Below are 71403 nucleotides of genomic sequence, written 5' to 3'. Positions count from 1 at the left end.
TCCTTCCTTCCCATCTTCCCCTCCCTCTCTTTCTCCCTCTCTCCCTTTATATTTATCCCTTCCTTCCTCTCTTCCTCCCTTTCTCTCTCCCTCTCGTTCACTTTTCTCTCTTCCTCCCTTTCTCTCTCCCTCTCGTTCACTTTTCTCTCTTTGGCGAACCCCCAAACTGTTCAGATTCAAGTAAAAGCTTATCAAGGGGGGTGGGGGGTTGTAAAAATCTAGTTATGAGCCGCCAAAGGAGGAAGCAAATGGTGCGACGTCCACGCAGGGGTTTTTTTCAGACTCTCTTTTTTGCGAGCCTGGCATGATTTTTTAAAATTACAAATTAATAACCCGGAAAGGGTTTACCTTAGCACCGTCTCCTGTAACACCGTTCTGGAAGGCGAGCAGGGAGCAGAGGGGCGAGGGCAGTGTTCCCTCTAATTTTTTTTCGGGGTGGGCGGAAAAGTACAGTGTCTGAGTGACAATCCCTTTGGGACTGGGCGGCATATAAGTATAAATAAATAAATAAATAAATAAATAAAGTGTGGGCGTGCGCTATCACACATGAGCGAGTTCTTGCATCTATAATTCTATCCTTTCTATGTCTCCCTCCCTCTTTCCTCCCTCCCTCTTTCCTTTCTATCTTTCTCTCACCCTGCCTTTCTCCAAGCCCTTCCTTTTCCCTCTCCCTATCCTACTACCCCTCACCCTCCTTCTTTCCTCCCTCCCTCCTTTTTTCTATCTCTCCCTCCCTTTCCTCCTTCCCTCTTTCCTTTCTATCTCTCCCTCCCTCTTCCTTTCTATCTTTCTCTCCCTGCCTTTCTCCCTCTTTCCCTTCATCTCTCCCTCTCTCTTTATCTCAATTCCCTCTTTCTCCCTGGGCTGCTGTGCCTGCCCTGCAGCCCCACCACGGACGGACTGCCTTAGCATTGGCGCCCCCCCCCCCCCACGCTGCAGCTGCCGGACCATCAGCAGCACACACACACACACACACACACTGCGTTTCTCCCTCTTTTCCTTCATCTCTCCACGCACACGCTGGCAGCACACACACACACGCGCACACACCCCACACACGCTGCGTTTCTCCCTCTTTCTCTTCATCTCTCCACGCACACGCTAAGCTCCCGGACCATCAGCGGCACGCACACACGCGCACACACACACACACGCTGCCTTTCTCAATCTTTCCCTCTTTCTTTCTTGCTCTCTCTCACTCTCTCTTCCTTCCTATCTTCTCTCTCTCTTTCTCTCTCTCTCTCCCTTCCTTTCTTCTCTCTTCCTTCCACTTTTTTCTCTTTTCCTTCCTTCCCCTATTCCCCTCTCTCTCCCTCTTTATATTTATGTCTCCCTTCCTTCCTCTCTTCCTCCCTTTCTCCCTCTCATTCACTTTTCTCTCCCTTCCTTACTTCCCTCCCTCCTTCTGTCCTCTCCTCTTTCCCTCCCTCTCTTTCCCTTCTTTCTCTCCACATCTCCGGCGTGCAGCTGGCTTTGCTGACCGGTACAAGTCTCAAGCCAGCTGCCCCGGAAAGCCAGGAAGGTCCTCCTGCGCCCCCCCCCCCCGCCGAAAAAACCCCGGAGGTCTACCGCCACCAGCCTGAGCCTCCCGTTGCTCCACTCGGCTTCACTGTGGACCTCCGTTGTGTTTTCGGAGGGAGGGAGCGGCGGGAAAGCCCTGTGCTGGCCAGGAAAGCTGGCTTTCCGAGAAAGCAGCGCGCTTTCTTACAACTTTCTTTCTTACAACTCTTTCCTGGGCAGGGGGAAGGGAGGAGGCCTGCAACCCCTCCCCTCGCTCCCAGCGGCCCCTGCGAGCCAACCACCGTTCGATGCTTGGCACCACGCCAATCAGCTGGGAGGCGGTGTTCTCGCCCCTCCCAGCCATCGCAAATATCGGCGGGGCGAAAATCGCCCGGCCTCTTAATTAAGGGGAGAGGAAAAATAATAATAATTGCGGTTGCAATTGCACTCCCTAAAGCTCCGTTTCTCCGGCGGCCGCGTGTCACCAAAAATGGCTAGGCGTGTCAGTGGTGACACGCGTGTCATAGGTTCGCCATCACTGGTGTAGGTCATGGGTCTTTTCCCACGTAAGATTGATAGAATCTTTTCGGCTTGAAGTTAGTCTCCAAGCTGAAGAAAGTTGTCTTCGTTCACTCTAGCACGAAGCTGAAAACACCAGCCTGAAGATGACGAGTTGGACCTCGTCGAAATGTTGCCAAGATTCTATCAATCTTACACGGGGGAAAAACCAAATACAGTATTTATTTATTTATTGGATTTGTATGCCGCCCCTCTCCGTAGACTCGGGGCGGCTAACAACAACAATAAAAAACAGCATGTAAATCCAATACTAAAACAACTAAAAAACTCTTATTGTAAAACTAATCATACATACAAGCAAACATACCATGCATAAATTGTAAAGGGCTAGGGGGAAAGAGTATCTTAGTTCCCCCATGCCTGACAGCAGAGGTGGGTTTTAAGGAGCTTACGAAAGGCGAGGAGGGTGGGGGCAATTCTAATCTCCGGGGGGAGTTGGTTCCAGAGGGCCGGGGCCGCTACAGAGAAGGCTCTTCCCCTGGGCCCCACCAAACGACATTGTTTAGTTGACGGGACCCGGAGAAAGTCCACCCTGTGGGACATAACTGGTCGCTGGGATTCGTGCAACAGAAGGTGGTCCCTGAGATAATCTGGTCTGGCGCCATGAAGGGCTTTATAGGTCATAACCAACACTTTGAATTGTGACCGGAAACTGATCGGCAACCAATGCAGACTGCGGAGTGTTGGTGTTATATGGGCATTTTTGGGAAAGCCCATGATGGCTCTCGCAGCTGCATTCTGCACGATCTGAACTTTGCGAACACTTTTCAAAGGTAGCCCCATGTAGAGAGCGTTACAGTAGTCGAGCCTCAAGGTGATGAGGGCATGAGTGACTGTGAGCAGTGACTCCCGGTCCAAATAGGGCCGCAACTGGTGCACCAGGTGAACCTGGGCAAACGCCCCCCTCGCCACAGCCGAAAGATGTTTCTCTAATGTGAGCTGTGGATTGAGGAGGACGCCCAAGTTGCGGACCCTCTCTGAGGGGGTCAATGATTCGCCCCCCCCCCCCAGGGTGATGGACGGACAGATGGAATTGTTACATCCCTTCTCAGTTCTCCATCCATGTTAGACTATAACATAAAATATTCCCTTTAAAGAATTTTAGAGATCGGCTTAGCTCTGGATGTCAAAACATCATCTGACAAATATTTCAACAGATTGTTTGGATATGTCAGCTTCCAGATTGTAAATCTAGATATATAAACCACTAAGAGAACGTTAACTTGAACGTGCCTTGTAAGCCAAATCAACATAACAATAGCATTTAGGCTTATATACTGCCCCACAGTGCGGTTTACAGTGTAGAAGCATTATTTGTATATTGTCCCCAACAATCTTGAGTCCTCATTTTAACCAATCTCAGAAGGATGGAAGGCTCAGTCAATTTGAGCCCCGTCAGGATCGAACTCCAGGCTGCGGGCAGAGTTTACCTGCAATACTGCACTTAACCACTGTGCCATCAGGGTTCCTTGAATCCTGTTACATTTCACCCTTATCATAATCATGCACCCACAGGGCTCCTAATATCCTTACAGGCCATTTCCCTGTTGCATCTCTGCATGTGTAATTTTCTTAGCTTATACGTTTTATTGAAAAGGTTTGGGGAAATGCCACCTCGAGTGAATCAAAAAGATGAGTCAGTCTCCGTTCCTCTCTCAAATTATAGTAAATAATTCACCAATGCAAACTTTTCTTGTTTATACAAGGGCACAACAATTCACTGTTAGAATTCTGTGAGAAGGAAGATAAGAGACAGCGATAGCAGTATTCTGCTGATGATTACACAACGATTGATAGGTGATCCAACTTGGAAAGCAACTAATTTCTCTTGCCTGTTTCTTTTCAGCTTGCTGACTCCCTCTAAAAATTTTCAGTACCCAGAACTATAAATATTCTTGGAGATGGATTTTAAATAGACAAATTATTCTGACATTTAGTTCTAAGTCAGTGATGGGCAACCTTTTGAGCTTGGTGTGTCAAAATTCACCAAAAAACTGAGCATAACTCGGGTGGTGTGTCACCTTGAGAAAAAAACATAATTTTGTGATATTTATAGTTTAAATAACAAATATGCATAATTATCTTTCTCTCTCTTTCCTGTCATTCTCTGCCTCAATCATTTTCTCATTTCTCTTTTTTTCTCCCCTTTATTCTATCATTTCTCTCCCTCTCTCTTCCTATCTTCTCTCTCACACTCTTTCTCTCTCTCTCCCTTCCTTCCTTTCTTTCCTTCTCTCTTCCTTCCACTATTTTCTCTTTCTCTCTCTCTCTCCCTTCCTTTTTTTCTCTTCCTTCCACTTTTTTCTCTTTCTCTCTCTCTTTTCCTTCCTTCCCATCTTCCCCTCCCTCTCTTTCTCCCTCTCTCCCTTTATATTTATCCCTTCCTTCCTCTCTTCCTCCCTTTCTCTCTCCCTCTCGTTCACTTTTCTCTCTTCCTCCCTTTCTCTCTCCCTCTCGTTCACTTTTCTCTCTTTGGCGAACCCCCAAACTGTTCAGATTCAAGTAAAAGCTTATCAAGGGGGGTGGGGGGTTGTAAAAATCTAGTTATGAGCCGCCAAAGGAGGAAGCAAATGGTGCGACGTCCACGCAGGGGTTTTTTTCAGACTCTCTTTTTTGCGAGCCTGGCATGATTTTTTAAAATTACAAATTAATAACCCGGAAAGGGTTTACCTTAGCACCGTCTCCTGTAACACCGTTCTGGAAGGCGAGCAGGGAGCAGAGGGGCGAGGGCAGTGTTCCCTCTAATTTTTTTTCGGGGTGGGCGGAAAAGTACAGTGTCTGAGTGACAATCCCTTTGGGACTGGGCGGCATATAAGTATAAATAAATAAATAAATAAATAAATAAAGTGTGGGCGTGCGCTATCACACATGAGCGAGTTCTTGCATCTATAATTCTATCCTTTCTATGTCTCCCTCCCTCTTTCCTCCCTCCCTCTTTCCTTTCTATCTTTCTCTCACCCTGCCTTTCTCCAAGCCCTTCCTTTTCCCTCTCCCTATCCTACTACCCCTCACCCTCCTTCTTTCCTCCCTCCCTCCTTTTTTCTATCTCTCCCTCCCTTTCCTCCTTCCCTCTTTCCTTTCTATCTCTCCCTCCCTCTTCCTTTCTATCTTTCTCTCCCTGCCTTTCTCCCTCTTTCCCTTCATCTCTCCCTCTCTCTTTATCTCAATTCCCTCTTTCTCCCTGGGCTGCTGTGCCTGCCCTGCAGCCCCACCACGGACGGACTGCCTTAGCATTGGCGCCCCCCCCCCCCCACGCTGCAGCTGCCGGACCATCAGCAGCACACACACACACACACACACACTGCGTTTCTCCCTCTTTTCCTTCATCTCTCCACGCACACGCTGGCAGCACACACACACACGCGCACACACCCCACACACGCTGCGTTTCTCCCTCTTTCTCTTCATCTCTCCACGCACACGCTAAGCTCCCGGACCATCAGCGGCACGCACACACGCGCACACACACACACACGCTGCCTTTCTCAATCTTTCCCTCTTTCTTTCTTGCTCTCTCTCACTCTCTCTTCCTTCCTATCTTCTCTCTCTCTTTCTCTCTCTCTCTCCCTTCCTTTCTTCTCTCTTCCTTCCACTTTTTTCTCTTTTCCTTCCTTCCCCTATTCCCCTCTCTCTCCCTCTTTATATTTATGTCTCCCTTCCTTCCTCTCTTCCTCCCTTTCTCCCTCTCATTCACTTTTCTCTCCCTTCCTTACTTCCCTCCCTCCTTCTGTCCTCTCCTCTTTCCCTCCCTCTCTTTCCCTTCTTTCTCTCCACATCTCCGGCGTGCAGCTGGCTTTGCTGACCGGTACAAGTCTCAAGCCAGCTGCCCCGGAAAGCCAGGAAGGTCCTCCTGCGCCCCCCCCCCCCGCCGAAAAAACCCCGGAGGTCTACCGCCACCAGCCTGAGCCTCCCGTTGCTCCACTCGGCTTCACTGTGGACCTCCGTTGTGTTTTCGGAGGGAGGGAGCGGCGGGAAAGCCCTGTGCTGGCCAGGAAAGCTGGCTTTCCGAGAAAGCAGCGCGCTTTCTTACAACTTTCTTTCTTACAACTCTTTCCTGGGCAGGGGGAAGGGAGGAGGCCTGCAACCCCTCCCCTCGCTCCCAGCGGCCCCTGCGAGCCAACCACCGTTCGATGCTTGGCACCACGCCAATCAGCTGGGAGGCGGTGTTCTCGCCCCTCCCAGCCATCGCAAATATCGGCGGGGCGAAAATCGCCCGGCCTCTTAATTAAGGGGAGAGGAAAAATAATAATAATTGCGGTTGCAATTGCACTCCCTAAAGCTCCGTTTCTCCGGCGGCCGCGTGTCACCAAAAATGGCTAGGCGTGTCAGTGGTGACACGCGTGTCATAGGTTCGCCATCACTGTTCTAAGTCAATACCGTGTTTCCCCGAAAATAAGACACTGTCTTATATTAATTTTTGCTCCAAAAGTTGTGCTACGTCTTATTTTTGGGGGGGTGCCTTATATTTCTCAAATAAGACAAATTCACAGGCAGAAAAGCTGACACCCCCAAAGAAAGTGTACCGTATGGTACTCTGATTACGGTACGGTACCTGTCAGTATGGCACACACACATACAAATGATGGCACTTATATGGTACAACAGTATACTCCCGCTATTGCAGCTTCCGGCCACCAGAGGAACTACAGTCTACGCACTGTAGTGGAGACTGTAATGGCGGTGAGACAGCAGCAGACTGTGTCTGCTGTACTGGACGGTACAAAGCGATGGAATGGGCCAGCAGGGGATGCCACATTATTACGGTACCGCTATGAACAGCTTTGAATGGTACCGTATGTTTTTCCACCGTACCGTATGTAAACTTGACTACGTCTTATTTTCGGGGGGTGCCTTATATTAGCAAATTCTGCAAAAGCTCTGACATGCCTTACTTTCGGGGTCTTATTTTCGGGGAAACAGGGTATGTAACAGATTACAAATACCAGCACAAAGAATGCTACTTATCACCGCTAGGCAAATTTGGGGAAAATAAGGAATGTCTGTTAAGGAGTGTGCAGAACCCTTGATTTATCCAGAGCATGCACCGAGGAAAACATGGGATTCCAGCAGATAACCAGGATATGAGAGTAATTATTCAGTCATACAAGAGAGATGCAGTAAAGTGTATAAAGTAGTGTTTATTTTTAGAAATAGCACAGTCAAGTTAAACAGATTCAAATCAGTCAATATCTCTCAATACAATAATATTTTAAGCCTGTCTTAGTCTTACATTTCAGATATACATTTCAGTTTACAAATATATTAAACTACCATCCAACTCACAGAGCTTACTACATCAGTCACAGTGAATCAGCAGAAAGAACAAAGAGTAGAGAGAGAAAGACTCATGTTTTCTGGCTCTCTTATGGCAATTTGTAACACTACTTCTTAAAGCAGTGTTTCCCAACCTTGACAACTTGAAGATATCTGGACTTCAACTCCCAGAAGTCCCCAGCCAGCATTCGCTGGCTGGGGTATTCTGGGAGTTGAAGTCCAAATATCTTCAAGTTGCCAAGATTGGGAAACACTGTCTTAAAGCTATGGTACTTCAATACATATAAACATTCATTGTTGGCTTGTTTATTGCAAACCCAACTGTTTTGTACATAGTACTAACAATGTATTTAACAATGCATTTTTATTTACTGACAAATGACAGCAAAAATCAGACTTCTGAGGGGAATTGTCAGCTTAATTTTTTTTAAGCTAAATTCTTAATAATTGAAGAAACTGACCATCAGCTAATTTGTACTGATTTATTATTTTGACCACTGTAAAAATATTAAACTTGCATGAAAATAGCCAAGCAGTAGTAAAATACATTAAAACATACAAAAATTGTAAAAACATTGTTATTACACCAAATAATTTTTAAAAATAAGAAAATTGGAAAAAATATGTTTAGCAAAGCTTGCTAATTTCCATAGTAGTAGATCCTTGTCTAAATTCATTCGGTATTCAATTTTATATGAATTGGGTCAAAATGACTTTCGAATCAAGAGAGCTTGCAAAACTTTTCCATGTGCTAAAGTACAAAGTAACACGGTACAATGAAAAAGAGTAAAATCTTCCATAATTTCTTTGGAGCAAAGGCAGAAACACATATTGTATGAAATATCAAGAAATGTGCCTTTTCTGATATTATTGCTGGAGCCATAGTCTTGTAAGTACAGTATCTCATACTAATTTGTACTCACATGGTAGTCTTAATATTTAAAGTATTGTGGTTTACTTCAATGCAGTATGTGTGTGTTAGAAGTATATACCATTTAAGATTAAGAAATCTCAGAAAAAGTTTGCTCAGCATTTTGAGAAACTAATAATAGCTACAGTAATTAAAATACAATATCAGTAATTTATTTTTACCAAATAATAATAATAATAATAATAATAATAATAATAATAATAATAATAATTTATTGGATTTGTATGCCACCCCTCTCCGTAGACTCGGGGCGGCTAACAAAAATAATAAACACAACATGTACAATCCAATAATAAAAACAACTACAAACCCCTATTATAAAACCAAACATACACACAAACATACCATGCATAACTTGTAATGGCCTAGGGGGAAGAGCTATCTCAACTCCCCCATGCCTGGCGGTATAAATGAGTCTTGAGTAGTTTATGAAAGACAGGGAGGGTGGGGCCAGTTCTAATCTCCGGGGGGAGTTGGTTCCAGAGGGCCGGGGCCGCCACAGGGAAGGCTCTTCCCCTGGGGCCCGCCAAACGACATTGTTTAGTCGACGGGACCCGGAGAAGGCCAACTCTGTGGGACCTTATCGGTCGCTGGGATTCGTGCGGTAGCAGGCGGTTCCGGAGGTAATCTGGTCCATTGCCATGTAGGGCTTTAAAGGTCATGACCAATACTTTGAATTGTGACCGGAAACTGATCGGCAGCCAATGCAAGCCACAGAGTGTTGAAGAAACGTGGGCGAATCTTGGAAGCCCCACGATGGCTCTCGCGGCTGCGTTCTGCACGATCTGAAGTTTCCGAACACTTTTCAGAGGTAGCCCCATGTAGAGAGCGTTGCAAATGCATTTGTTAATATGCTAGTAAAAATTGCAAATGAAGGGTGCCATTTTCTTGCTTCAAAACCATTTTTGTATAGTTATTCAAACCATTAAGTCTATAGAAAGGGTAAAACAATGGATAATAAAGGCATAGGTTGTATCCAATTCGTCATTGGCCATCTAAGCAGCTTAAAAGTTGCTTTCCCTTCCCCATTGATCTACAAAATCTATCACATTTTTTGGGGTAATTCTTATAAAGCAATTTCACTTCAAAAAATGTTGAGAGAGTATTGAGAACTTTGAATTTTGATGTTAAAGAACCAAACTCCTTACTGTGGACATCCAAGAAAACAAACAGTGAACAGTTCTTGCTAGGGGCACAATTGAGCAGTCTCAAATGATCCCATGTCAGACACATTAAGTCAGAGCTCTTCAAACTTGGCAAGTTTAAGACTTGTGGACTTCAACTCCCAGAATTCTCCAGCCCGCATAGAATTCTGGGAGTTGAAGTCTAGAAGTCTTAAACTTGCCAAGTTTGAAGAGCTCTGCATTAAGTGAAGGCTCAGCTTTAATGCTGAGAAAGGGAGACGGGAAGAGAAAAAATATGAGAAGCAACAAGGTGAATGGCTCATATAGGGTAGCAATGAGGGCACAATGGAAAAGTTAAGAATCACTTGGAGAATATGTGTTTACCAAATTGATGCCACTTAATCATAAAGCAATGCAAACTCTGCTAATGCAAATGTTAGGAAAATGAATGGGGGATCAAATTTGTATCAGAGCGATGGCTAATGTTTTGCATCCTTTCACCTGAGCTTCCAGTTATAAAATGTTTTTCCTACCTGAAGGAGAACTCACTAGGCCTTCAAGCAGATCTTTCACATGGAGCTCCCTATTCTTACCTTTTAACAACCGCTACATTTGAGAGAGAAAATCTGTTCTGGAGCCTGGGCTTTTTCAGACAGGCTGCTTTTACCAAAACAAAAAAATAAAAACAGCTGCTGGTGGACTACTCTAAGCCAGTCGCTGGCTGGGGAATTCTGGGAGTTGAAGTCCAGATATCTTCAAGTTGCCAAGGTTTGGAAACACTGCTCTAAGCAGATATCTGAAATGGTTTTTTAATACTGGTTTTCCCAGTATAAGAACTTCCAGGTATGGAGTGCAAGTGTTTGAATAACCTGCAGATGGCAGCAAGGAGTTGGGAATGTTCTGAAATTCTGATGACATCTTCTGGTCATTCAATTGCAGGGATGGCGAACCTTTGGCACTGGTGACACAGGTGGCACGCAAGCCCTTGCCCTAGCTCAGCTCCAACGTGCTTGTGTGTGCTGGCTAGTTGATTTTTGGCTCACACAGAGGCTCTGAGAGGGCATTTTTGGCTCCCAGAGAGCCTGGGGGGATGGGGGAGGGCATTTTTACCCTCCTCCGGCTCCAGGAAAGCCTTTGTAGCCTGGGGAGAGAGAAACACGAGCCTACTGGGCCCACCAGAAGTTGGGGAACAGGCTGATTCTGGCCTCCAAGGGGTGGGGTAATAATAATAATAATAAATTATTATTAATAATAATTAATAAGCTCTGTAAAGAAACAGATGAAACAATTGATCACGTACTCAGCTGCTGCAAAAAGATCGCACAGACTGACTACAAGCATAGACATGATGCTGTGGCACAGATGATCCTCTGGAACTTGTGCCGGAACTACCATTTACCAGTGGCAAAGAACTGGTGGGATCATAAGCACGAAAAAGTGGTCGAAAATGAGCAAGCAAAACTACTGTGGGACTTCCAACTTCAGACTGACCGAATTCTGAAGCATAACACACCAGATATTGTGATTGTGGAGAAAAAGAAAGTATGGATCATCGACATCGCAATCCCAGGGGACAGCAGAATTGAGGAGAAGCAGCTAAACAAATTAGTGAAATATGAAGATCTAAAAATCAAGCTGCAACGACTGGCATAAGCCAGTGAAAGTGGTCCCAGTGGTACTTGGCACGCTGGACGCAGTGCCAAAGGATCTTAGCGGACATTTGAAAACCATCGGAATTGACAAAATCTCCATCTGTCAATTGCAAAAGGCCGCTTTACTGGGATCGGCAAACATAATTCGCCGCTACATCACACAGTCCTAGGTGCTTGGGAAGCGCCCGACTGGTGATGAAATACGAAATCCAGCATAGTGATCTTGTTTGCTGTGTTGTATTGAAATAATAATAATAATAATAATAATAATAATAATAATAATAATAATTTATTAGATTTGTATGCCACCCCTCTCCGAGGACTAGGAGCGGCTCACAACAAACAATACAATGTACAAATCCAATATTAAAAACAATTTTAAAACCCTTATTAAAAACAATCATGCATCCCTAGCAAATCATACATATAAAACAGAACAGCCGAGGGATATATCAATTTCCCCGTGCCTGGCAACATAGGTGGGTTTTCAGTAGTTTATGAAAGGCAAGGAGGGTGGGGGTAGTCCTAATCTCCAGGGGGAGTTGATTCCAGAGGGCTGGGGCCGCCACAGGGAAGGCTCTTCTCCTGGGTCCCACCAGACAACATTGTTTTGTCGACGGAACTCGGAGAAGGCCAACTCTGTGGGACCTTATCGGTCGCTGGGATTCGTGCGGCAGAAGATGTTCCCGAAGGTATTCTGGTCCGATGCCAGCTGTTTTTCGCCTCCCTATGCATTGAATTACGGGTGTGGGCACTCACGCATGCGCAATAGCGCACATGCACACTTTTGGCACCCGAGGGGAGAAAAGGTTTGCCATCAGTTCTATTGTATCATTATTTATTTATTTATTTATTTATTTATTTAGATTTGTATGTCACCCTGCTTCAATTCATGGTCAAATCATGACCATGGTTTTTTTTTTTAAAAGAATGCAGTTGTGTCTTCCAGCTCAGTGTATCATGGTCCACAATGAAGCTGCCTAATTAATGAAAACTTTAGGAGGGGCGGTTCTGAATTCGCCCTGCCAGCTCAACTATTGCTGATGGCCCTTCTCTTGTGCAGGTTCTAAAGACATAGAAAGTTCTCCCCAGGGAGAAGCATTTGTGGGGAACTCCCCCACCCTCCTATAATTTATAAACAGGGCAAGACAAGTCACCATCAGTAGGGTTTTAACTGAGAACTGATTTTAATCATGTTACTTTAAATATTTATTGTAAATGAGCAAGCCTGCTTCTATGAGCAACCAAAAAAAAGTATAAATGTGAATCACTAGTTCTTTCATACTTGCTCTGCTCTTTTGCGTTCATAAGACGGTTAACCTGCTGGGGAGGAACAGTGTTTTTTTTTAAACCCCTTGAAATTGTACAGGCTACACACACAAATCCATCTCAAGGTATGTTTGCAAAGGACCTTGACATCTAATGGTTTGTGGGCTGTATGCGATGTGTCTACAGGTGGCTGGTAAGGCCTCTACGGGCATGAAATGTTCTGCCACAGGTTGGATAGATGTGTGTGGGCACCAAGCTCGTCTGCCCAACATGTGTGGTGTATATAAATTGGTATATACAGTATATATATATAAGGTATATAAAGATATATATAAATTGGAATATATACATTGGAATGGCATCAGAGCATGATACAATGGTCTTTCGAGGCTGAAGGATGCCAATGCAATGATATAAATTGGGAAGCACCAAATCTCTTGCAGTGCAGGAGACGATTCATAGGCATCTTCCGGGCGGGCCTAGGTAGATGAGGCCGAGAGATCGCGGGCAGCGGTTTGTGGAGGAAGCCTTGCAGGCCGCATCACCTGTTGAGCTCCCATCCGGCATTCAAAAGGGGAAGGGTCACAGGCGCCGAGGGAGGGAGGAAGCCGGGATTCGGCGCCCAAAGGCCGCGGGGGGTGAGGCCGAGGCGCCTTTTCACGTGCTGGCGGCCGCCTCCGTCCCCCTGCGGGCAGGCCCGGCGGGGCGGGGCTTCTGGGGTCGAAAGGAGCGGGGGTCCTGGGCTTTGGGACCACGTGGCGCCCGCTGTACGGCCCGGGGAAGAGGAAGATGGCCAAGGCGCCGGGGCCACCTGGGGGTCCGAGGGGGAGCCCGCGCTGCCTGCCTTTGGGGTGAGCGCAAAGGCGGGGGGCTGGTGGGGAAGAAGGGGTGTGTGTATGTGTGCCCGCGAAGGGGGGTGGTAATGGTGGTGGTGAGGGAATGAAAGCACGGACAAGGTTCAGGGCCGGTCAGCGGGCGCGGAGCAGCAGGGGCTCTGCCCAAAGTCTGGCCGCACGGAGAGCCCTGAGGAGGGGGGGCACACTAAGGGGAGGGGGAGGAATGGTGCTTAGGTGCGTCGAGGCTGTGTGGGAAATGGACGCTCCTTCAGACCATGGAGGGGTGACCCGCGGGGGGGGGGGGAGCGGGAGCTCCGCCAGCCTCAGGGTGGGGAACGAGCCCGGGAGGCGGCACCGGCGGCGGCTTCGAGCCGACCCGGAGGTTTCTCGGAACGCCCGCCTTTGGGGTTGCCGAAGAAAGCGGGTCGCGCGCGCCGCGGGGCGGGAGTTTTGAAGAGGCGGGGAGGGCCGAGCCAGCCATGGGGTGGAGGAAGGGGACGGCTTGCAGGCGGGGAAGGAGGAAGGGCCTTACTGGCTGGCGGCGGAGGGGCTGGGAGTCCCGGGTGGGGGGGAAGAGTAGGGCGGTCGGGCGAGCTCCCTTGGCGAATGGCCCCCTTCGCCCCGCGCGTGGTGGAACGTTAGATAATAACGAACGAATGGCCAGGGAGGCAGGAAGGGAGAGAAGACGGGCGGGCAAGCGAGGCAACCTGTGAGGGGAGCTGGGAGGGCGGAGGCGCTGAAGGCGTGTGTGTGTGTGTGAGGCAATGGGGAGAAGCCGCGGGGGCGAGGGGGGGGGGGCCTCGTGAGGCCTGTCCAAGCGGGTCCAGGGCAGGCAGACAGGTGGGGTGGGCGAAGAGCTTCCCGCCAGGATATGTGTGTGTTAATAAAAGGCGGCCAGACGGGAGTCGTTTGGATATGGACCCCCGTGGTGGATTTGGCTGCCGCCTTTTTGGGCGGGAACTCCAGGCGGCTTAACAGAGCCCGCGCTGCTTTCTGAGGAAACAGTAGCGGGGATTTTAGGATTGCCCTAACGTCGGGACGGGGTGGTATCCAATAAAGAGTGGCGGTTGAGAAAGTGTCCAGAGTTGAACACGCGAGCGGCAGCCTTCCCACGTAACGCGGATGCCTGCCTGCCTGCCTGCCTGCGGGGTTCAGTGGCAGAGACCTAGGCACACACACATCGTGAGGAGAAATTGAGATTTATGAGCGGTAGAACCGGGTTCTGTTTATCTATTAGAAAACCCCGAGCCCTGTCAGTGCTTTTGATAGCAGGTGCCTGTATCAAACGTCCGTTCACGTATATGTGGCTTTAAAAATATAAAAAACAACCTCCGAGGGGACTATATTCTTGCCGAAGCGGAGGGATACCATGTGGGGCGCTTTTTCTTTAATTTGGCGGGATGGGAAGTGGACTTTTTTTTCCTTTTGGCTTTTCACCAACGGCTGCCTTTGCGCTCACTACCTCATTCCTTCGTTACGGCGGGAGGAACGTGAGTGAATGGAACAGCCGCGGAGGGGAGGTGCGCGTGCGTAGTAAGGAAAAAAAGCAAAAGGAATGAATGAGAGAGTGAAGGGACAGTGGCGGGGGAGACAGGAACTCCTGAGAAGAGCCGATGATGCAAGCAAAGGAGCTCGGCGGTCGGGTAAAAGGAACAGCGCCCCCATCCAGGCGGGAGAAGTGAAGGATGGGGAGGTGCGATTGACAGCTAGTGAAAGGAAGAGCCACTGAATCGTCCAGTCCCAACAGAGGGAGGCACTCTGGAAGAGCTTGGCCCTGGGAGCCAGAGTTGGAGGTTGCAGTCGCCACCAGCTGCAGCAGAAGCTAGCCAGCAAGTAGCAGCAAGCAAAACCACCGCAGCCCTGGCTGGGAGGGACCTTGGAGCAAGCCGGCAGGCAGGAGCCAGAGGAGGAGGCTGGCTCGATCCTGATCCAGACCCAGGCATGGTGGAAGCAATGGATCGGAAGAGGTGGGAGTGCTCAGCTCTCCCGCAGGGATGGAAAAGGGAAGAAGTGACCAGGAAATCGGGGCTCTCTGCTGGCAAGAGTGATGTCTATTATTATAGGTGAATGTGCCACTGCGGAGGGGCCTTGGGGAGGGAGGGCTGGTGGTGGGAAAGGGAGGAAGATGGAGGGGTGATGGGGCTGCTGTGGCCACCGCCACCTATCTATCTTTACACGCTTGCTGCTGTAAGTGTCATTGCAAACATGCATACAAAGAGGGAGTCTGCTCTGTCTGCATTTTCTGCGTGGTGGAGGAGATGTAGCTGGTCTTTCCTGTCCCCTGTCTGCCGCTACTGTGGAAAGTCTAGTTCTGTTGTGGGGAGAAGGGGGAACTGGTTTCTGCATGTCAAATGGGAAAGGAATGAATGGCTACTTCCAACCTTTGCATGTGTGCTGTGTGTTAGAGATTTCAGGGCTGAGAAGGGCGTCTTTGGCATTTTTTGAAGGCTTGATATAAAAGCTACAGACGTTCCTTGTTCTGGATTTAGCTAAATAATCGCTTGAAAGGAGTGCTGCCAAGGGCTTTCTCTCGGTCAACAGTGCAGTAAACTACAAATGACAATTTCACATATTAAAAGTCCAGCCGCTTAGTGTATATCCTCAAGTAGAGCTGATTTTAGATTACTGCTATTGTACCAGAGTTGAAGCATTTGGGTGATTTCCCCCAGTGAATTGTGGGCAGGTTAGTCTCTTAGTATCTACATGCTAAGAAATTACAGTCCTGTTGCAACTACAAGATATTCTTGTGGAAGTTTATGCTGATATTTCAAGATGGAGGAGCTAAGTTGCTATCTGCTTTTTGTTGTCTTTGGGTCTATAAAAATTTACCCCTTTCCAGTGATTTTGTATCTAGTTTTTGAAATATATTAATGTGTGCTTCTCTGGAGAGAAATAGACTTGTATTGAATAGGACAGTGGTTCTCAAACTGGTCTGTACAGGCCAGCTGGTTTACACAGCACCCTCACCTTTCAAGTGGTAAATAAATTCTTAATTTCAGATTTCATTTTTTGGCACAAAATTTTACTCAAGGGGCCTTTACAATTTTGAATGGAGATGTATGTATTCCAGAATATAACACAGATGCAATAATAACTTGTTGAAAAGTGCTTTCAGAGATGTGAACGTTGCTTGTGTTTTTCTAATATTTATTAAATGGTTCAGATTTGCTGAGAGTTTGTTAGAGTGGCACAGAGAGAACATGAAGCTTTAAAATACAGAAAAATCAAATGTGTTGTTGGAGTCGCATGGAAGGGCAACATATCATGTGGAGAGTGCATGTGTTGATTTTAGATTCCCCACACACATACATATTTTTGGGTAAATAATTCAAAGTGGTGTAATACTCCTTCTTGTTTTCCACACAGCAATCCTGAGAGGTGAGTTGGGCTGAAAGAGCAACTATCCCAAAGTCAGGCAACCAAGCTTTCAAGCCTAAAGCAGATTGATAATCTAGATATGATTTAGATACATTTAAATTTAGTTGATAGTCTAAATTCAAGTGGAATCAGTAGTGGGTGATAACTAAACTGCCAGAAGTGCTATCCCAAGCGCAAGAGAGTTTTTAGGGAGGAAGCAAGAGAACCCAGTTTCTTTGCAAATGAGGGGAAGTCCCAATCTGCAGAATAGGAGGTGACCCCAGCTGCTCTCTTTTTGCTACCACTAAACTAGAAACATTGTAAAAAGCTCATCAAGAAAGGATAGAGGGAGCAGGGTAGAAACAGTGCCATTTAAGGATATGTGTAGGCAAAAAAACAACCAAGTAGTACTGTTGTTGCCACCTTGGTTTCTTTTAGCTTGGTTACATAGACATATGTGAGATGCTCTCACAATGCTTATGTGTGGGTGTATGGAAACAGAAAGACTGCAGAAGATGAGTTAGTAGAAGCTGAAGGTCTGATACAAAACAGTTCTCTCCCCCCTTACAGTACAGTATAGTCACAGTATTTCTCATAATAAGAGAAGATACAGTCTGTTGCATAAAGATACTAGTAGCTATGTTCACCTATTTCACTAACTGATTTGCTAAATAAGTCTTGGTTTACAAAACATACTAAGCAAGAACCAAACAAATTGCACTGTGGCTGCTAATCTTGTGCTGCTGCTGGCGTTATGATATATCAGATTATGCCAGACTGCCAATGCATGAAAAGCCTTCAGCCTTCTAGCCTCATGGAAGAAGGCTATGAGATGGCATTCTTGTGCTTGTTCATTCAGGAAGCTGTAGAGGTGGGATTCAGGGCTGCAGTACAGAGGAACCCAGCACAATTATTGCATGTTTATAAGCTTATAAATTGTACCCTTCAGATAACAATTCACATGAATTGAGAAGAGAGGAAAATAAAGGTAGAACACGTAAATCCTAGGTATAATTAAGTGGATGCCTGAAAATTTTTAACACACGTTTTAGAAAACGCCTGCAACACTCATATTTTGGATGATAGTAGGCTTTCTTGAAATTTGTGTTCTGCTAAGATACCTTTGAGATTTGAGAATTGGTCTCTATTAGGCGTGTACAACATGTAAAAAGGAAAGGGCCTCGCCGATAAATTAAAACAATAATCCTGAGCCACAAGCTGGCATGCTGATCAGCAGGTTTGGTGGCTAACAGAAGGGCAACACTGGTGACATAGCAACTGGTATATCCTCAGATGGCATCAGTAAATTAAACTTTTTTTAAAATGCTGGTGGGCTGCCAGTTGTCTATTCTAGACCTAGCTATATGTATTTTTAAAAAATTGATGTGTAGAACAAAGCTTTATTGCTGTGCCCATGTAATCAATTAGTATTCTCTATTAAGCACATGATGAAAGATTTGGAGAACTCCACTGGTTTTTATAATTTTACAGCTTCAGGAATAAAATTCAACAGATTAAGCACCAAAAATAGCTGACAAAATGTGATATGGAGACATTACTACTTAGAATATTTTGAGGTAGAAATAGAAACCAAAATGCACTTTTCTATGTAGGAGCAAGATTTAAGGATAAGCATTACTAGAACCATTCAGAATTATTCCTTTCTTTTCCTTCTCTGCACTCAAGGTGAAGTTAGCTGACCTGATTGAAATGCAATAATTATAAGTACTAAGTTGGGAAAATGTATCTGGGACACTTCTGAAAATGTTTAGGATTTGTTTTTAATAGAAATACAGTGGCACCTCTCCTAAGAATGCCTCTACTTAAGAACTTTTCTAGATAAGAACCGGGTGTACAAGATTTTTTTTTGACTCTTAAGAACCATTTTCTACTTACAAAACCAGAGCCCAGAAAAATTTCCCAAGAAATTTGAGAGCGGACCGGACAGTTTCCTGACATTCCCCCTTTAATCCCAACCACCTTGGGCTTTTTGGGGCTGCCAGAGGAGCCTTTTGATGGCACTTAAGGAGGCTTTGGCAGTCTAGAGCGAACAAAACATTTTCCTTTCTCTGGGGGCTTTGAGACGGAATAAACTACTTTGTTGTGGTGACTCCCTCGCGCTGCCTCCCACACACCCAGCGAGAGGTTGCCTCCTGGAGCGTCTGGGCGTGGAAAGGCAAAAGGGGGCGCTTTTCCCTGGCCGGATTAACTTGGCTTCAACCGAGGAGTCACCACAGTGAAGGAAAAGTACTGGCTACAAAGCGAGTGAGTGAGAGGAGAGGGGAGCCCTTCAGAATAGGAAGGAAGAGGAAGCAGCAGCAGCCACCTTTCAGTCAGATTCCCCCCTCACCCACCTGGGTTTCTCTCTCTGGCGCATGTATGGGAGGCACGTGCTCCTCCTCACCGCCTCAAGAGGTTTTTTTTTTAAGCCTTAAAAGCCTTTTGGATTTTTTTGATTCCGCTCACCTCACCGTCTTCGGCAGCGACAGCGACTGTCCTCTTCTTCTTCCTCGTCCTCCCACCCAAATTCCGAGCTTTTATTTCTTTCCTAATGGATTTGCACGCATTATTTGCTTTACATTGATTCCTATGGGAAAAAATTGCTTCTACTTACAAACTTTTCTACTTTAGAACCTGGTCATGGAATGAATTAAATTCTTAAGTAGAGGTACCACTGTACAAACCTCTGGTGCATTCTGAGCAGCATAGCGAATGGGCAAATAATGAAGTAATACACCAAAACATTGTCCCATCTATTCAGGACCTTCTCTGTAGTGACTCCCTCCTTCTGAAATATGATTTCCCCAGAGATAACATATTCCCCAATTTATTACTTTTCCAAAAATCCCTGAAAACATGATTCTGTCTGGGGACTCCAGTTGATATGGAGCCCATCAAGTGGTTTGTTGAATTGTGTCCATCACCGCCACAGAGTAAAATGGGTGGGATTGATTGTGTGTGTGTGTAATACACCCAGAGTCACCATGTTTATTAATTTTTATTCATTAATTTAATTTATACGCCGCTCAACTCCTGAATGACTGGGCAGCTTACAGCAGGAAGGAACATCTGAAAAGACAATTTAAAAAACAATTTTAAAAAACCCTTAATAAAGTCACACACATGTTACACGGACGGATCTGGATGGTATGTTATTTGTTCAACAGACTAAGCCTGCCGGCAGAGCCAGGTGTTTATAAAGCTTTCCAGAAGGCTAGTAAGTGGGAGCAGTATGGATTTCAGGGGGCAGTTGTTTCCACAGATCCAGTGCCGCCACAGAAGGCCTTCCCCCATAGTCCCGCCAACTGATATTGCTAGTCAACGGGACTAGCTCAACTTACAGACATTCATTTAGTGACAATTAAAAGTTACAGGAGCGCTGAAAAAAGTGACTTATGGCTGTTTTTCACGTTTACAATCATTGCCGCATCCCCATGTTCAAAATTTGGATACTTGGTTGGCAACTGGTTCATGTTTATGATACGGTGTTTCCTCAAAAATAAGACCCTGTCTTACATTTTTGAATCCTGAAATAAGCGCTTGGCCTTATTTGTACTCAGAACACTGATTGGGCTTATTATTGTTGTGGTTGGCTCTGGCCCAGCTCCTGCCCCAGGGAATGGGGAGGTGGATGCAGAGGGAAAATTCAACATGTCACAGGCCTGTGTTATTGCCGAAAGAATCAGTGCAGAGTTTAGTTGCCTCGGACGAAGAAGAAGGTGGGAGTGACTTGGCAGAGGAGGGCTTGGCACACAGCCAAGGCAGTCAATCTTCCTTATCTTCTATAGCTTCAGATGATGACATTTTGGATCCATGCTAGCGCAGAATTATGCGTAGAAGATACCAATTAAGAACATATTACAGGAAATAAGGGAGGCCACCTGTGTTTGGGTGGGGCTCCAGTAATTAGGGCTGCTGCTATAAATAGCAGCATGTGGGTTTGGCCATTGTGGAAGAATATCTGTTGCAGTTTCGTGAGGAATCTTGTGTGCTGGACTTTGCTGCTTTTTCACGCCTTTATTTATTTATTTATTTATTTATTATTTAGATTTGTATGCCGCCCCTCTCCGCGGACTCGGGGCGGCTCACAACAAGGCATAACAAATCGTAACAAATCCAAATAAATTTAAATATTTAAAAAAGTTTAAAAACCCCCAATATACTAACAAGCACAAACACAAACATACCATACATAAATTGTACATGCCCGGGGGAGATGTTTCAGTTCCCCCATGCCTGACGGCAAAGGTGGGTTTTAAGAACTTTACGGAAGGCAGGGAGAGTAGGGGCAGTTCTAATCTCCGGGGGGAGTTGGTTCCAGAGAGTCGGAGCCGCCACAGAGAAGGCTCTTCCCCTGGGTCCCACCAAACAACATTGTTTAGTTGACGGGACTCGGAGAAGGCCCACTCTGTGGGACCTAATCGGTCGCTGGGATTCGTGCGGCAGGAGGCGGTCTCGGAGGTATTCTGGTCCAATGCCATGAAGGGCTTTGAAGGTCATAACCAACACTTTGAATTGTGACCGGAAATTGATCGGCAGCCAGTGCAGACTGCGGAGTGATGGCGAAACATGGGCATACCTAGGTAAGCCCATGACTGCTCTCGCAGCTGCATTCTGCACAATCTGAAGTTTCCGAACACTTTTCAAAGGTAGCCCCATGTAGAGAGTGTTACAGTAGTCGAACCTCAAGGTGATGAGGGCATGAGTGACTGTGAGCAATGAGTCCCGGTCCAGATAGGGCCGCAACTGGTGCACCAGGCGAACCTGGGCAAACGCCCCCCTCGCCACAGCTGAAAGATGGTTCTCTAATGTGAGCTGTGGATCGAGGAGGACGCCCAAGTTGCGGACCCTCTCCGAGGGGGTCAATAATTCCCCCCCCAGGGTAATGGACGGACAGATGGAATTGTCCTTGGGAGGCAGAACCCACAGCCACTCCGTCTTATCCGGGTTGAGTTTGAGTCTGTTGACACCCATCCAGGCCCCAACAGCCTCCAGACACCGTCACATCACTTCCGCTGCTTCGTTGACTGGACATGGGGTGGAGATGTAAAGCTGGGTATCATCAGCGTACTGATGATACCTCACCCCATGCCCTCGGATGATCTCACCCAGGGTTAAACCGAAGCAGAGCAGTGTGTGTGTGTCTCCCTTCCTTGGAAAAAGAAGGGGTGTGAAGTTTCTCCACAGCTGCTGGCCAAGTACTTAATGACTGCTTAAGGGACATTGTACAGATTACCTGGTTGTTTTGGGAAGAGTGCTCTTTGCAATACAAAAAGAGTGCTTAGTTTATTTTGACTTTTGTGATAAAGAACATTGTTTTGAATTTCCAAACGTGTGTGTGTCTGAAATGTGTATCCTTGAATTTTCGGGAGGCTACTCTCAGAGAGCCTGGCAGAACAATTATCAAGGGATGTCTTATTTTGGAGGAAAACAGGGTAGTTGCAGGATCCCAAGGTCATATGATTACCTTTTACGACAAGCAAAGTGAACGGGGAAATCAGATTCATTTAACAACTATGTTACTCACTTAACAACTGTCTCAGCAATAGAAATTTTGGACTCAATTGTGGTCGTACGTTGAGGATTGCCTTTACCTCACAGTTAGGAAATCATGAATAAGAAAGAGCTGTGGCATGGAATCACTGAGGAAAGAATAAAAGTTAACCATATAATATTCCGGAAGTATGTGAACAAAAGCAAGAAGAAAAAAATATGTATACTGTATTCCATACAAAAGTTCTGTTTTCTAATCAAGGAAACATGGTGGTATTTCAATTCCTTTGAGTTTTCAATGAAGTTTATTACTTTCACCAAGGTTCGACAAACCCAGGCGCCTGGTCGCCAGTGGCGCCTAGAAAATGTTGTCTGGCGCCTAGAAAATGTTGCCTGCTGTACTGTATGTCAGCGTTTCCCAACCGGTGTGCCGCCTGGGCAGGGCGCTGCGGTGCCTCTGACCTCTCCGCTCCTGCCCGATGCCGCGGTTTCTGGCGCTCTCCTGCTGGGTCCCAAAGAAGGCAGGCAGGAAGGAGAGCTCCATTCTTCGCGCCTTTTTCCCGCCTTCCTTCTTTGGAGCCCAGCAGGAGAGCGCCAGAAACCGCGGCATCGAGCAGGAACCGGGAGGTCGGAGGCACCGGCACGGCAGCGCCCGCCCAGCTGAAGGTTCCCTGTCGTCATCGGCAAGTGTCCTTTGGGGCCCGGCGGGAGGGCACTGGCGGTGGGAGCGGGGGGGGGGGCCGCGGCTGCAGCGGCACAGGCAGTCGCGGGGAGATGGCGGGGGGAGCGAGGGGCGGCTAAAGCGGCCCCGGGCACCGTTCCCTGTACGCTTTTCCAGGGGCGCGCAGGGAGCCGCGGCCACCCGCCCGCCTACCGGATTTCCCTCCGCGCGGCTGGGGAGGTGGATTCGCCGCCCCCGCCAGCCCGATCTCCCTCCAGTGGCTGGTGACGTAGTTCTACCGCCCTCGCCAGCCTGATCTCCCTCCGTGGGGGGGTGGGGGGCGACGAACCGACGACCGGGGGCTGTCCGTCCGTGTTGGGTGGTGCAGGGCAGGCACAGGCAGCCCCAGGGGAGAACAAGGGAGGGAGAGAAAGGAAAGAGAGAGTAAGGGAGGGAGAGAAAATTGAATGAAGGAGGGAGAGAAAGAAAGAGTAAGAAGCAGAAAGGATAGAGAAAAAGGAAGAGAAAGGGAGGGGGAGAAAGGAAAGAGGGAGGAAGGGGGGGAGAGAAAATTGAATGCAGGAGGGAGAGAAAGAAAGAGTAAGAAGTAGAAAGGATAGAGATAAAGGAAGAGAAAGAGGGGGAGAAAGGAAAGAGGGAGGGAGGCGGGAGAGAAAATTGAATGAAGGAGGGAGAGAAAGAAAGAGTAAGAAGTAGAAAGGATAGAGAAAAAGGAAGAGAAAGGGAGGGAGAGAAAGGAAAGAGAGAGAAAGGGAGAGAAAGGGAGGGAGAGAAAATTGAATGAAGGAGGGAGAGAAAGAAAGAGTAAGAAGTAGAAAGGATAGAGAAAAAGGAAGAGAAAGGGAGGGGGAGAAAGGAAAGAGGGAGGAAGGGGGAGAGAAAGAAGATATGAAGGAGGGAGAAAAAGAAAGAGAGATAGGAAGGAAAGAGGGAGAGAAAGGAATGAGAGAGAAAGGGAGGGAGAGAAAGGGAATGAAAGAGGGAGAAGGGGTGAGAGATAGAAAGGATAGACAGAAAGGGAGAGAAAGGAAAGAGAGAAAGGGAGGGAGAGGAAGGAAAGAGATGAGAGAGGAAGGAGGAGACAGAAAGAGAGGAAGGAAGGAAGAGAGAAAGAAAGAGGGATGGAGAGAGAAAGGAAGGAAGAGAGAGAAAGAGGGAGGGAGAGAGAAATAGAGCGAAAGGGAGGAAGAGAGATTTTTTTTGTCCAAACTTTTTTTAGCGCCCCCCCCCCCATGTTCCCCAGGATTTTGAAAATATGAAAAATGTGCCGCGGCTCCAAAAAGGTTGGGAAACACTGCTGTATGTGTATACAGTATATTTTTCCCGCCTTGTGTTTATGCCCAGAAATGGTACATCTTGGCTTCCGTAGCTCCGCCCATCAACCTCGGAGCGAGCTGCTTTCCCAGCGTCCCCTGCGCTTGCGTGCGTCTCTCCCTCCCCCCCTTGCCTCCATTCCGCCTCCTACTCGAACCCCTTCACTCCCCCCCACCGCACACAGACGCTCCGATCTTGGCCGCTCACCCGCCTTCGGAGAGAAGCGGAAGCCCCTCCCCTCCCGGCGTGAGGTTTTGTTCATTCCTCCTCCGGCCGCGTGCGCGGTGACTTCCGACCAGTAACCCCTCCCCCCCCCCTCCCCCCCTCACCCGCGTCCCCGGCCCGGTCTCCCTTTCCTTCTTCTCTGTTTCGGTTTCTGACTAACGGTCTCCCCTCGGATCCCGACGGGAGTACAGCAGAGCCGGCTCGGCGGAGCCAGGCCTGCGCCGGGGGGGAGGGGGTGAAAGCGATGTCAGGTGGAGACTCGGCAAAAAACCAAGTTTGCTTAAAAAAAATTCTGGCTCCTAAATTTTTTGGCTGGCTCCTAGATTCTGAACAACTTTGTCGACCCCTGACTTTCACCCTTTCTCCAGCTTTCAACTTGGACATGAAAAACAACCTTAGCCTGATAGATAATGTGAACCTGAAATGTCCAATCACAATAATTCTCAGTTGTATCATTGCTTATCATACTTTGGTATAGTAGTTAAAGTAGGTTTGAAACTGATAGGTAGTGGCTCCAATCCTTTATGGCAAGCTACACTCTATAGCAGTGTTTCCCAATCTTGGCAAATATCTGGACTTCAACTCCCAGTATTCCCCAGCCAGCATTTGCTGGCTGGGGAATTCTGGGAGTTGAAGTCCAAATATCTTCAAGTCGTCACGGTTGGGAAACACTGCTCTAGAGTGATGGGAGAGCTCTATACCACTTAATATTTTCCATACAGTATTAGATGATTCCATTTCCTCTCCTGGCCTTTTTTAAAATCAATCTGAAGCCTCCGACGAGAACAATTTGGAGATTGGGCTAAAGCATAATGAGGATTTTACAGTTGGCAAATAACTCTGCCACTTATTTCTGACTATCCCATGTAGACTAAGAGTTCTTGAATTGGTATCTGGATGCAGTTTCTTTAAAAGAGAATACGCAAAATGAATTTCAGTGGGGACAGATAAGTGTGTCCAAAGTGTGCAGCTTCACACACACTGGATTTTGAACACTATGGAAGCGCAGGTGGCTGTAGAGCAGGGTCATCAAACTCAAGGCCTGGGGGCCAGATCCTGCCCCTATTTGAAGTGGCCTGCCCTGGAAAAAGTGAAGGATTGGCCTGTGGTGCCTCTGCCAACAAAAACGGAGCTTGGGAGGGCCACTTGCAGCCGGGTCCGTTTTTGGCCATGACAAATGCCTCCAGCCGTCTGCTAGTAAGAATGGAGCCCAGGCAGGCCACATTGAGCCTCCCCGACCTCCGTTTTTGCCATCGCGGCCATCACGGCCAAAAATGGAGTCTCAATGAGTGACGTCGAGCTGGCCATGTCCCCAACCACCCAAGGCCTTCAATGAAATAGAGTTTGACATCCCTGCACTAAAGCTTAAAAACGTCTATCATTGCCTTTGTATATGCCACTTATAACTAAGCTCTTCATTTATAAACATTCGTTTATAACATTCTTTTTTTTATAAAACACCTGCTTTTCAACATTAAAGATTCCCAAACAAAGTATAGATACTTGCCTTTGAGGATAGTATAGATGCTTCAAATAGCATATAGCAGTGATTTTCAACCTTTTTTGAGCTGCGGCACATTTTTTACATATACAAAATCATGGGACACATTGAGCAGGGAGGGAGTGGGAGGGGGGGCTAAAAAAGTTTGGACAAAAAAATTCTCTCTTCCTCCCTTTTGCTCTATTTCTCCCCCTCTTTCTCTTTCCCTTCCTCTCTCTCTCCATCCCTCTTTCTTCCTTCCTCTCTTTTTTGCTCTCTTTCTATCTCTCCCTCCTTCCCTGCCTTTCTTTCTCTCTCTCTTGCTTTCTCTCTCTTTCTCTCTGTCTCTCTCTCTTGCTGAGTTTCGCGGCACACCTGACCATGTCTCGCGGCACACTAGTGTGCCATGGCACACTGGTTGAAAAACACTGGCATATAGGACAGTTGCTCTATGCTTGCTGGTGCTGAATAATCCAATCTTAAAACCTATTCACTTACTGTCCCTATTTGAAGTTTTGCAATTAAGCTCTTGAGCTCTAAATCTAAGCTACGGTATAGTACCCCCAATACACACACATATCTACATATATACTGTACACTAAAATATATATATATAAAGGGAAGGCTTAAACAACACAATATAGCTCCAAGTAAATCAAATTTCTATGAAATCAACTAGCTGATTAAAAAACAAAGCTTTTTGTGTGGGTCCTGTCTAAATATTCTATCTGCCTAACAGATCCTAAAGATACTTAATTCAAACTGTTTTGAATAGAAGTTGGATTGTTTTGTGAAGCTCTCATTTTAATTATGCTTAAATAACAATTGAATTCTTTAAATACAGTATCTGATAGTTTTAGTTTGATGCTGTATTTAGATAAATGGATCTTGGTAAAGGAAAAGATGAGCAAAATCTGCATTTTAGATCTCTGGAAATACAGGAAATTGAAGCAAGTAATAATAATTTGACCTGGGCAGGACAATACAACCTGGGCAAGACAATTATTATCAGGACAAGTGGTGATTCAGCTTTGTACACGGGGATCTGATGTTAAAAGAATTGTATCAATGATGAAGGTGTGTTTCTTACTGCCTGAGAACTGGGCAATTGTGACCAGATGAAATAGACAATAATAAACCAATAAATCAGTGATTTGACTCTAGGTGATCACACATATGCGTTTAGTGTGCTGTACAAGTGATCATAATTGAATAGATGTACTGTTGATACTTGTGACTTTCAGATTGTGTTATCTGATATTCCTTTCATATTTAACATTTGTTAGGATTTATTTCTGAAAAAAAATATTCTCACTATTGTCTCATGATCAGCTATGCAAAGATTTTAATGACCATGAGAACTGAGTGTGATTGCAAATAAGAAGACTCAAACTCAACCCTGATAAGACGGAGTGGCTGTGGCTTTTGTCTCCCAAGGACAATTCCATCTGTCCATCCATTACCCGGGGGGGGGGGGAGAATCACTAACCCCCTCAGGGAGGGTCCGCAACTTGGGCGTCCTCCTCGATCCACAGCTCACATTAGAGACACATCTTTCAGCTGTGGCGAGGGGGGGTGTTTGCCCAGGTTCGCCTGGTGCACCAGTTGCGGCCCTATTTGGACCGGGAGTCACTGCTCACGGTCACTCATGCCCTCATCACCTCGAGGCTCGACTACTGTAATGCTCTCTACATGGGGCTACCTTTGAAAAGTGTTTGGAAACTTCAGATTGTGCAGAATGCAGCTGCGAGAGCTATCATGGGCTTTACTAAATACGCCCATGTCAATGCAGTCTGCATTGGTTGCCGATCAGTTTCCGGTCACAATTCAAAGTGTTGGTTATGACCTATAAAGCCCTTCATGGCACCGGACCAAAATATCTCCGGGACCGCCTTCTGCTGCACGAATCCCAGCGACCAGTTAGGTCCCACAGAGTCGGCCTTCTCTGGGTCCCGTCAACTAAACAATGTCGTTTGGTGGGACCCAGGGGAAGAGCCTTCTTTGTCGTGGCCCCGACCCTTTGGAACCAACTCCCCCCAGATATCAGAGTTGCCCCCACCCTCCTAGCCTTTCGTAAGCTCCTTAAAACCCACCTCTGTCGTCAGGCATGGTGGAATTGATACTTTCCCTCCCCCTAGGCTTATAAAATTTATGCATGGTATGCTAGTATGTATGATTGGTTTCTAAATTGGGGTTTTAAATTAACTTAAATATTAGATTTGTTTACATTGTATTATTACTGCTGTGAGCCGCCCCGAGTCTGCGGAGAGGGGCGGCATATAAATCTGATTAATTTTAAAAAAAAAACCTGATAGACATAAATTACCTTGTAAAGGTATTCTGGATACCTAGACTCAGTGAGGAAGGGTGTTCCCTGAAAGGAGACAATTTGAAAACTACTGCCGTGTTTTAGCCACTTGCTCTAAAACTCCTGCTTTATGTTACACTTTTGGTTTTATTTTAATTGAACCCCTTGGGTTCCCCCCTCTCTGTTCTATAAAATGTGTGTGCTTTCCTGAAGCTAGATAATTGGTGATAGAAATGAATTTGCATGTAACTGGAACAAAGATACATTTTCCCTTGCAAATCAGAATATAAAAGAACAAAGAATCAAGGTTGTCTGTGCAGAGTAGACATCTGGAGGCTGTTCAACCCAGTTTGAATAGGTTGCAATGTATTCATTTCAAGTTGTCCCCTTTTCTTCCCCCCCTGCAGCCCATGCGTGTTCTCAAAAGTCTGAATTTCAAGTAACACTAAATAAAGGAGTGAAAGAAAAGCAGACAAGTCTTTTTTTTCCCTTTTCTTTTTTTGTAAACAGAGTCTGAAGGAAAACTATACAATGCCAGCATACCTTTAAGACAGGCAAGCATGGAGAATTGGTTCCATTGCTTTGCAGCTGCTTTTTTATCTTTGGTTGAACAATACATTCACTTTTTTTTAGTAGAAAAGCACAATAATCCACATGGGACACTTTCCTCACAAATGACTTGCAGGCCTTAAATCAGGAGGATTTCATATCCACAGTCTAAAGCTTTTTCTCTGCGTATTTTGTATCATACTCATAAAATGGTAGTTTTGGGATTGTTTCTGTTTTCTGTTTGTATTGAACAGGTCTCATATGTAGAAAAGCATGTACAGTGGTCCCTTGATTTTCGCGGGTGCGAACTTCGCGAAACGACTATACCACGGTTTTTCAAAAATATTAATTAAAAAATACTTTGCGGGTTTTTCCCCTATACCATGGTTTTTCCCACCTGATGACGTCATACATCATCGCCAAACTTTCATCCACCTTTAATAAATATTTTTTTAAATAAACTTTAATAAATTAACATGGTGAGTAATAATCTAAATGGTTGCTAAGGGAATGGGAAATTGCAATTTAGGGGTTTAAAGTGTTAAGGGAAGGTTTGTGATACTGTTCATAGCCAAAAATAGTGTATTTACCTCCGCATCTCTACTTTGCGGAAATTCGACTTTTGCGGGCGGTCTCGGAACGCATCCCCCTCGAAAATCGAGGGAACACTACAGTATTTTCTTAATTTTAAATTATAAATCTTAATCCTTCCCCTTTACAAAGATTACGTTCAGTATTGATCTTTTTTTTCTATGTGATTTATATGTCCAAAGTGTCTCAGCCAAGATGAAAGTGACTTACTGCTAACTAGCTTTGTTGAATCTGCAGTTACTGAATTGAAGGGACAGGGGGGGGTCTGTTATACTTCCAGAAAAAAAGCCATTATGGTTTTAGCCCCAAACTAATTGCTATATTTGCGCTATAACTCTAACACATGCTGCCCAGAGTTCAAAAGCTAAATTTGTTCTTCTTTCCACCCCTCCCCGTCCAAACTCTGTCCACTTCTCAGTCCAAGTGGAAAGAAATTCCGCAGCAAACCTCAGCTGGCCCGTTACTTGGGTAACTCCATGGATCTGAGCACATTTGACTTCCGAACAGGGAAGATGCTAATGAGCAAGGTGAACAAAAACCGGCAAAGGATGCGCTATGACTGTTCAAGCCAAACCAAGGTAAGGCTGGTCTTTTGTCCCTCTCTTTTTTAAAAAATTGAATGCCCTGTTGGCTATAGGGAGAGAATAGAAACATAGAAGACTGACGGCAGAAAAAGACCTTATGGTCCATCTAGTCTGCCCTTATACTATTTCCTATATTTTATCTTACAATGGATATATGTTTATCCCAGGCATGTTTAAATTCAGTTACTGTGGATTTATCTACCACGTCTGCTGGAAGTTTGTTCCAAGGGTCTACTACTCTTTCAGTAAAATAATATTTTCTCATGTTGCTTTTGATCTTTCCCCAATTGAATTACAATTGAACTCTGGATGCACATGGTGATACGGCTTACTAAGTCTATTTACTTTGGTCAGTGCTCTTTCTTTAATAATTTGCACTTGAGGCAGATGACGGTAGCGTTTAAAATAGATTTCACATTAAAAATTCTAAAGTACCATCTTGGCAAATGGGAGACAAAAACATCCAAGTTTCTTGATTCTAAGTCTGGTTGAGTCTGATTGAACCAAATGACCTTATTTAATATTGTGTGTGCATTCTATTGAGCATTACAGATAAAAATTAATACAATAAAGTTGTCAAAAAAAGAACATAGGTGAGGTCAAGGATTTTCTGCTCTGCCCTCAGAGGGGGAGGAAAGCCCCCCCCCCAATCTCCTGGCCTTATGCAAAGGGGTCAAAACCTGACTGTGTAGCCTTGCATGGAGAGACAGAGGACCCTATATAATAATTAATAATTTATTAGATTTGTATGCTGCCCCTCTCCAAGGACTCGGGGCTGGTTGGCCACTTGAGAACACCACACACACAGACACATATTAACAACTCCTGTCCACATCTTGGAACTCTTTTAAAATAATTTTTAATTATTTGGTTTTTAATGTTTTATTATACTGATTACATTGCATACCACCCAGAACCCCTCTATAAGAGAGATGGGCTATTAAGAAGGTAGACAGATAGACAGAATAAAGCAAAGAAAAGAATTATAAAGAAATGCTTTACTCTTTGTCATAACAATTATAAAGAATTTGAGCCAAAAATATAACAATCTCTTCATCTTTTTTATCTATAAACAAATCCTTAAAACTTCATCATTCAGGCCTAGTCATCAAAAGTCCATTAAGGGTTACCAGAAAATAGATATGGCAACATAACTATTTTAACCTTGATTAAATAAACCTACTATATACTCTCTTTCTTTTAATAATCTTGGCCTTTAATCCCTTCAGTAGTGTCCTAGACCTTGCTTACTTTTCATTTTACTTCATCTACTATACCTAGTGCAACATCTTTTTCCATATTCTTATACATTGCCATTTTAAAATCTAAGATCCATCTCAGTCTGATAAAACTTGTTGCTCTTCCAAAACATCTTTGAAAGATTCTCTATAATGGCATTTCCAAAAATGATTAGGAAATGAGATTCAGCAGAACTTTGTGTCTTTAAGACTACATTGTAGCTCTGAGCTTAGTGGAATCCCTCCATTCTCAGCTGTTCAACTTGCAAACCATTAGTTTACTTATGAGGAGTGGCTGGTCCAGAATGCACATGGGAATATGTCACACACTCCTTTATCCGGAGAGACTTGGCTGGTCAGAAATTTCTGGGAAACACTGATCTAAGGCATGATGGCTAACTCACAGTAGCGTGCATGCGTATGTACCTACATCCATAATGCAATGGCCCGCATTGTGCCCTGCCCCCCGCACATGTGTGTGTGTGACACATACCCCACACTGCCCTCCGTCCCTCTACACATACATGTTTATTTATTTTATTTATTTGTTGGATTTGTATGCCGCCCCTCTCCAAAGACTCGGGGCAGCTAACAGCAATAATAAGACAGCATGTAATAATAATCATCCAATACTAAAAATAATTAAAAACCCATTATAATAAAAAACAAACAGACATACAGACATACCATGCATAAAATTGTAAAGACCTAGGGGGGAAAGAGTATCTCAATTCCCCCATGCCTGGCGGCAGAGGTGGGTTTTAAGTAGCTTACGAAAGGCAAGGAGGGTGGGGGCAATTCTAATCTCTGGGGGGAGTTGGTTCCAGAGTGTCGGGGCCGTCACAGAGAAGGCTCTTTCCCTGGGTCCCGCCAAGTGACATTGTTTGGTTGACAGGACCCGGAGAAGACCCACTCTGTGGGACCTAACTGGTCGCTGGGTTTCGTGCAGCAGAAGGCGGTCCTGGAGATAATCTGGTCCGGTGCCATGAAGGGCTTTATATGTGTAATTCCCGCACCCTGATTTGGGCCTAGCAGACTTCCCTTAAACCTTCGGAGGCTGGAAACTGCCTATTTGTGGTAGACCCATTTTTTGCCATCCCTAAGTTCTGGAGGCTCTTGTGGAGCTTCCAGGAGAACAAAAACAGCCAAGGAAGAAAATTTATTGTAGTCAAAATAAGTTTCTTTTGTTGAACGATTTCTCCAGAATCTCAGTATAAGGAAAGGGTTATTTTCCTTGTCATTTATTTTTTTTAAAAAAATCTGAAATTTATAAAGACATATTTAAATTCCAGTAGACTTTTAAGTTTTAGGAGTCTCGAAAATGTTTAGAATCAACCCACTTCAACTGCAAAATTGTCAGTTTAAACCATTTTGAAACTGTTTCAATTCAAAATCAAATCTTTGTGGTTAGTGCATAGCTGCTTCAGGCTAAAAATGCACAACCTATTCACAGCTGATTCTCGTTTGAAACAGTATTTGAGATTAGACACAATTTGATTCAAAACATTTTTGCATCATCACAAACTCCATAATGTTGCAGACTGGGATCTTAGTTTAATTTTGGAATGATATTTTTTTAATTTCTCACTTCCTATTCTCTCAAATCTTTAGGGTAAACCTGATCTAAACACAACACTTCCTGTGAGGCAGACAGCTTCAATTTTTAAGCAACCAGTCACTAAGATCACAAATCACCCCAGCAATAAAGTGAAGACTGACCCCCAGAAAGCAGTTGACCAACCCCGACAGGTAAGGGGTGTGATTGAGAGGTGGGAGATTTGCTTTGAAGTACAGTATTTTCCAAATGATCTCATAGAATGCTAGACTGAGAAGCAGAGGCCTGATCAAGGCTGGGCAGCAACGTGAACCTTGATCTCTGCTTTGAATTCAATCTGCTTTCTCCATTATACCATACTAAGTTATTGTAATATCGTAAAAAGACTCCGGTTAAATCCACCTAATCCAGCATCTTATTTGCAAGAATGTTTGCAAGGAATATAAATTGCCAGCCTACCCCACCCCCAACTCTAGCAATTTTAGATTAGCCCTGAACTTGAAACTAACATTTCTAAATACTGAAAAGTTTCATTTTACTAGCAGGTCATGAGCTTTAGATAATTTCCAAGTATATTCCATAATCATGGGTTGAATGAAATAACCTAGCTTTGGCAGGAAAATACTGCTCAGACTGATTCTTTCTCCATTTTCAGATTAATCTGAAGTAAAATCTGAAAGTTGTAGGCCTTGGAGCTGCGTGCAATTTGCTAGCTTTCCTTTTATACTTACACAGCACTTTCTCCCTAGTGGATGTGGCCACTTTTGGCCCATTTTGCATAGTTTGGTATTCTGAGTAGAGTTTAAAGGGGAAAATCCTTGAAATCCTATATCAAGTTTGGTCTAGTATTTCAGGAACCAGGATAGAGAGCAGGAGATGTTGAGTTCAAGTTCCTCCTTAACCATGACAGTCAGTTGAGTGACCTTGGGTCAGTCACAGCCCAAATCACATCACAGGGTTCTTGCAGTTAGAAAAATAGGAAGGGGAAGATGTTTTAGGTATGGTCACTGCCGTGAGATTGTAGAAATAATAAAGCCATATATGTATGTGTGGGTGTGTATGAATGATTGGGTGAAGTTATATAAAGTGGTTCCTCTACCTAGGAATGCCTCTACTTACAAACTTTTCTAGATAGGAACCGGGTGTTCAAGGTTTTTTTTGCCTCTTTTCAAGAACTATTTTCCACTTACAAACCCCAGCCTCCAAAACTGTAACCGGAAAAGGCAGGGAGATGCCTCCGTGGGGCCTCTCTAGGAATCTCCTGGGAGGAAACAGGGTCGGAAAAGGCGGGGAGAAGCCTCCATGGGGCCTCTCTAGGAATCTCCTGGGAGGAAACAGGGTCGGAAAAGGCGGGGAGAAGCCTCCATGGGGCCTCTCTAGGAATCTCCTGGGAAGAAACCGGGCTGGAAAAGACGGGGAGAAGCTTCCATGGGGCCTCTCTAGGAATCTCCTGGGAGGAAACATGGCTGGAAAAGTCGGGGAGAAGCCTCCATGGGGCCTCTCTAGGAACCTCCTGGGAGGAAACAGGGTCGGAAAAGGCGGGGAGAAGCCTCCATGGGGCCTCTCTAGGAATCTCCTGGGAAGAAACAGGGCTGGAAAAGGCGGGGAGAAGCCTCCATGGGGCCTCTCTAGGAATCTCCTGGGAGGAAACAGAGTCGGAAAAGGCGGGGAGAAGCCTCCACGGGGCCTCTCTAGGAATCTCCTGGGAGGAAACAGAGTCGGAAAAGGCGGGGAGAAGCCTCCATGGGGCCTCTCTAGGAATCTCCTGGGAAGAAACAGGGCTGGAAAAGACGGGGAGAAGCCTCCATGGGGCCTCTCTAGGAATCTCCTGGGAGGAAACAGGGCCGGAAAAGGCGGGGAGAAGCCTCTGTGGGGCCTCTCTAGGAATCTCCTGGGAGGAAACAGGGCCTCCACCCTCCCTATGGTTTCCCCAATCACACACATTATTTGCTTTTACATTGATTCCTATGGGAAAAATTGCTTCTTCTTACAAACTTTTCTACTTTAGAACCTGGTCACGGAACGAACTAAGTTCATAAGTAGATGTCCCACTGTATATGATTCTTGCTTTATCTAGTCTTCAAGTGAAACTTTCAATAAAAATTATACATTTTTGTTTAAAATATTTGAGTAAATGTGCTGCATGCAGAGAGACAGAAAGATGCAAACTTCATCGATCTGGGATGGGCCCTTCTATTCAGTTACAGAAATGGAAGCTGGGCCTTTCCATTTGCTCAAGCTGAAAGTTGTTTGTTCCCCTTCTCTGAGTTATTAGCTTTTCTGCATTACACTCAGTCACTATAAGAACTTTCTACCTCAACCTTTGTCCCTTTGTAATATGTCTTGTTCAGGATGTCCAGGAAACAGAGAAATCAGGGAATTATCAGGGAAATCAGCGATTTGGGAAATATCAGGGAATTTGTGAAAAAAACCTGAATAAATCAGGGGGGGAAAAACCAACTGTATTAAAATGTTTTAAAATCAGGGGGAAATCGTGTAAAAGAAAAAACAGATTGCGCTGCCTGGCAGAGTCAGCAAAAATGAGCATAATTGTGGCAATAACTTACTTCTTCAGCTACCGATATTTCTCCACGGCTTAGCCGTTTGGTATGACATTATCTACGACCGTGCCTTAACTAGATCGTAAGTTATAGGGAAATATCAGGGAATTTCAAAATGCTTTCCCCTGGACAACCCTGTTTTTAGATCAGGGGTGGCAAACTATGGATCTGTGGACTTCAACTTCCAGAATTCTTGAGCCAGGATGGCTAGCTGAGGAATTGTGGTAGTCCACAAGTCATAGAAGGCCATAGGTTTCCACCTCTTTTAAATGATAAATCTGGGGCCATTCAGGATCTTCAAAGCCACAATGAGTTAAAATGCTTTTACGCTTAATAACATTAGGAGGGATGCATACTGGGAAAGACTGGAATTAGATTGAAAAATGACACATTGCAGGTTTCTTACAACCCGAGATACGAACCTGGGGTTCAGAAAATTTTTGCCTCTTCTTACGAACTTTTTTCTTCTTACGAACTCGCCGCCGAGAAGCCCCGCCGCCCGGTTGTCGCTTTTTAAAACAGCCGGGGGGCTTCCCAGCAGCCTCCTGAACCCGAACATCCGGGTTCGGCGTTCAGGAGGCCTTTGAGAAGCCCCCCGGCTGTTTAAAAGGTGACAGCCGGGCGGCGGGGCTTCCCAGCGGCTTCCCGAACCCGAACTTTTGCCGAACTTCCGGGTTCGGCGTTTGGGAGGCCGCTGGGAAGCTCCGCCGCCCGGCTGTCACCTTTTAAAACAGCCGGGGGGCTTCTCAGCGGCCTCCCGAACGCTGAACCCGGAAGTTCGGGTTTGGCGTTCGGGTTTAGGAGGCTGCTGGGAAGCCCCCCGGCTGTTTTAAAAGGTGACAGCCGGACGGCGGTGTTTTTTTGCGGGGGGGTTTTTCGTTGCACGGATTAATGGATTTTACATTGTTTCCTATGGGAAACAATGTTTTGTCTTTCGAACTGTTCGTCTTATGAACTCCCCCTGGAACCAATTAGGTTCGTAAGATGAGGTATTACTGTAACTTCTCTTCCCCCTTCCTACCCACTTTCTCATCCCCTCCCTTTTCTTTCTTTCTTTTTCTTTCTTTCTTTCCTTCTTTCTTTCTTTTTTTACAAAAATTCATTGTTTTTCTCTCTTTAGCTCTTCTGGGAAAAGAAACTCAGTGGCTTAAATGCCTTTGACATTGCAGAGGAACTGGTGAAAACAATGGACCTTCCAAAGGGTTTGCAAGGTACTTTCAACAACTGTTGGTAAAGTGCTGAGCTGATGGCAGTGATTAGATTCCTCAGATTATGAGGCTGATTATTTCATTGGGACTATTTTACATCCCATGTCTCCACTATCAAAAATGTTTCATGTTATGTTAAAAGTCATGATTTTTCAAATAAACGATCCAATCATAAAAATAAATGTCCAGATGGGTCAGATGAATATAGCATTTCTAACACAATGTCATAAATATATCTTTACTTGCTAGTTGCAAGAGTAAATTTTTTCCTAAGCTATTGTTCTGTCACATAGAAGGTTAATGTTTATGTCTGTCCATGTATTCATTTCAGTAATGAAAGCTTTAAATCTCCCTCCTTCACAATCCTTGAATTGTGTTGAAGAGTTTCTAATAAAAGGAGAATATTTGTCCTTCAGGCTTTAAATGAGGGTCCTTGGTGCTCTGAGCTTCATTGCTTTCTTTAGGCCATTTCATTACCCAAATGTCTTCAAGCAAACAGTCAAGCTCAAGAGAGCACCAGGAAGGCCTCGTGAAGAGTTTCTGGCTTAGAATCTCCTCTTTTGCCCCACCTTTTGTATAAATTGCAGTTGCCTAACCTCCATTTCAGAAGTGCTCCAATCCTTTCAGATTCCAGTTTCCTTTCTTTCTGCACTTAGATGTCTCATCATAACCAGCTGCTTGAGCTATTCGTTGAAAATACAAAATGCATTTTTAAAAATCTCACTATTCAGATGGCATATGTATAAAATGAAAGACAGTGTTCCCTCGATTTTCGTGGGGAATGCGTTCCGAGACCGCCCGCGAAAGTTGAATTTCCGCAAAGTAGAGATGCGGAAGTAAATACACTATTTTTGGCTATGAACAGTATCATAAACCTTCCCTTAACACTTTAAGCCCCTAAATTACAATTTCCCATTCCCTTAGCAACCATTTAGATTATTACTCACCATGTTTATTAAAGTTTATTTTAAAAAATATTTATTAAAGGCGGACGAAAGTTTGGCAATGGAATATGACGTCGGGCGGGAAAAACCGTAGTATAGGGGGAAAACCCGCAAAGTATTTTTTTAATTAATATTTTTGAAAAACCGTGGTATAGACTTTTCGCAAAGTTCGAACCCGCGAAGATCGAGGGAACACTGTACTCTGCATCCCTTATCCTGGAGATAACAAAACAGAGCAAGGGAAGGGAAGCTTGCTGATTTTCAGTATGCTGAAAAGGGAGCCTATAGGAAAGAGCTAAATTCGATCTCTCCTCTTAGAAGGCATAGGGCTTAAATTGGAGGCTAATCCTGCCCTCTTATGGTTGGCTTTGCCTTCTGTACAGGGGGAAAGGCTTTCCACAATAGTTAAATTTCTCCACTGCATCTGGAAGGAGAGTCCAACATGGGTATTTAACCAATCCTATTGGTAGAGACTGAGTAAAAAATTAACATAATAAATAGGCACCGCCCCAACAGTCTCCCATGAGCCTCAGTTTTAAAAACTCAGTCCCAGAGTAGAGTCATACTGAGTTTGCTTAGAGTAAATTATTGTTTTTTACCATGTTTAATGTGTTGTTTTTGTCTCCTCTCCAGATGGAACTGCGTTGGAGGAAGGGGTCTCTGTCCTCCGAGGACAACACCCCCACCGATCTCCTTAGGGGCTGTTTCCCTCCGCGGGATCTGCCCCCAAGAGGAACACCTCAGCTCGGAGTCACTGGCCCCCACGGTCAAACGAGGGCTGCGGGCCGAAGGTGGGGGGGTCCGCCCCCCCCCCACTGGGAGGTCTGAGGCGAGGAGGCACCCCAGGGGACTCCGCTGGGAAGAGCGGTAGCCCGATCAGCTGCGAAGCGGCGAGAGCTCATTATAGCCACCGCCGCCGAAAGCGCCACGGAGCCTCGGAAGAGGCAGGAGCCGAGAGACCCCCAGGAGGTCCGAGGACACAGGGGAAGCGGCAGCAGGAAGCGGGGAAGAGCCGCGAAAACGCTGGGCGCCGCCATCTTGGGTAGCCCCCAAGAGAGCGAGGAGCGCGCCGACCGGAAGGGCTTCCGGCAGCTGGAGGGCGCCAAGAGAGCTTCGGGCTCCAGAGCGCAGGCGCAGTACCAACAGGGTGGCCGGTCGCCATTTTTTTCGGAGTGACGAGGTGATAAGGAGAGGTTTCGAGCTCGGTGATTAAAGCAAAGTGTCAATAGTGAGTACAATGGAAAAACAAGCCGGAGAAAGCAAAGCTGGGTCACCGGCGGGCCCTAAAGAGAAGGAAAAGGGGAAGACTAAAGAGAAATCCAAGGCTTCTCACTCCCCAGCCTCAGCAGCTTCACTTAAAGAGGCAGAGAAGCGCATAAAAGCGCTAGAGAAGAAGTTAGAGGCGGCCTTACAGCCTTCCCCTTCAGTGGTGCCCCTGACTCAGAGGCAGGTAACCACTCCTGACCCTATGACCCCGCAATCAGCCTATGGGCCTACAGGGGCCTTCCAGGAAGGTGATTGGTCGCCAGATGGACAGTTTTTCTCAATACCTCAAGCGGCACCATCACCATCCCCGTCTTGGACACGACCTGAGTCGGTGGGGCCAGCAAGATGAGGCTCACAACCCCCTTCAGCCACCTTCACCCCCACGGCGGCCGGATTGCGGTCCCAGCAGGGGTCTTGGCAACATATGCCCCCGGATATGCAGGAGTTAATGGCTGAGATCTACTCGCAGGGGGTGACCGCAGGGTCTAGCCAGTATACACGCCGAGCTGCACCTCAGACAAGGAACCTTTGGCCAGCACCGCCCCCCTCGGGGCTGGGGTCCCTATCAGAGGAGCCGGTTTTTGGCGAGGACAGTGACAAGGAGTATGAGTTCTCAGAGGATGAGAACCCACCGGAGCAACAGCCTGTAGCAGGTCTTTTCAAACCAGCACTGTTTAGGACCTTGCTTTTTAAGGCAAAGCAGGTGATGAATCTCCAGGGAACCAAGGCAACTGAGGAAGACACCGGTAAAACTTCAGCTTCTCTGCTTAGGGAACCTCAACCCAAGACTGATTCTATTCCGGCTTCACACATTTTCATTGAAGGAGTCAAGAAACCGTGGCAATACCCCGCAGCGGCCCAAGGGCCGTCAAACCTGGAGAGAAAATTTTATACGTTTGATGAGGAGGTGGAGAAACTTTTGGAGTTCCCTCCCATCGATCAACCAGTAGTGACACTGGTTTCCAGTGCCCTAGTGCCATCTGAGACGGGAGAGAGCCTAAAACCTGAGGACAGGAAGGCGGAAACCCTATTGCGGAAAACCCACCAGATGGCTGGCTGGGGGTTCAGAGCAGCGGCCGCGGCCTCCTTCTTTAACAGAGCCTCCGTAATGTGGCTCCAAGAAATGCAGTCACGAATTGGACCAGAGGAGGGTAGATTACGCCAGGATTTGAGTAAGTTACTGGCGGCAGCTGAATTTTCAGCCGATGCAACCCTCCATGCGGCTAAGTTCGCCAGCAGAGGCATGGCTACCACACTCTCTTCTCGCAGACTTCTGTGGCTACGTAATTGGCCAGCAGATTTGAAGTCAAAGTGGTGCCTCGCTTCAGCCCCATTACAAGGTTCAATGCTCTTTGGGGAGATCCTGGACAAGGTCTTAATTGAAGACAAGGACAAGAAAAAGGTCCTGCCTCGATCCAGCAGACGCCAGGATAGGAGGTTCACTCCTTACACGCGCCGCCAGAACCCTCGCTGGGAGGCACCTACTGGTTCAGGCCAGACACAACGGCCCTTCAGCCAGAACCAATATACACAGCAATCCTTTCGGAGCGACCGTGGATTCTCCCAAGACAGACAGAGGGGTTACCAGTCAACCAGACGGCCCTTTCGGGGGTAGAATCAGAGAGGCTTCCGTCGTTCAAAATGACTCAGCCGGGAGTCTGCCGCTGGGAGGGAAGTTACAACACTTCAGCCCCTCTTGGCGGAGGACTTCCTCGGACAGGTGGGTGCTAACCACCGTGTCAGACGGACTACGGTTGGAATTCATAGGTCAGCCCCCTCACCGATTTGTGCATTGCCCGCTAATCCGGGACCCTCTAAAGCGACAACAGATCCACAAAGAAGTGGCTCATTTGCTAGAGATTCAAGCCATCGAGCAGGTGCCGCCACTGGAGGAAGGGAAAGGATTTTATTCCCGAATTTTCCTCGTGGCCAAAGCATCTGGAGGATACCGAATGATACTAAACCTAAAACAGCTCAATGTCTTTATAAAGTACAGGAGATTCCACATGCACTCCTTACAGACCATACTCCCCTCAATCAGGACTCGAGATCTGCTAACCTCGATAGACCTGAAAGAAGCCTACCTACATGTACCGGTATACCCGGCTCATCGGAAATTCCTCAGGTTTTGTTCAGAGGGCGTTCATTATCAGTACAAGGCCATGCCCTTTGGCCTATCTTCAGCCCCGCGAACCTTTACCAAGTTGCTGGACGCTTTGACGGCGCATCTGCGGTCGCACTCCATCAGACTGATGGCCTACCTGGACGACATAATTATCTTGTCCAGGTCCCCCAGTCAGGCCAGGGAGGACTTGTCCAGGACGGTGCGTACTCTAGAAGCCCATGGCTTCACCATCAACTTAGAAAAGAGCCAGATGGTGCCAGCTACCAAACTTTAGCATCTAGGAGCCATCATAGACACCATGTCAGGCACTGTGTCTCTGTCTCCCGAGCGGCAGGAGAATATCCGCCGCCTCGTTACCGAGCTGTCTCGCCGCAGTCGGGTCCCGTTGGCACTGTTGTCAAAAGTGTTAGGGACACTGGTATCCGCTATCGGGATCGTACCCTGGGCCAGACACCATATCAGAGGCCTGCAATGGTTCCTGCTACCGGCTCAGAGGGCCAGGATCAGCCACTCCCACAGATCAATCAAACTGCCCAGGGCAGTCGCAAAGGCCCTACAGTGGTGGACCACCGGGGCGATCCAGGGAGGTTCTCCTTTCCGGACACAAGATCGACTCATACTTACCACAGACGCCAGCTTATACGGATGGGGAGCTCACCTGGGCCGTCACATGGCTCAGGGCATCTGGACGTTGGAAGACCTGTCCCCGATCAATATAAATTTTCTAGAGCTGAGGGCAGTATTTTTAGCCCTCTTAGCCTTTGCCCCCATAGTAAAGAACAGACATATACTCATATTAACAGACAATGTGGCGACCAGGGCCCACCTGAACCACCAGGGGGGCACGAGGTCGCATCGACTTATGGAAGAGACTTCACGGCTTTTCAATTGGGCCGAGACTCACCTAGTGTCCCTCACTGCGGAACACATTGCCGGGGTCAGCAACACCAAAGCGGATTGGCTCAGCAAGGCGACTTTGGATCCGTCCGAGTGGAGGCTCGATCCGGAACTCTTCAAGCAGTTGACCCAGAGGTTTGGAGTACCCCTGGTAGACCTGTTTGCCACCAGTCAGAACGCTCAACTCGAGAGGTTCTTCACACGGTTTCCGGATCCGAGAGCAGAAGGGACGAACGCCTTGTGGGCTCCTTGGCCCCCAGGTCTTCTGTATGCCTTCCCACCGGTGAACCTGGTCCCGAGGGTGGTGGAGAAGATCCTCCAGGAAAAAGCGGAAGTGCTCTTGATAGCCCCTTACTGGCCAAGACGTCCATGGTTCGCCGACTTGGTGGCGCTCTCAGTGTCGCCTCCGTGGAGGATTCCGGACCTGTCTGTCTCTCTCAGCCAGGGGAACCTTCATCATCCGGACCCCCAGTGGCTACACTTGACAGGCTGGCACTTGAAAGGAACAGACTAAGACAATTTAACTTACCGGAGAAGGTCATAGCTACCATGCAGGCCGCTAGGCGTCCATCGACCTCACGAATTTATCAGGCGACTTGGACAGCCTTTTGTAAATTTTGCACTAAACACTCTATCGACCCTGGGGTAGCTTCTGTACTAGATGTTCTGGGATTTTTACAGGCAGGGGTAGAGCAAGGTCTGGCCCCTAATACCTTGAGGAGGCAGGTAGCTGCCCTATCTACCATGATCCAGACATCAGAGTCTCAAACGTTAGCACAGCATACTTGGATTCGAGAATTTATTAAGGGAGCCACAAATATTCATTCCCCTCCAGTTAGGAGATTCCCATCTTGGGATCTTACACTGGTACTGCAAGCATTGACTAGGCCTCCCTTTGAGCCATTGAGGACTATACCAGTCAGGTTACTTTCCTTGAAGACGGTTTTTCTTGTAGCTATTACATCCGCTCGCAGGGTGTCAGAGCTGTCAGCATTATCTGTAAGGGCAGACCTCTGCCAGTTCTATCCGGACAGAGTAGTGCTTAGGTTGGACCCTTCATTTGTACCGAAGGTAAATTCGGTCTTCCATAGGAAGCAAGAGTTGATCCTCCCTGACTTCTGCACTCATGGAACTCATCCCTCTGAGTTACTGTGGCATAAGATAGATGTCAGGAGGGCTCTGAAGATTTATATTAGGAGAACAGAACCATTCAGAAAGTCGGAAAACCTGTTTATTTCATTTTCTGAGGCTAGATTGGGACTTGGACTATCGGCAAAGTCTATTAGTAGGTGGCTTAAGGATTGTATCTCTGAAGCCTATAAGGCGGGAGGACATACCCCTCCAGACGGGATACTAGCTCATTCAACCAGGAGCTCAGCGGTGTCAGCAGCCTGGGCAACTCAGGCGTCCATCGAAGACATTTGTAGAGCAGCAACCTGGGCAGCACCTACCACGTTTATTAAGCATTATAAGGTGGACTCCTTTGCTTCTGCGGAAGCGGCCTTTGGTAGGCGAGTCCTCCAGAAGGTTTGTGTTTCTCCAAAGTCCCTAATTAGACCTTCTCCCTCCCATGGGCCTTGAGAGCTTTGGTATATCCCATGTTGGACTCTCCTTCCAGATGCAGTGGAGAAGACCCGTTGTACCTACCTGAACGGTCTTCTCGATGCACTGGAAGGAGAGTCCAAACCCACCCGGTAGTTGAAGGTTAGGGACTCCGGAGGTTGGGTTGTTGTTGTTTGGGTTGTTGGCTTGTTCAATAAATTTGGATATCCTCTTTCATTGGTGATTCGTTTTTAACACTGAGGCTCATGGGAGACTGTTGGGGCGGTGCCTATTTATTATGTTAATTTTTTACTCAGTCTCTACCAATAGGATTGGTTAAATACCCATGTTGGACTCTCCTTCCAGTGCATCGAGAAGACCGTTCAGGTAGGTACAACGGGTCTTCTAGGACAAGAGGTTAAAAAGAAGTAAAAGAAGAAGAATTTTTTTTTTAATAAAAAAAAGTTTTTAAAGAAGCTTTAGCTGTGGAGTAGGAATTTGGATCTCAGCTCACCACTCTTGCTAGTGCCTGACACTGCTATCATGGAGTACATTGGTGCCTTAAACATGATCATGCTGATCAGTAGCAATTTTCTAATAGTGTTAACAAAACAGGACAACCATTTATTAACTGTTATCGTGGTGTATCTCTGTAGGTGTGGGACCTGGATGTACCGATGAGACACTCCTTTCAGCCATTGCCAGTGCCTTGCATACCAGCACAATGCCTATCACTGGACAGCTTTCTGCCGCTGTTGAGAAAAACCCCGGGGTCTGGCTGAACACTTCTCAGCCTCTCTGCAAAGCCTTCATGGTGACTGATGAAGACATCAGGTAGTAAAACCTGGCTCCCAGGGCAGGAAGTGAATTTCTCCTCCTGGTGTTTTGGTTTGGTTTGTTTGTTTGTTTATTTATTTTATTTTATTTTTTTATTATTATTGTTGTTAGAGTTGGAAGGGACCATGCGGGTCATCAAGTCCAACCCCCTGCCTAAGCAGGAACCCTCTAGCATCCCAGCCAAATGGCAGTCCAATTTCCTCTTAAAAATGTCCAGAGTATTGGAGTTCACAACGTCCGCTGGTAGGTTGTTCCACTGGTTGATCGTTCTGACCGTCAGGAAGTTCTTCCTTATTTCCAGGTTGAATCTCTCCTTGGTCAGCTTCCAGCCGATGTTCCTCGTCTGGCCCTCTGGTGCCCTGGAGAATAAAGTGATCCCCTCCTCTGTGGCAACCCCTCGTATACCTGTAGACTGCTATCATGTCCGCTCTGGCCCTCCTTTTCTCTAGGCTATCCATGCCCAGTTCCCGCAGTCTCTCTTCGTAAGTCTTGGTTTCTAGACCCCTGATCATTTTGGTTGCTCTTTTCTGCACCTTCTCCAGAATTTCAATGTCTTTTTTGAAATGTGGTAACCAGAACTGAACACAGTACTCCAGGTGTGGTCTGACCAGGGCGTAGTAGAGTGGTATTATGTGGTGCCAGAATTCATTAGATGTTTCGATGTTTCTCTGTCCTCCCCCCCCAAAAAAAATAAAATTGTTGTAATATGTACGTTAATGTTTCTAGCAAGAGCAGATAATCTCTGTGCCTTGTTCCGATCCTCCCCATTTTAGGAAGCACACAAGACTACCACAACTTCAACCTGACCATAGTTTGGTCAACTGAGATCTCTTTTCTTCTACAGGGGTACTTCATCGTTAAGGCATGGGGAAATTGATTCCCCCGGGGCGTTTCCGTTTTATGTATGGTTTGTCTGGGATGTATGACTGTTTTTATATTAAGGGTTTTAAATTGTTTTTTAATCATTGGATTTGTACTGTGTTTTGTTGTTGTGAGCCGCTCCGAGTCTTCGGAGAGGGGCGGCAGACAAATCTAATAAATTAATAATAATAATGATAATAATAATAGGTTCCAAAAGGCGCGACGAGAAGTAAAAAATGATGAGTGCCAAACAAAGGATGTGATTTACCACATAAACCTTTGGTTTTAACCGGGAAGGATTTCTGTTTGTCCCTTTTCATACATTAGTGACCTTCCCAGCATGGTCAACTTCCTATCTGATCTCCCTGGCCGTCCCCCTCTTTCTTTTGCAGTGCCCTTCCCAGCAAGGCTGACCTCTTGTCCATTTTCCGTAGCTGTCCCTCTTTCCCTATTGCAGCACACCAAGTAGCAAACAAACGAGTATTGGGACAATATGCATTGAGTACTAAACTCAATGAGTTTTGAAGCTGTCAAATACCGAGCTACTCAGTGGGTGGATGGGGTTTCCCCCCCATAATTCCAGAAGGGAGTTCATGACCAGCAAGCTGACTAACAGCATTTGGGAGACAATGAAGGAACTCTCTTAAGTGCTAAGGGCAAGTAAGCATGCCAGCTTCTAGCAGTGCAATAGTATGCTCTGACCACCTACTGCATGACTCAGAAAGAAATCTGATAAGTGCTATGGCAGCCACAAAGCTGCTTGCAGCCATAATGTAACAGCCTACATTGTAATCTACATAATTATTCTCCAGAATACATATGTAATAGCTGGGTGACTTGCTGATTTCACCCCCACCAGTCAAATAGGAAAGAGAATGGGCAGATCTGAGATTTTCATTGGTAGGGAAGAGAATCCCCCAACACAACACCTGGGTATCATCCTTATACAAGAAAGAGCCCATATCAGAGGTGAGAAGGAAGTCTGTACTATTGACAACTTACAACAGATCTTTAGATCAGCTGCTCCAGGGCTAGACGATTATCTGCACAAACTCAGCCAGCTCATTTTGTGCTTTTCTGCTTCTCCCATGCCTCCTGGAAGGAGAGTCCAGCATGGGTTTAGCTCAAGTCTTATTGGTAGGACTGAGTTTCAAATTAACATAAATAAATAATAATTAGGTACCGCCCCCTTGCTGCCCCAAGTACCCAGTTTTAAAAAACTCAGTCGAGGTTAAGGACATGAGTTTTTTCCTCTCACCTTTAGGTTGAGTATTTAAAGTAATGTAATGTAATTAAAATTGTTGTTGAACCTTGTAATTTTTCTCCCTTTTGTTTTTGTATAGGTTCGAATTCTTCTGATGGGGTCTCTGCCCTCCGCGGGCACCACCCCCACCTTTTCTCCTTTTGGGGCCTCTTCTCTTCGCGGGTACTGCCCACCGAGGAGCAACTGGGCTGTTTTTATTGTTAAAAATTGTGACTGAAAGTCCAATTAGCCCAATCACCCCAGATGGGGGGGGTCCGCCCCTCCCCATTCTCGGGGGCGGCGGAAGCTTCAGATGCCGGAGCTGGCAACCGCGGCGGCCATTACGGCCGCCGAACAGCTGAGTGAGCCGGAGGGGGGCTTCTTAAGCCGCAGCGAGTGGACGGCGGCGAAATGCACATTCCCGGCCGAGACTGAAGCCGCGGCGGCCATTACAGCCGCCGAACAGCTGTTTGGAGGGTTCGCAACAGAGAGCAATGAAACCGAGGCTTGGCGAGCCGCAAGGGCTCGATTACAATCAAAGCTGCTGTTCCCGCCCTTTTTCTAATTGGTGTGGTGCCCTATGAGGCAATTCCTTTGCGAAGCCCTATAAACCGCCATGTTTGTCTCTTTGGCTTTATGCCAGACATAAAAGTGCCGTTTGAATTGGCGCGAACTGGGCAGCGGGCCAAGTTGTCAGGCTCTAAGATCTGCCCAGAGACAGTTGACAAGGTCACGTGGGCGGCTAACAGCCAATCAAAAACCGTTTAGCTGTTCAGCCTGCCTGTCTGTCTTTAAATGCGAGTGAGAGCCTTTATTACTGTTCAACAGTCTTGATTGCCTTGTGCTTTGTAATTCAATCGTGAGTACGCTGCCCCATATCCAAATAAGATATGGCTGACCAACTTATCAGTGGGGAGGAGCAGGCCCAACCAGTTCAAACACCTGTTAAGGGGAAGGATAAGGCCAGCAAGCCTAGGAGTAAGTCCTCCCAATCAAGCTCCTCTCTTCGTGAGGCTGAGAGGAAGATCAAGGCCCTGGAGCAGCGTTTGGAGGCGGCCTTGTCCCCTCCCATCATAGGTGGACTGTCCATAGGCCCTTTCCAGCCTCTTCCTCCATCGCTTTCTGTGGGATCCCAGGGCACAGCAACCGAGAGGGACTGGTCCCCTGACAGGCAGGCCCCTCTTCCCTTGCCATCAACTGCTGCAAGGCCTGAGAGGCCTTCATCTTCTCATACCCAGGCACTGCTTCAAGGGGAGCTACAGACACCATGTTATGGGCCTTCAGCTACTTTCACCCCCACAGCAGCGGGGCTTAGAGACAATGCAGATGCCTGGCAGGCCTTTGCCCCTGCTATACAGGACATTGTCGCCAATGCATATACGCAGGGCATAGCTGCAGCAACCCAACGAGCCAATACCTTTCCATCTCAGCCTATCCAGCCCAGGGATATCTGGTCAGCACCACCGCCCCCTACTGGGTTGGGTTCTATGTCTATTGACCACACCGACTTTGAAGAAGACAGTGACCACGGAGATGGCCTGTCAGATGACGAATTCTCGGTTCCAGAGCAGCCAGCAGTGGCAGGTCTGTTTAAACCCTCTTTGTATAGGGTTTTATTACGTAAGGCAAAGCAAGCCTTAGATGTACCAGGAGCAACACCACTGGTGGAATCATCAGACGGGCCACGCACTTCAGCTGCTCTATGTAAGGAACCCGCCAGAGAATCGGACAAGGTTCCTGCACTGGAGATCTTCCTCGAGAATGTCAAGCGCCCGTGGCAACATCCGGCGGCGGCGCAAGGGCCTTCAAACCTGGAACGCAGGTTTTATACCTTTGATGACAGCATGGAGACGCTACTCCAGTTTCCTCCTGTGGACAAACCAGTGGCCACATTGGTTTCCCGCACGGTTGTGCCTTCGGAGACGGCGGACAACTTGAAACCGGATGAAAGGAGAGCGGAAAATCTTCTCAAGAAGACCCACCAGATGGCCGCTTGGGCTCTGCGAGCAGCCTCCACCGCCTCCTTCTTCAGTCGGGCATCCATTATGTGGATTCAGGAGGTTCAGGCGAGACTGGCTCCTGAGGAGACTCGACTGCGGCAGGACTTGAATAAGCTCCTCGCGACGGCAGAATTTTCCACGGATGCCACCCTGCATGCCGCAAAATTTGCCTCCAGGGCTATGGCCTCCACCATTTCATCAAGGCGCCTGCTTTGGCTCAGAAATTGGCAGGTGGATGCCAAGTCCAAGTGGACTTTGTCTTCAGCTCCCTTTGAGGGCACTAAATTGTTCGGGGAGGCCCTAGATCCTGTCCTGGTGGAGGATAAGGATAAAAGGAAGGTCCTTCCAAGATCTTTCCGCCGCCAGGACCGCAGGGCTGGTCCGTACTCCCGTAGGCAGTCCTTTCGGTGGGACTCGTGGTCCGCCCCTTCACAGCAGGCCAGACCTTACTCGCAGGGGGCCTTTTCCTCATCCTACAGGAATGACCGACAGTATTCCCAGGAACGAGGCAGAGGTTTCTCCCAGACGAGACGCCCATACCGGGGATACCAACAACGGAACGCCAGACGTGCCAAGTGACTGCCCGGACGACATTCCTTTGGGGGGCAGGCTACAAAAGTTCAGCGACAGATGGCGAGCTACCACCTCAGACCCTTGGGTCTTAGCCACTATCTCACAAGGGCTAAAGATCGAGTTTCTACACGATCCTCCAAACCATTTTACTGCCTGTCCGGTCCCCAGAGACTTCGAAAGGAGGTCTCTGTTGGATCAGGAAATTCTCCACCTTTTACAAATCCAGGCGATCGAACCTGTTCAGGACAATTCCAAGGGTACGGGGTTCTATTCAAAGGTGTTCCTTGTACCCAAGGCCTCCGGGGGTTGCAGGCTCATCTTGAACCTCAAACGTCTCAACCAGTATATTCTGTATCGACGGTTCAAGATGGCCTCCCTCCGCTCCATCCTGGCCTCTGTTCGGGCAGGGGACCTGCTTACTTCAGTGGATCTAAAGGAGGCCTACCTGCACATTCCCATACACCCGTACCATCGACAATTCCTTCGATTCTGTCTACACAACGTCCATTACCAGTACAGGGCCATGCCCTTTGGCCTATCATCGGCCCCACGTACCTTTACGAAGGTACTGGATGCACTACTGGCCGATCTGCGGTCCCGCCCTATACGGATTCTCGCATATCTGGACGACATCTTACTTCTGTCTCCAACCCGCCAGAGGGCGCACAAGGACTTACGAACCACGATGTCTTGTCTACAGCGTCATGGTTTTACCATCAACACGCCAAAAAGCCATTTGACTCCTGCCACCAGACTCATTCATCTGGGCGCGGTGATCGATACGGTCTCTCAAAGAGTGTATCTATCTCCGGACAGACAGCACCGCATCTGTTCCCTCATAGCCGGCCTTCAACAGAGCCGAACGGTGCCGTTGTCTTTCCTGTCAAAGGTACTCGGGACCCTGGTATCCTGCGTGGACATTGTCCCTTGGGCCCGTTACCATTATCGACTTCTCCAGTGGACCTTGCTCCCGTTTCAGCGTCGCAGATTGAGTCATACACACCGTCTCACCGTCGTGGGATGCGAGTTACAACACTCCCTCCGCTGGTGGAGATCTGCAGCACTGCGGCAGGGCACTTCCTTCGGACCATGCCATCACACGATCCTCACCACAGACGCCAGTCTGCTGGGGTGGGGGGCTCACATCCAGTCCCAGGTGGCTCAGGGCTTCTGGAGCCCTCAGGAACTATGTCCAATAAACATCAATTTCTTGGAGTTGAGAGCTGTCCGCTTGGCCTTGCTGGCCTTCGCCACCTTACTGGAAGGTCACCACGTCCTTGTACGCACGGACAACGTAGCGACCAGGGCGCATTTAAATCACCAGGGCGGAACGCGCTCTCTCAGGTTGATGGAAGAGACGGTCCTCCTCTTCAACTGGGCGGAGACTCATCTTTCCTCCCTCCATGCAGAGCACATCGCGGGGGAGGACAACAAGCAGGCGGATTGGCTCAGTCGCCAGGAACTGGACCCGGCGGAGTGGCGGCTCGATCCGGACCTGTTTCAGGAAGTCTCGCGTCGGTTCGGGGAACCGGTGGTGGATCTCTTCGCTACCCCCCAGAATACCCAACTCCGGAGGTTCTACTCCCGGTTTCCAGCTCCGGGAGCCGAAGGAGTCAATGCATTACATCTTCAGTGGCCAAAGGTCCTACTGTACGCCTTCCCCCCGATTCCACTCATTCCATCAGTGGTAAGGAAGATCCTGTCGGAGGAGGCGGAGGTGATCTTGCTAGCGCCTCATTGGCCGCGGAGACCGTGGTTTGCGGACCTCAGAGAACTGTCCATTTCTCCACCGTGGAGGATACCGGACGACCGGATATGCCTCAGCCAGGGGTTCGTGTACCACCCGGAACCTCAATGGTTTCACTTAACCGCATGGCATTTGAAGGGGACAGGTTGAGGAGCTGTCTCCTTCCCGAGAATGTTATCGCGACTATTCAAGCGGCTCGACGCCCTTCCACAGTCCGAATTTATCAGGCAACATGGGCAGCCTTTCATTCCTTCTGCAATGACAGGAACCTTCGACCACAGGATTCCTCAGTCATCCCTGTCCTGGAATTCTTGCAGAAGGGTTTGGAGAAAGGTTTGGCGCCAAACACGCTAAAACGCCAGGTCGCAGCGCTTGCCACCATTATAAAGCGGGACGATGGGGGACCTTTAACTAGTCACCCTTGGATTAAGGATTTCCTCAGAGGGGCTACCAACACGCATCCCCCTCCTGTTCGTCGTTTTCCCACATGGGACTTGACCTTGGTCCTTCAGGCCCTCACGGGACCACCGTTTGAACCGTTGAGAACTGTTCCATTGCGTTTCCTTTCCTTTAAGACGGCCTTTTTGGTGGCGGTCACCTCGGCAAGGCGGGTTTCCGAACTGTCCGCCCTGTCGGTCAGATCAGACTTGTGTCAATTTTATCCAGACAGAGTTTGTTTACGTCTGGACCCCACCTTTCTTCCAAAGATTAACTCTCACTTTCACAGGGCTCTAGAGCTGGTGTTACCGGATTTCTGTGCTCACGGTACTCACCCTTTAGAGCTTAAATGGCACAAGATAGACGTACGCAGAGCGCTGAAGCTTTACATCAGGCGTACCGGCAGTTCTCGCAAGACTGAGGCTTTGTTTGTTTCGTTTAGTGCTAGCAAACTGGGCCTCAAGGTATCATCTAATACTATCAGCCAGTGGGTGAGACTATGTATAGTTGAGGCATACAAGGCGAGCGCAAGGACTCCACCGAGTGGTATACAGGCTCATTCGACAAGGAGTGCGGCTTCTTCGGCAGCGTGGGCGTCACAAGCCCCCCTTGAAGATATCTGCAGAGCCGCGGCCTGGAGTTCACCCACAACTTTTATTCGCCATTACAAATTGGACACCTTCGCTTCAGCTGAAGCTGCTTTTGGCAGACGGGTACTCCAGAAGGTGTGCGGGGAGGTACCACCCATGGTTCACAATCTCCCTCCCTGAACCTTGGACCTTGGGTATATCCCATGCTGGACTCTCCTTCCAGGAGGCATGGGAGAAGAACCGTTGTACCTACCTGAACGGTCTTCTCGATGCCCTGGAAGGAGAGTCCATACCCTCCCGAAGAACCATGGGAGTTTGGTTTGATGAGACTGTTTCTTATGTTATTATGGTTGTTAATAAAGTTCATTACCTTTACATCTTTTCGTTTTTTAAAACTGGGTACTTGGGGCAGCAAGGGGGCGGTACCTAATTATTATTTATTTATGTTAATTTGAAACTCAGTCCTACCAATAAGACTTGAGCTAAACCCATGCTGGACTCTCCTTCCAGGGCATCGAGAAGACCGTTCAGGTAGGTACAACGGTTCTTCTTAGCTCTCATTCAAATCTCATAAGATGATGGTTGGGGAGAAAGGAAGTGCAGTGTTCCCTTGACTTTCACAGGGGATATGTTCCAAGACCGCCTGCAAAAGTCAAATTTCCGTGAAGTGGAGACGCTCCCTTCCTTCCTTCCTTCCTTCCTTCCTTCCTTCCTTCCTTCCTTCCTTCCTTCCTTCCTTCCTTCCTTCCTTCCTTCCTTCCTCCCCCTCCCTCCTCCATTCCTGGTTTTACTTACCCCCCAGAACCCGCAGGGGCAACGGGGCGGCAAGCTGGGGGCTTTGCTGCGCTCACTGGTGGTGTCTCCCATGGCAGCGGCCTCAGCTCGGGAATTCTGCAGCTGATGGCCCTCTACTCGGAGCGCCTTCACCGACCACTGCACCCTCCCGAAGGCGGGAAATAGGGTGGGGGCTGATGGAGCCAAGCCCCGTCCCACCGGATAATTGAAGCTGCCCCACAATCTCCTCCACTGGCTGGACGCCTGCCCGTTTCTCCGAAGTTGCTGCTGTGCACCCTGTCTCAACTACCTTGTGGCGGGCGTTCCGGGTGTTCCTCCCCAGGTCCCTACCGGCACTTCCCCAGCAGCGGCGGCTGCTGTCCCCAAGGCTGCCTGGCAGTTGTCAGCTAGAGGCCGGGAGCTCGGCCTCGGGGATGAGTGGAGTGCGTGGCATCCAGCCGACGGAGGAGCCCTTGGGACAGCTTTGATCATCCGGCGGGACGGGACTCGGCTCCATCAGTCCCCACCCTAATTTCCCACCTTCGGGGGCGCCTTTGGGAGGGCGCAGCGGTCGGCGAAGGTACTCCGAGCAGAGGGCCGTCAGCTGCAGAATTCCCGATCTGAGGCCGCCGCCATGGGAGATGCCGGCAACAAGCACAGCAAAAACCCCAGCTTGTTGCCTCGGCTTCAAGTGGAGTGTACCAACACTCCGAGGATTAAAGGGGAAGGATCGGGAGGCTGGGGCAGAAGCGGAGCTTTTATTTAAAGAAGCAGGACGGCTTCTTTAAATAAATTTTTAAAATTTATTTCAAAAAGTTTATTTATTTATTTATTGAAAACCCGTGAATAGACTTTTCACGAAAGTCGGACCCGCGAAAGTCAAGGGACCACTGTACAGTCTTGAATTACAGAAATGAAACATGAGATATAAAAGTGAATCTGTTATTCTCTGACAATTTACCTCTCCCCTAACAGTGGGGTTTATTTATTTATTTATTCATATTTCTCTCCAGGAAGCAAGAAGAGCTCGTTCAGCAAGTGAGGAAGAGGCTCGAGGAAGCCTTGATGGCTGACATGCTTGCTCACGTGGAAGAGATAGCCAGGGATGGTGAGACACCTGCAGTAAAAAGTAATGAGGAAGAGGAGGAGGAGGAGGAAGATGGTGATCGTGTACAGGAGATGGAGAATGTATAGTCCAGGTAGCACAGTTCCACATTCATACCTTTTCCCCATCAACCGTAGGTTTGCAGTGCCATGTTGATGCTTTTCCCAACACTTGAAAAGGTTCAGAGTGCCTTTATCCTATATTTCTTTATATTTATTACCATGCTCAATATTTGCAAGGAAAGGATAGCATTTTTTCAATATTTTAAGAAAATACTTTTCCAAAAAACATCTTTTCCATTTTAATTAGAAGGCACTTGAAGTGGGGATTAGACGGTGTTCTTGGTAGGTTCTTAGTCCTGAATCCAAGTTGGTTTGCCTGTTTTTTGACCTCTCCTGAATGTTGAATAGCAAGTGCACATGAACCTTCAGAATAGGAAAATATTTCTTAAACGTAGAGATTATTTGGCAACCCACCATCCCCGTAATCACAGGCAGCTGTCTTGATCTTGCTACATGCAACGTCTTCTTCACCATTATGATCATAGAATCATAGATTGGAAGGGGCTTTAGAGGTGGTCTAGCCAAAGGTGAAATCCAATACCGGTTCTGTGGGCGTGGCGGGACGGATACTGCAAAATCCCCATTCCCACCCCACTCTGGGGCCAGCCAAAGATGATATTTGCCAGTTCTCTGAACTACTCAAAATTTCCACTACGGGTTCTCCAGAACCTGTAGATTTCACCCCTGCTTCTAGCTCAAGCCCCTATCCAAGATAGGAATCTTATTACTTGCTATCCCACCCCATCCCCAGGTACCTTTTGGAGCCATATTTAATTCATTTTAATTTTAATTCACTTGACTTATTTGCCACCCAATCCCGTAGGGCTCTTCCATGCTTTGTAGCTGATCAAGTGTCTCTCTTCCTTCAGGGTGTTTTTTTCAAGACCTAGCCTGCACTTGGTCAACAACAGAGGCAAGTGCATCTTCAGAATGCTGTGTGCACTAACTGTATCTGCGTGTGTGAACGTGTTTGGCTTCAGTTCACAAGAAACCGAAGGGACCAGTCAGACTGAGTAGTTTGAAGAAGAATTTGCTGAGCTCACTTTTTTTTCTTTCCTCTGCCCCCTCATTTTTCTCTTAAAAAGTATCAGGGCAACAGAGGAATCAAAAAAAAAGTTATTCACAAATTGTGAACATAATCTCCTTGTCTCATTTCCAGTCTAGCAGTTGAAACAGGTTTCCCAAGTCTCTTTTCTGATAGTGTCTGTACATGCCCTGAACGAATTGGTTTAGCCCAGAGATGCCAGGAAGAAATTCTTTTTAAGTTTTCTCTACAAATTTGAAGTCACATATAACAAAATATTTTTGATGGCATAGGTAAACTATTCCACTTGTAATATCTTGCTGTGGGATCTTCGCTTTCTTATCTTTGTTTGATTTGGGTTCATTTTATTTTATTTTTTAAAAAAATACTCCCATCAACAGAACGTGCCTTTCCATATGGACTGGGAAACTGATCACCTGAAGCTATACAGATCCACATTTTGATCAAAATCCCCTCCTTCTGCATGAATATAATATGACATAGAACTATAATTCATGCAGGGCTTTATGAGCACAAACTATTGTGGAAAGAATATGAAATGATGACCCAATCAGAGAAAGTGTAACCAAAAGGTGCTGTGTGAGTTTTTTGCAACTATTTGAAAGAAAGGATTACTTAGTGCTATTGATCTCTTCTTGTTTTATAATTAAATTGGTTGCTTGGGGGGGGGGTTGCCTTTGTCTCATATAATTAAATGCTTTTCAGAAGTAGTAATATTAGATTGCTAACGTAGTTGAGAAGCAAATAAAGCAGGCCAATTGTAAATGACACAGAATTTGCCTTAATGAATTCCATCTCAGCTGGGACTGGGTTACCAGAAGCATAAATAATGCCATCTTCGCTCTTGCTTGCTTCCTAATGCATACTGTCTCTAAATAAACCGTCATCAACCCGATACTAAATTTTCAGAGCTGGGTTTTAAATTTCAAGATTAGGTGACAGTATTACATCTCTTTTTTAATATAAAAAAAGCCAGGTCTGATGGAAACCCTCTTCATGAATTCTGGTTAGATTTTACGTATTTTGGAAATGGATGTATCTTCCTTTTTTAATTCCCAAAGTTTGTGATCTTGGGCCTAGTATAACTCTTTTCATTTTGAACTTACAAAACAAAAGTCAGGATTTTGGTCCAGTAGTCTCTATTTAATTGTTTTCAGATTTTTTGAGTATTGGTTGAAATCCATCATGTATATTTTTCTTCTGCTCTTGCATGCACATAAGAGTTAGTCCCTGCTTGGTTTCTTTTCTTTGCTTCTTTGGGGCATATAATTAATTCCTAGGAAATGTCATAAATTATTGCTTTTAAGCTTTTTATGCTGCAAAATCATGTTGCGCGCTTAAGCCGTGCTAGGATGAAGCTGCAACTAGTGCGCAATTGTATAAAAGCCCTGTTGAAAAGGAAATGCAGTCGGTCTGTCTTCACAGTCTCCTCAAGCCCGACGGATGCATTGATTCCCTTTTTAACCAATGATTTGATAGTGTGGTGTTCGTTAACAAGAATTTAGGAAAATTCTTCAATCCTTTGTCTTTCAAATACACACTCATTACCACTGTCGCCACCTTACCACTGATATGTACCTTAATTGTAACAGTATCTTAATGTACAGTCTTGTTGGGGAATATTAGTTTTGTAATAAAATGTTTTTTCATACATTTAATTTTTCATGCATTTAATGTTTTTGAGAAAATAAATATGAATAGCGTAACTTCTCAAACTCTCAATCATAGACTTGGAAAAGAGGTGAAGTTAAAAAAAAAGTATGTAGCAGTCATAATGAAGAGATTCAAAGCAGGCAGGAGAATGCTATAGGGGTTTAAAAATTCCTGGGTTAGGTAATGATGGTCATTAGATTATAGCTGGCTGGAGAGTTCTGGGAGTTGAAGTCCACAAGTCTTAAAGTTGCCAAGTTTGGGGACCTCTGGATTAGATCACCAGTTGAAATCTAGCATTTGTGTCTTTATGAGTAAAGGAAGTCCATTAAAATTTTAGGGATCTCCAGCCCTTGGCAACTTTAGGAGTTGTGGACTTCAGCTCCCAGAATCCTAGTTTTGCTGGCTGAGGAATTCTGGAACTTGAAGTCCACAACTCTTAAAGTTGCCACGGAGTTAGAGACCCCGGCACTAAATTGTTGCATGGAAACAAGAGAATGAAAGTGTTGGTTTTCATTCCCTATTTGGGAATACTTTAAAAGAAACCAAATGACCATTTTCTTCCCTACAGGGCAACATTACAATTGTGGTTAGCTGGGGTTTTTTTTAAATGTAAATAAAAAAAGAACCTAGAACCAGTTTGGTTCAATGGTTAAGGCACCAGGCTAGAAACCAGGAAAACATGTGTTTTAGTCCTGCCATGGTCACAAAGTCAGTTGGGTGACCCTGGGCCAGTCCCTCTCGGCCTTTAGAAAAAGATTTGTAAAAACTTGGCAAACTACTTTCAAAAGCTTCCAAAGAAAACTGCAAGGACCTGTCCAGTCACCAGGAATTAGCATTCAAACAAACAAACAAACCCATATCAATTTATAAAATGAATGTTTGCCAATGGCTTTTGTTCAAACAGGATAGAGACCAGTTGTGACCAGGAATATATTTCCAGACTCAACAAACTCTCTAATTATAATTATTATATATCATTTGCAGGGCAGCCTGAGTTGGCTGAAGCCATTTTGCCACATTTTGTTTAAGTGTTTCTCATAGTCAAATAACTGGGAATGAACAGGTTGCTAGTCTAGTCAGCATTGCTAAGGTGCAAGAAAAATAACCATTTATAAAAACTGCTGTAAGACAAAGGGTTGAAGTTGTGTCTCTTGCCCAGTGAAAAAGGTTAAGAGCAGGGATAAAAGATGTAACTTCTTATGCTTTCATATCCTGTACATTAAGGAATATGTGACATGGGTTTTCCTGCATGAATGCTGATTATAAATACAGTGATGCCTCATCTTACAAACCCCTCGTTATATAAACTTTTTGAGATACAAACCCGGGGTTTAAGATTTTTTTGCCTCTTCTTCCAAACTAGTTTTTCACCTTACAAACCCAAGCCGCCGCCAGTGGGATGCCCTGCCTCCGGACTTCTGTTGCCAGCGAAGCGCCTTTTTTTTCGCTGCTGGGATCCCCCTGAGGCTCCCCTCCATGGGAAACACCACCTCCAGACTGCTGAGTTTTTGCGATGCTGCAGGGGAATCCCAGCAGCGCAAAAACAGGAGTTTGCTGGCAACGGAAGTCCGGAGGTGGAGTTTCCCAGCGAGGGGAGCCTCAGTGAAATCGCAGCATCACAAAAAGACTGAAGTCTGGAGGTGGGGTTTCGAGGACTTCCGTGTTTTTGCGATGCTGCAATTTTGCTGAGGCTCCCCTCGCTGGGAAACCCCACCTCCGGACTTCTGTCGCCAGCAAAGCACCCGTTTTTGCGCTGCTGGGGTTTCCCTGCTGGGATTTCCCTGCAGCATCACAAACACGAAAGTCTGGAAGTGGGGTTTCCCATGGAGGGGAGCCTCAGGTGAATCCCAGCAGCACAAAAACGGGCGCTTCGGCTGGCAAAAGGGGTGAGTTTTGGGTTTGCACGCATTAATCGCTTTTCCATTGATTCCTATGGGAAACATTGTTTCATCTTACAAACTTTTCACCTTACAAACCACGTTCCAGAACCAATTAAGTTCGTAAGACGAGGTATCACTATCTCCATATGAAATTATATGAAATAAAAAGGATAAGATGCTTACTTGTAACAAGCATTCTCAGGTTCAAAGTACTTCCTTCACTTACATAGGAAGAGGAGGAGGCTAATCTTCGTTGCTGATACATTCTGCCTATTAACAGTCTAAAGGAGCAAGTTTTGGTAACATTCAGGCTTGGATCTATATCAACATTTCCTGATAACTGGAGCAGTGCCGCCTGTGCCAACTTTTATAGAGCTATTATCGCAAAATGATAAATCTGATTTTTTCCCCCAGTATTTGAAATACAGTGGTACCTCATCTTACGAACGCCTCTTCTAACGAACTTTTCAAGATACGAACCCGGTGTTTAAGATTTTTTTGCCTCTTCTTCCGAACTATTTTCACCTTATGAACCCAAGCAGCTGCTGCTGGGATGAAGGGGTTTCTTTTTTCCCCCTTTTTTGAAGAAAGAAAAGGGAGAGGCTGCTTGGAGTAGGAAAGATTTTGCAGAGAACAAGGTGCTTGCAAAGGAACTGAAAGGGTGTCTTTTTAAGAAAGAAAAGGGAGGAGGGAGGGGCAGCTTGGGGGAGGAAAGATTTTGCAGAGAACAACGTGCTTGCAAAGGAACTGAAACGGTGTCTTTTGAAGAAAGAAAAGGGAGGGGCGCCCCCCTTGCCTTTCTTCCTTCCCACTCACCCTTTAGCCTAGCCTTGCTTCTTCCACCCGCCCCCTTTAGCTGCTCCTCCCTGCCCTCTGTTCGCCTCCCTTCTAAAGTTTGGGATTTTCCTGAAGGATTTGCACGCACTATTTGCTTTTACATTGATTCCTATGGGAAACATTGTTTCATCTTACGAACTTTTCACCTTACGAACCTCCTCCTGGAACTAATTAAGTTCGTATGATGAGGTACCACTGTATTTAAGGAAGGGAGATGAGTCCTAATGACAAGCTCATGGCCCTGTAGCCCATCTAAGATCTCCATGAATGATCACTGTAAACACGCAGTGTACACATCTCCAGGCTTGGTCAAGCAGCTGTGGACAAGAACTCCACTGATCAAGGACATGCTCAGTTGGATATGGCAGCAAGCAAGAGTTGCATTTCTCATCCCAAACTCCAAGTGACTTAGGTCATGCATGGCATTAGTACCTCGTTTATTAAGTTGCAAGTGGCTGGATCATAATCCCGTTGAAAAAATTGCATTGGTTGGGTTCATACACCGCTGAGCCACACAGAAGAGTGTCAGACACAATAAACCTTCCTGTTTGCTTAACCTAATAACATGTTCCAGACTCCCTCCCCCTTTCTTTTATGCCTTAGTTCCTAGAGGCAATCTCATATAAGCACCTGAATCAAGAGCAGCCAATACTTTCCATTTACTCAAGTGGAAACAGCAATTGTGAAGAACCAGATTGTGGGGGCAATTTATTATTTATTAATCAGATTTGTATGCCGCCCCTCTCCGCAGACTCGGGGCGGCTCACAGCAATAACAATACAATGGTAAAACAAATCTAATATTTAAGTTAATTTTAAAAACCCCAATTTAAAACCAATCATACATACTAGCGTACCATGCATAAATTTTATAAGCCTAGGGGGAGGGAAAAAGTCAATTCCCCCATGCCTGATGACAGAGGTGGGTTTTAAAGAGCTTACGAAAGGCTAGGAGGGTGGGGGCAACTCTGATATCTGGGGGGAGTTGGTTCCAAAGGGTCGGTGCCGCCACAGAGAAGGCTCTTCCCCTGGGTCCCGCCAAACGACATTGTTTAGTTGATGGGACCCGGAGAAGGCCAACTCTGTGGGACCTAACTGGTCGCTGGGATTCGTGCAGCAGAAGGCGGTCTCAGAGATATTCTGGTCCGGTGCCATGAATATGCTGGCTATTGTTAACATGTTGTAAGCCACCCTGAGTCTAAGGAGAAGGGCGGCATAAAAATCAAATAAATATAATAATTGCTCCAATCCTGGATGATACATTTAATCTTTTAAAAGCTGCCCAGTAGTAAAGTATGTAGTAAGGAAGTAGCATTTGTATTAACCAGCCAGTGGCTTACTATGCATAAAAGTGTAGTAAGGTATATAAGGGTAGACTAAATGGACCATGAGGTCTTTTTCTGCCGTCAGACTTCTATGTTTCTATGTTTCTAAAAGTGTTCCATAGTTTAGGGATGTGTAAATTCACAACAAAATAACACAAAGCAGACATGTAAATGCCCAAAAGGATTTTGAACAGTGAAATTAATTGATTTAGCTTCCTTCACCTTGATGCTGGAGATATCCTGTATATCAATTCCCAGACGTCAGTGTTTCTCAACTTTTTCAGCTTTGAGATATGTGGACTTCCCACTCCCAGAATTCCCTAGCCAGCATACCTGGGAGTTGCAGTCCACGTACCTTAAAGCTACCAAAGTGGAGAAGCACTGACCTATGTTGACTGGAGAATACAGGAATCAGCCTGTAGGAAGCATCTGGTTGGAGACGTCTATGTTAGAATCCACACCTTGTGTTTAAATTAAATTTTGACATTTATTTCATTTATTAGTTCCATTTGTATGCCACCCAACTCCCCAAGGACTCTGGGCAGCTCACAACAAGAAAGAACAAAGCATACAATATTAATGTTAAAATAGCTAAAAAGAGAAACTGTTCTGTCGAGCTCTCTGGTAGACTCCTCCCAAAAATTCACAGGTACAAATTTCAGACACACACACACGTTTGAAAATTCAAAACAATGTTCTTTATAATTAAAATTCACTTGAACCAAGCCCTCTTTTGGTATAGCAAAGAGCACTCGTCTCCAAACAAACTGTTAATTTGTACAAGTCCCTTATCAGTTCTGTGATACTTAGCTTGCAGCTGTGAGGCAATTCACAGTCCTTCTTTCACAAAGTGAAACACACTTTGCTCTGGTTTAGTTTCAAAGCGGGGGAAAATCAGCACACAAAAGGTCAAAGTCAGTAAAGCAGTCACGAAACAACGATCCGATAATCCTTCACAATGGCCAAACCCACAGGCTGCTATTTATAGCAGCCTCACTAATGACCACAGCCCCACCCAACCACAAGTGGCCTCATTTTCTTAATAATCTCTCAGTTGTTGCTGCCTATGCATCGCTCTCCGCATGCATTGCTGTATCATTAACTCTTGTTCTGAATCCAAGGAGGAGCTAGATAATTGATCTCCTTCTGAGCTGTCTGCCACACACTCCTCCCTGTCACTCATGTCTTCTTGGTCAGAGGAGCCTTCATCAGCAGATTCCACCGGGGGCAAAACGGGCCTGCAGCATGTGGATGTCTTCCCCACATCCACAGTCCTTGGGGCAGGAGCTGGGCCAGAGCTAACCACAACAAGAAACAATTTAAAACAATTTAAAAACCCACAATAAAACCATGCGTATCCTTTATGGCCAGATCTCGATGATGCATCATCTGTCAATGGCCCCAGGTCTTTACAGATTTCTGGAAGGCCAGTAGAGGGGGGTAGTACGGATCACAGGAGGTAACTAGTTCCAGAGAACCGGAGCCACCACAGAGAAGGCTCTCCCCCGCCAACCGGCACTTTAGCTGACGGTACCCGGAGAAGGCCAACTCTGTGGGCCCTTATTGGTCGCTGGGAGTTAATATTTGGTTCATTTGTACTAATTCATTAATGTGGGTTATGACTGTCAGCCTCCTCCCCCTGCCAATCAACTGACTGACAAAAAGCTATTCCAACATCTTAGGCAGAAAAGATACCAACCCTCATTTTATTTGGAGGCCATGGTTCTGCCTTTCAGCTGCTGCCTTTCAACAAGGGATGATAAGATTTTGTTTTCTTGGGCTCCAAGATGACTGGAGTCGAGAAAGCAAAAGACATTTGCTCCTCACGAGGAAAGCTATAGTAAACCTAGGCAGCATATTAAAAAGCAAAGACATCAAATTCTGCCTAGTCAAAGCTACCGGGTTTTTCCAGTGGTTGTGAGAGTTGGATCATAAGGAAGGCAGAGCATCGAAGAATGGTTGCTTTCAAATTGTGGTGCCTGAGAAGACTGGAGGGATCCTTGAACTGCGGAGAGATCAAGAAACCCTAACCCTAAAGGAAACCAACCCTGGCTGTTTTTTGGAAGGACAAATACTGAAGACCTAATAAGAAGACTCTACAAAAGACCCGGATGTTATAAGATGGAAAGCAAAAGGAGGAGGGAACTGCATAGGGCGACATGGTTAGAAAGTGTCACCAACACAATGAATACAAATTTGGACAACTGGGAGACAATGTAGGAGAGGGGTCAGAGGTGAAATGTTCCAGTTCACTCGTGCCTGTCGGTGGTGGTTGGAGCAGTGATTTTCAACCTTTTTTGAGCCGCGGCACATTTTTTACATTTACAAAATCCTGGGGCACACCACCAACCAAAATGACACTCTAAGACAGTACATATTATACATAGTATCCCCCCCTTGTGTGTGTGTATATACACACACTCTTGAACCATTTCCAAAAACAGGTGAGGGCTGGGGGGTTTTTCTCTCTTATTCTTTCCAAAAACAGGTGAGGGCTGGGGGGGTTTCTCATTCTTTGGGTGTTTTTTATCATATGCTTTAAATCAAGAGTCACTTCTCTCTCTCTTTTGTTTCTCTTTCCTTTCATTCTCTGCCTCAATCATTTTCTCATTTCTCTTTTTTCTCCCCTTCTTTCTCTCATTTCTCTCACTTTCTCCCTCCTCTCTCTGCTTTCTTTTTCTCACTCAGTCTCTTTCTCTCTTGCTTTCTTTCTCTTTCTCTCACACTTGCTCGCTCGCTTTCTTTCTCTTTCTCTCTTTCTTTCTCTTGCTTTCTTTTTCTCACTCTCTCTTTTGCTTTCTTTCTCTTTCTCTCACACTCGCTCGCTTTCATTCTCTTTCTTTCTCTCTTGCTTTCTTTCTCTCTCCTGCTTTCTTTCTCTTTCTCTCTTTCTCTGTCCCCTCTCGCAGCACACCTGACCATGTGCCACGGCACACTAGTTGAAAAACACTGGGTTGGAGAGCTTGTCTCAAAGGCAGCCCGAGGCTCCGCCTACTCGCCCAGGCAACGCCATTTGGGTTCTTTTACCCTCTGCATTCTGTGCATACAGAGGGTAAAAGAACCCAAATGGTGGGTGGGTGGAGCTTCACGCTGCCTTTGCGACTGGCTCTCAGATGACCAACAGGCACGAATGAACCGGGAGCATTTCAGCCCTGACAGGCCTCGTCCATGATGTCACAAAAGGTCGAACATGACAGTTATTGCAGTGTTTCCCAACCTTGGCAACTTGAAGATATTTGGACTTCATCTCCCAGATGGCTGGGGAATTCTGGGAGTTGAAGTCCAAATATCTTCAAGTTGCCAAGGTTGGGAAACACTGAGTTATTGAACAAGAGCAACAAAGAAGCTGCCTTCCTTATAAATTGGACTTAAAGCAGGTTGATGTGATAAGGGGATGTTCATACTTAATGTTTTGTTCCATCATGTTGGGGGGAAAGGAACCGGAGGCGGGGGGTGGTATGCAATCAAAATCATGAAAAAGATGCAACTTGCCACAGGTAAATAAACTTGTATCAAATGACTATCTGGCTTTCAGGACTGAAGGGATATATGAACATCGCTCGTCTTGTGATCATTTCCCAAAGCATCAAGGTGACATCAAAAATATGGAACAAATTACACCCATTGTTTCTGTTGAGTTTGATTTTTGAGCTTTTTTATAATTAATTAGGCATGCTGGTTTCAAAACTCTATTTCTACCATGTCAAGTTTTCTCTGTATACCTTATGAGAACGTGGATGTGAATGGGAATATCACCATGGTCACAAGTTGTTAAAAATGGCCATAAGTCACTTGAATTTTGATTATATGACCATGGGGGTCACAAGTTGTTAAAAATGGCCATGTCACTTTTTCCCCCCCAGTGCTGTTATAACTTCGAATGATCACTAAGCCAACTGTTGTAACTCAAGGACTGCCATATGCACAATTTGTATGACTTTTGAGAGGATATCCTGTAGCTTAAAAACTTACATGATAGACAAAAACTATTGTTATTTTTGGATCCAGAGGCCAAAAGTTAGTTGAAAATAAGTTACAGATATAAGACAACGAAATTGCTGTTTCCCAGTGAGGTAGTTCCCGACTTACTTACTTACTTACTTACTTACTTACTTACTTACTTACTTACTTACTTACTTACTTACTTACTTACTTACTTATTCAATTATTTTATGCCGCCCTTCTCCTTAGACTCAGGGCAGCTTACAACATGTTAACAATAGCACTTTTTAACAGAGTCAGCCTATTCCCCCCACAATCCGGGTCCTCATTTGACCCACCTTGGAAGGATGGAAGGCTGAGTTAACTCTTGAGCCGGCGGTGAGATTTGAACCACTGACCTGCAGATCTATCAGTCAGCTTTAGTGGCCTGCAGTACTGCACTCTACCCAGTGCACCACCTAGGCTCATTTATGAACATAAATGGGACCAGAACTTCTGTTGATAAGCAAGGTGTTGGTGAAGTTAGATGCCAACAATTTTATGACTCTTTTTGCCACGGCTGTAAAGCAAATCTCTGCAGTTGATGAGCAAATTGTGCGTGGGGTTGTCAAACGAATCTGGCTCCCCCATTGACTTTGCCTGTTGGGAGGTCATAAAAGGTATTGTGTGTCCCCAGAATGTTACATAGAAACATAGAAGTCTGACGGCAGAAAAAGACCTCGTAGTCCATCTAGTCTGCCGTTATACTATTTTCTGTATTTTATCTTAGGATGGATATATGTTTATCCCAGGCATGTTTAAATTCAGTTACTGTGGATTTATCTACCACGTCTGCTGGAAGTTTGTTCCAAGCATCTACTACTCTTTCAGTAAAATAATATTTTCTCATGTTGCTTTTGATCTTTCCCCCAACTAACTTCAGATTGTGTCCCCTTGTTCTTGTGTTCACTTTCCTATTAAAAACACTTCCCTCCTGGACCTTATTTAACCCTTTAACATATTAAAATGTTTCAATCATGTCCCCCCTTTCCCTTCTGTCCTCCAGACTATACAGATTGAGTTCATGAAGTCTTTCCTGATACGTTTTATGCTTAAGACCTTCCACCATTCTTGTAGCCCGTCTTTGGACCCGTTCAATTTTGTCAATATCTTTTTGTAGGTGAGGTCTCCAGAACTGAACACAGTATTCCAAATGGGGTCTCACCAGCACTCTAAACATCGGGATCACAATCTCCCTCTTCCTGCTTGCTATATCTCTAGCTATGCAGCCAAGCATCCTACTTGCTTTCCCTACCGCCTGACTGCACTGTTCACCCCATTTTGAGACTGTCTGAAATCACTATCCCTAAACAATCATTGTAAGTAAATAATAAATAAATAAATGCATACCCATGCATGCAGTGAGGGGCTACCAAATTTTTTACCACCACACTATGAGTGTGGCTTATGTAGGATGCCCTGCATTTTCTTTCATCTTTCAGTGCAAATTGGGTGCTCTGGGACAGAGCTCCATATTCGCTACCCCACTGCATTCCACCCCGTCCAGGTAGCAGCCCACCCCTGCATGCATGCATACATAGATACATGCCGGTTGCCAAGTACCCAAATTTTGATCATGTAACCATGGGGATCAGAAGTGCAAGAATCAGTTGTAAGTCACTTTTTTTCAGTGCTGTTTGTAACTTCAAACAGTTGCTAAATGAAGGGTTGTAAGTTGAGGACTACCAATAGGAAAAATAAACTTACAAAATGAAAAAGAAGGGGGAAACACTTTAAAAAAGGAAATTATTTAAATCCATAAAAAGTCATTTCTGCTATAGCGGATTTGGAGTTGAGAATTCTCCCTTATACAATTTCAACTCATATTAAATATATTCTTACCTGGTCCTGAAACATTTGCAAACTTAATCATTCTCTGCACAATTACATATTTTAGGGCAAAATTCAGAAAATTGTTTCTGTATTTTTGCAAGTGAAGATAGAAGGAATAAATATTTACTAGATGCATGTGATCTCGCCAAAATTAAGTACTTTACTAATTCTTATGGGAGAAAAAAATGTCATGGGCTTATCTTTTGATTGCTAAAATGTTCTTCCAAATGTTCTTGAATATTGTTAAATCTTTCCTCTGAGTATCAAAATATTATTACAACTAATTTTATGACTTGTATGACATACACCTACTGGGTAGTGGTTCTTAGAACCAGTAGCGCCCGCAGGGTCCCACCTGGGACGCTTCTGCGCATGCACAGAAGCATCGGGCGAGTGTACGAGAAATGGTAGTAAAGGGTTTTAGAATCCACTACTGCTACCGGGCATATAAGCTTATTTATTTATTTATTAGATTTGTATGCCGCCCCTCTCCGAAGACTCGGGGCGGCTAACAACAATGAAGAAAACAATGTAACAAATCCAATATTAAAAAGCAATCTTAAAAAACCCCAATTTAAGAGACCAATCATACAAACAAGCATACCATGTATAAATTCTATAAGCCTAGGGGGAAGGGGAAAAATTTCAATTCCCCCATGCCTGACGACAGAGGTGGGTTTTAAGGAGCTTGCGAAAGGCAAGGAGGGTGGGGGCAACTCTGATATCTGGGGGGAGCTGGTTCCAGAGGGTCGGGGCCGCCACAGAGAAGGCTCTTCTCCTGGGTCCCGCCAAATGACATTGTTTAGTCGACGGGACCCGGAGAAGGCCAACTCTGTGGGACCTAACCGGTCGCTGGGATTCGTGCGGCAGAAGGTAGTCCCGGAGATATTCTGGTCCGATGCCATGAAGGGCTTTATAGGTCATAACCAATGCAGACTGCGGAGTGTTGGTGTAACATGGGCATGCCTAGGGAAGCCCATGATTGCTCTCGCAGCTGCATTCTGCACGATCTGAAGTTTCCGAACACTTTTCAAAGGTAGCCCCATGTAGAGAGCATTACAGTAGTCGAACCTCGAGGTGATGAGGGTATGAGTGACTATGAACAGTGAGTCCCGGTCCAGATAGGGCCGCAACTGGTGCACCAGGCGAACCTGGGCAAACGCCCCCCAAGCTTAGCTCATGGCTTGGCTTGACTACTGCAAGCCTATGTAGGGCTACCTTTGAAGACCTTGCATTTTATTTCTCTCTGGAGTCTTAATGTCTGTACAGTGGTACCTCTACCTAAGAACGGCTCTACTTAAGAACTTTTCTAGATAAGAACCGGGTGTTCAAGACTTTTTTTGCCTCTTCTTAAGAACCATTTTCTACTTAAGAACCCTGGCCTGGAAAAATTTCCCAGGAAATTTGAGAGCGGCAAGAAGGCCCGGCCAGTTTCCTGCCATACCCTTGGGTTTCTCACTCTGGCGCAGTGTATGGGAGGCAGCCTCGCGCTGGGTGTATGGGAGGCGTATGCTCCTCGCCACCTCAGAGTCCCTCTTTTTTTTTTAAGCCTTAAAGTTTTGGATTTTTTAGATTCACCTCACCTCACCTTCTTCCTTCTGCAGCAACTATCCTCCTCCTCTTCCTCCTCCCACCCAAATTCCAAGCTTTTATTTCTTTCCTTATGGGTTTGCACACATTATTTGTTTTTACATTGATTCCTATTGGAAAAATTGCTTCTACTTACAAACTTTTCTACTTAAGAACCTGGTCATGGAAGGAATTAAGTTCTTAAGTAGAGGTACCACTGTATTTGCAATTGGTCACAGTTGTTTTTTATTTTATTTTTTTAAATTAACCATTAACCAAGTGATGTCCAAATGATTTAAAGGTAAGTGGGAATGAAGCAATAAAACCTTTGGGGTTATTTTGAGAGAGATGAATGGTCCCAACTGAGGTAGAAGCACATGGCTCTTCATTCTTTGCATTTAACTGTATTTTGCCTCGAAAGATCAGAATTAGCTGTACAGCGATTTTCGGTGGAAATAAAAATTGGGACTTGGGGAAAAAAGAATATAGATGCTTTTGCGCTTTGGTGTTGAAGAAGACTCCAGAGAACAACCAAGAACATATAAAATGAATCATTAAATTAATCCAGAGTTCCCATTTGTGGGACTCGATTACAGCTGGGAAGGGTGCACCATTGAAAGAGCACCTTGGAGACAGATCCAGCAAGAATTAGCATCAATTTGATGGCCGTGGATTAATCGCAAACCAGAGCTAAGACTGACAATTCTGAATTCCTGGCTATGGAAAGCATGGGAATAATGGTCAAAGCAATGGAAACTGCAGTTTAATGTTTCCAAGTGTAAAATAATGCACTTGGGGGAAAGGAATCCTCACTCTGAGTATTGTATTGGCAGTTCTGTGTTAGCAAAAACTTCAGAAGAGAAGGATTTAGGGGTAGTGATTTCTCAGTCTCAAAATGGGTGAACAGTGCAGTCAGGATAATAGTAGGGAAAGCGAGTAGAATGCTTGGCTGCATAGCTAGAGGTATAACAAGCAGGAAGAGGGAGATTATGATCCCGCTGTATAGAGTGCTGGTGAGACCACATTTGGAATACTGTGTTCAGTTCTGGAGACCTCACCTACAAAAAGATATTGACAAAATTGAACGGGTCCAAAGACGGGCTACAAGAATGGTGGAAGGTCTTAAGCATAAAACCTATCAGGAAAGACTTCATGAACTCAATCTGTATAGTCTGGAGGACAGAAGGAAAAGGGGGGACATGACTGAAACATTTAAATATGTTAAAGGGTTAAATAAGGTTCAGGAGGGAAGTGTTTTTAATAGGAAAGTGAACACAATAACAAGGGGACACAATCTGAAGTTAGTTGGGGAAAAGATCAAAAGCAACATGAGAAAATATTATTTTACTGAAAGAGTAGTAGATCCTTGGAACAAACTTCCAGCAGACGTGGTAGATAAATCCAAAGTAACTGAATTTAAACATGCCTGGGATAAACATATATCCATCCTAAGATAAAATACAGAAAATAGTATAAGGGCAGACTAGATGGATCATGAGGTCTTTTTTCTGCCGTCAGTCTTCTATGTTTCTATGGGACAGAGAAGCATGAAAGTCAAAAGATTCCTGCTGGTTGATCTCTGAACCAAGAGGAGATTCATTCTGCAGAGAAGGTAAAAGATGATCAGGACTTGGAGCAATGTTGGAACGAAGTTAGTCCCAAAGGCGCCTTTTTAGGAGGCTTTTCCAGCTGAAGAAGCTTCTTGGATGAGAAGTGAAATGTCTTCGAAGAAAATCCAGAAAGTCCAGTTGCCTCTTTAAAAAAGCACCTTTGTTACAACCAGGACCTGGATGACTTAAGAATCTTCATAGAACGAGATTAGTGTTGTTATCACAGGTCCTCAGTTTTTGCACAATACACTAAATCCTAATGCAACCCCTCTCACTGGCTCCCAAAGTAACACTAGGTTATATTATTAGTAATTGCACCTGCACAATATAGTTCCTTTATCAACTCTTTTTTTTATATCTGACAAACCAAAAGGGGCTGGGGCAGGGAAAGATGGCTTTTTCTGTAAAAGTCACCAATTAGGCTCTTTGCTGACCTAAACAAACCTGCCACGACTCAGAAGTCCTTAAACTTGGCAACTTTTAAGACTTGTGGACTTCAACTCCCAGAATTCTCCAGCCAGCGTAGCTTTGGAGACCGTAGCTGGCTGGAGAATTCTGGGAGTTGAAGTCCACAAGTCTTAAAGTTGCCAGGTTTGGGGACACCTGTGCCACGTCTACAGGAAGTGACAGCTAAGAAGGACTGGGCTGAAACCCTGGGATGGTAGACCACAAGGAATCTCTGAAGCTGCAAACTCGAGCCAGGATTCACCAACTTTTTTGGACCTCGGGAACCACGCTAAATTCCTAATTTTAAATCCCACGGACCACTAATGATTTTTTTAAAAAAAGATAAAACAACTTTTAGCGCAATACAGTATAACAAATGCAAATAATTATTCTGCGGACCACCAAAATTTTCTCGTGGACTAGTTTCAAGTTTTATTGGATTTATATGCCGCCCCTCTCCGAAAACTCGGGGCGGCTAACAACAACCACCGGTTGGTGACCACTGAATTAGATGAAAACCAAATCTCCAAAAAGCAGCCAAGGAAAACCTATTTTGCATTCAAACACTACCCAAGGAACTTGGCTTTGAAAGGGGGGTTCCTTTATTTTTTAGCGCACTTTTTAAAACCACACGACCTCAGCCAGCATACACACAAACGTGTGTGTGTGTGTGCGTGCTGCATTGGCATCCTTCAGTCTTGAAAGACCATGGTATCAGGCTCAATTATATACAGTATATAGTTGATTTTCTGTCAAAATAGATCTATACTAGACTCCCTTTTCACTTTCCAGCAAAAATATGTAACCATATATATACACCGCTTGCTTGAAAAAATAAACGGAACACTTAAAACAACACAATATAACTCCAAGTAAATCAAACTTCTGTGAAATCAAACAACACTTAGGAAGCAACACTGATTGACAATTTCACAGGCTGTTGTGCATTCAACTTTTGTACAGAACAAAGTATTCAATGATAATATTCATTCAGATCTAGGATGTGCTATTTGAGTGTGCCCTTTATTTTTTTTGAGCTGTGTATGTGTGTGTATATGGCATCCTTCAGTCTTGAAATACCATGGTATCATGCTCAACAATATAGATAGTTGATTTTCTGTTGAAATAGGTCAGAATAGATCTATAATAGTCTCCCTTTTCATTATCAGCAAAAATATGTTACACATAATGTGTGTGTGTGTGTATATATAGTATGTGTCCATGTGTGTAACATTTTTGCTGATAATGAAAAAAGGGAGACTACTATAGATCTATTTGTGTAGATCTATGTGTGTATATATGTATGTGTGTATATATATATATACACATACATATATACACACATATATAATACACACACAGTCACATATACCGGTATATATAATGTGTGTGTGTAACAAAGTCGAGTTAGGGAGAAAGCATCCCTCCCACCTCCAATCCTATTTATCTCCCCCCCCCACGCCTATGTGTATATATATATATGTGTGTGTGTATATATAACAAAAAAGGAGGAAAGCTTCCCTCCCACCTCCAATCGGTCCCATTTCTCCCTCTCCTCCCCCCCAGCCAGGAATTGGGAGGCGTGGCCGCGCTTTTCACCCCGAGCCTTTACCAGCGCGTGGGAGGGGGCGGGGCTACCCCGGGATTGGGGGAGTGAAGGGGGGAGGGAGGAAAGGAGGCTTTCCCCGCGCATGCGCCTCTCCCCTTTCCCCCTCTCTTCCCCTACCCAGCCTTTTCATTGTTGGGCTGGAGGTGACGTCCTCTCTCCTGGGTGGGACAGAGGCGCGGCCAGGCGCCATCGGGCTGGTGGAGGGGGGCGGGAGCGAGCGAGCGAGCGCTGCCGGCAGCCTCCGCTCGGGCTCCCCGCCCCGTCCGTCCAACCTCCCTCCCTCCCTTCCTTCCTTCCCTCC

At 45.9% G+C, this 71403-nt stretch overlaps 2 protein-coding genes across 5 annotated transcripts in view; both read left to right on the top strand.

The window, feature by feature from the left end:
• The first annotated feature begins 12324 nt into the window (after positions 1 to 12324).
• Positions 12325 to 56012, top strand: MBD3 (methyl-CpG binding domain protein 3). 4 transcript variants are annotated; one of them, XM_070746933.1, is made up of 7 exons: positions 12325 to 12454; positions 29583 to 29742; positions 32598 to 32735; positions 36223 to 36313; positions 43741 to 43918; positions 53161 to 53346; positions 54184 to 56012. In XM_070746933.1, the coding sequence occupies exons 2-6, from the start codon at positions 29641 to 29643 to the stop codon at positions 53339 to 53341; spliced, it is 690 nt and encodes a 229-aa protein (XP_070603034.1). In that variant the 5' UTR covers positions 12325 to 12454; positions 29583 to 29640; the 3' UTR covers positions 53342 to 53346; positions 54184 to 56012. The 4 variants fall into 4 exon arrangements, with proteins under 4 accessions (XP_070603034.1, XP_070603017.1, XP_070603009.1 ...); XM_070746916.1 differs by lacking the exon at positions 12325 to 12454 and adding an exon at positions 12835 to 13180; XM_070746908.1 differs by lacking the exon at positions 12325 to 12454 and adding an exon at positions 14043 to 15228.
• A 15275-nt stretch (positions 56013 to 71287) lies between these two features.
• The window catches only part of MEX3D (mex-3 RNA binding family member D), a 17711-nt gene continuing 17595 nt past the window's right edge, over positions 71288 to 71403 (top strand). Inside the window, exon 1 of the mRNA XM_070732599.1 lies at positions 71288 to 71403. This exon is cut by the window's right edge and continues 879 nt beyond it. The gene's annotated coding sequence lies outside the window, so the exon portion shown is untranslated.

Source organism: Erythrolamprus reginae, chromosome 1 (assembly GCF_031021105.1).
Source record: "Erythrolamprus reginae isolate rEryReg1 chromosome 1, rEryReg1.hap1, whole genome shotgun sequence".
Taxonomy (NCBI): Eukaryota; Metazoa; Chordata; class Lepidosauria; order Squamata; family Dipsadidae; genus Erythrolamprus; species Erythrolamprus reginae.
This window is presented reverse-complemented; position numbering and strand designations above follow the sequence as displayed.

What these genes read in the sequence shown, in the direction of transcription:
- MBD3 (XM_070746908.1), top strand. Translation starts at nt 15,107, where the DNA reads ATGGTGGAAGCAATGGATCGGAAGAGGTGGGAGTGCTCAGCTCTCCCG. An exon ending in CAGTTGACCAACCCCGACAG is followed by an intron (nt 32,736 to 36,222) that starts GTAAGGGGTGTG and finishes TTCTCTCTTTAG; the next exon opens with CTCTTCTGGGAAAAGAAACT. An exon ending in CCTTCCAAAGGGTTTGCAAG is followed by an intron (nt 36,314 to 43,740) that starts GTACTTTCAACA and finishes GTATCTCTGTAG; the next exon opens with GTGTGGGACCTGGATGTACC.